The sequence below is a fragment of the Barbatula barbatula genome (genome assembly GCF_947034865.1).
Source record: "Barbatula barbatula genome assembly, chromosome: 19".
Classification (NCBI taxonomy): domain Eukaryota; kingdom Metazoa; phylum Chordata; class Actinopteri; order Cypriniformes; family Nemacheilidae; genus Barbatula; species Barbatula barbatula.
This window is the reverse complement of record NC_136782.1, coordinates 796,168-868,256: the sequence shown is the minus strand read 5'-3', so window position 1 is coordinate 868,256 and position 72,089 is coordinate 796,168. Positions and strand designations below refer to the sequence as shown.

Sequence of the window (72,089 nt, the reverse complement as noted above, 5' to 3'; positions counted from 1 at the left end):
AGCATAGCAGTGATGATTTTATGAACTATTACACAAATAAAATCCAAGATAGTCGGGAGAAAATTATAGCTATGCAACCAGATGCGAAACCCGCTGAACATATGACTAACTACAGCGCCTCTAAGGAGAAATTACGTTTATTTTCTACTATAGATCACGATAAACTATCGAAAATCATTAGATCATCTAAATCGACTACATGCATGCTAGACCCTATACCTACAAATCTTCTGAAAGAGATGCTCCCAGAAATTATAGATCCTCTACTTAGCATTATTAACTCATCTCTGACATTAGGACATGTGCCTAAAGCATATAAGGTGGCTGTTATAAGGCACCTTGTCAAAAAACCCCATCTGGACCCTGGAGAACTAGTTAACTATAGACCTATTTCGAATCTACCTTTCTTATCTAAAGTTCTGGAAAAAGTAGTCTCAATTCAAATATGCTCCTTCCTCCAAAGGAATGACATCAATGAAGATTTCCAGTCTGGATTTAGAGCACATCACAGTACAGAGACTGCTCTGATTAGAGTTACAAATGATCTGCTTATGGCGTCTGACCGAGGTTGTATCTCCTTATTGGTGCTGCTAGATCTTAGTGCTGCATTCGACACCATTGACCACAGCATGCTCCTACATAGACTTGAAAATGATGTCGGTATTAAGGAAATAGCTTTGAAATGGCTTAGATCTTATTTATGCGACCGTTTCCAATATGTAAAAATAAACAATGAGGTATCACGCAAATCGAAAGTCCAGTACGGTGTACCACAGGGCTCAGTCTTAGGGCCTATGCTCTTCGCATTATACATGTTACCCCTAGGAGATATAATAAAGCGACACGGAATAAGCTTTCACTGCTATGCTGATGATACGCAACTTCATATTTCCTCGAAGCCTCACGAAACACAGCAATTCCATCGAATAGTGGAATACATAGTCGATATAAAAAAGTCGATGAGTAGCAATTTTTTATTACTGAACTCGGACAAAACTGAGGTGTTACTTATCGGACCGAAAACCGCCCTACGTAACAACCAAGAATACTGCTTAACTATTGATGGATGTTCCATAAAACCCTCATCTTCAGCTAAGAATCTTGGCTTTATATTCGATAGTACTCTGTCATTTGAGAACCAGGTCGCCAACACCTGTAAGATTGCGTTTTTCCATCTTAAAAATATATCTAAATTACGTCATATGCTGTCATCATCAGATGCGGAGAAGCTTATACATGCCTTTATGACATCAAGACTAGATTACTGTAATGCACTATTAGGTGGTTGCCCTGCAGGCCTATTACAAAAACTCCAACTGGTCCAAAATGCGGCAGCTCGAGTTCTTACACGTACAAAAAAGTATGAGCATATTAGCCCGGTTCTGTCAACCTTGCACTGGTTACCTATAAAGCATCGCATAAATTTTAAAATCTTGCTTATTACCTATAAAGCCTTGCATGGTTTAGCTCCTCACTACTTGAGAGAACTTCTAACGTATTATAGTCCATCACGTGCACTACGCTCTCAGGCGTCAGGTCAGTTGGTAATACCTAGAATTTCAAAATCAAGTGCAGGCGGCAGATCCTTTTCTTATCTAGCGCCTAAACTTTGGAACAGTCTTCCCTGCAATATCCGGGAGGCGGACACACTCTGTCAGTTTAAATCTAGACTAAAGACGCATCTTTTTAATCTTGCATACACTACATTATCATAATATATGTATTTCAAAGATCTAGGCTGCACTAGTTAGATCAACCGGAACCAGGGACACTTCCAATAACAACTGATGCATTTGTTGCATCAAAGAGTGCAGAACAGTACTCTACTCTCAGCCAGTCTTGTCTCATTGTTCCAAGGTTACAAGAGCGGAGCGGGCAGGGCGCAATCCATTCCTAGACCTGACAAATGCTGGACGAAGGAAGTGACGTCCCTACAAAACTTCAGCCACTATTAGATTCTTAATGATAATCTTAAATCTTATTTTTTATTTTGCCTTGTTGTGCAAGCACTGTTGAGCTTGTGGAGAGGCTGCAGCTTTTGCCAGAGGGGAACTGGAATCCCCTGGTTAGGCCTGGTTTCCCTCCGAGGTTTTTTTTTCTCCTCCAATGGAGTTTTGGGTTCCTCGCCACCGTTTGCATACTGTTTTGCACTGTTTTGCCTGGCCGGGGGGGCTGCTAGAATTTGGTAGTCTTATTTAATTAACACTGCATATAGGAATTTATTGTGTGTCTGATATTTGACCTGTGTTTTGAATTCCATAACCTCTTATGTTTTACTTATAGTCATTTTTTTCTTGTACAGCTGCTTTGTAACAATGAAAATTGTAAAAAGCGCTATATAAATAAAGCTGACTTGACTTGACTTCATGTTTTTCACGTTTTCCAAGTAGGTAGATGCATCAGGGACCCGATTATAGCACTTAAACTCAGAAAAAATTGGGTTTTCATCCAATGACTCCTTTAACAATGGATGCTCATGTTTCTAGTTTCTACAAGTGCTTTACTGTCACGATCGTGGGGGGAAGACAACAAGTGCATGCAGCCAGACGTCATTAATACTACAATGACAAAACAAACACCCACGATGGGGGAAAAGGGTTATTGGGAGAACAACAAATTCCATGGGGGAGTCCAAAGGGGTTGGGACAAGGTGGGACAGTCTTAGGCCGGGGTGACGCTCGGGAGCGTGAAATCCCGGGGGACTTAGTAGGTGACATCCTGGGAGGAACTGCTGGCTGGATAGTCAGCCTGACAAGACGGGGGGGCGGCTGAGTCCCCAGCTGTAAGGCCGGCTGAGTCGCTGGCTGGGAGGCTGGCTAACTCACCGGCTGGGCAGGACTGGACGCCTGCCGCTGGTAAAACCAAATTTGTAATGTGGACGATGACTGCTTTCGAATACTTTTTGTTATTGAAGCCCTTCTCTCGCAGATGGCGTTTTATGGTTATTAGGCTGCAGTCAACATCAGTAAGGCCTTAATTTGCGTTGAGGATCGCTCTGTGTCTTCACAGACAGCCCATCGGATCCTCCGGCTTAGTGAAGGTGACATTTCTTTGGGTCTACTACTGACTCTCAGGATCTTTTAAGAAATAGTCTTGGGGCAAGCAACTGCATTCCATTTCCACGGCTACTCTCATTGTCCATTTTGGTCTCCAACAACATAATTTTTTCTTTGCAAAGCCGTGAGCTTCTCCATGATAGAATCCATATTGCGGTTAATAGTCTCAGTTTCAGAGATGACCGCTCTTCCCACTACTTCCATCATAACAGGCAGCCTTGTGAGACTTTGGACAGCTGTTCCTGTTTTCCTAATTTCTCGATAACCCAGGGCACAGCCTAATCCAATTAGCATAATACCTGTTATCATGGTTCCGAATAGGTAGATATCTTCAATGTCCTCCACGGAAAGAGGTGCCAGACACACGATCCACCATCTCTCCCACGCGTCCATCGTGTAGCCAGCTGCGAACGTTCCGTCAGGGCAGTCAGGTTCCTCCGAACCCAAGCTTCTCGTCGAGAAGATGGTGTCAATAGCGTTGAGAGACCAGTTGATCAGATCCATAATTTTCAGTTGCAGAGTAGTGCAGAAAGAGTCTCTCAATAGATGAGACGAGACAGGAGAGCAAGCAGGGAAAATAAGGGGAGGACGGGAGTAGGAAAAATACGTCTGCCTCCGTTGAGAGCCAAACGAGAAGGGCACAATGTGGCGAGCAGGGCAGGACGAGAGCTGTGAGGGAATGGCGCAAGGCCGGTGACGTTAGTGATAAGAAGCGTCAGCTGCACGTGCACCGGTCTCGCATCTCTCATGTAGGAGCTCTGGAAGCATAAGAGCAGAGCGACAACAGGGAAGAGCTAGAGAGGACCAGGCCTTGACTTTTTGTTGTGTGGTATTGTGTTTGTATGGCCGGCAGTTGACCATGAGGGAGCTGCCGGCATTTTATCTTTGTATTGTTTGTTTGTTTATTATATTAAAAGTTTTTCTATGTTTGCCTTCCTTTTATTGAACTTTGCAACACTTCTGTTTCGGCATTTTGAAGCAGTAGTTTTAACTTGGTTACGATTCAGCAGCAAAAGAAAATGGAAATACTTGTAATGTTTCCCCCGGTCTTAAGATTTTGTTCAGGAGTGTACAACACACGTGCTTCTCGGGATGTAGTAACCATGCCTGCCATACCTGATGGGGCTGAAATAAGACAGAAATACAGTTTATAGGAGGAATAGATATCAGAAGAGACAATGAAAGAATGTCATTGTGTACTTACCTTATTTCTGTTTTTATATATTAACATATATTATAAACCACTTTAAGTTGCACTACATACATCACACTTTTATTTTATAACTGAATGTTTGAAAATTACAAACGAGCTATCAATGGGGCATGCACCAGGTGAAATAATGTCAGAAAACTAATTTCAGACAAAGCATTCAAGAGTTATAAGCAGTGTTGGGCACGTGTTATAGGGTTATAGTTACTAGTTACTTCTAGCAAATAGTAATTGAGATGGCAATTGTGTTACATCATTATAAAAGTAACTAATTACCAGGGAATGTAACTATTGCGTTACCTTTAAAATAAATCTAATATGTCAAATATGTTAAATGAACAAAATGGAAACTAAATAGTATAAATTATTTGTATAAAACATTATTGAACCATCTTTAATAATTACTATTAATAGTGTAGACCAGACATGGGCAAACTACGGCCCGCGGGCCACATACGGCCCGTCAGGCTTTTTAATCCGGCCCGCCGAACTTGTCCAAATTATAGTAAAAACCTCCTTTTTTTCCCCTTTCCCTGCAATGCCCACGTTTCCCCAATAGATGGCGCACTCAAAACACATTGACCGTTGTTGGAGTGGCGCGTATTTCTCTTTATTTCACTTTAATTTTCACTTCGTTTCACGTCACCATTAAGCCCTTCTGTGAAAATGAGCGGACCAAAGAGAAGGAAAGTGGACAGCGAATGCCGAGTGTTTAATAACGAGTGGACAAATTTAAAAATGTAAATTTTCAGCTGCAGGTAGGATATTTAATACAGCCTATGTCTGTGTGCTTGCCAAAGATACACGTGTACTGTTTACGAATGAAGGCGAGGGCGTCCGTGGCGAGTTTGTAGAGCGCGCGGTCAGGACAATCCATCCATGATTTTGCGGAGTTTAACACAAGTAGATATTATTGAGCTTGAGTATTTCGTTGTGTAATAATATGTTTTGAATGTTGAAAGTGATTCCATTTTTCAATAAATGTTGATTTCTTTAACTTTGCACCTTCGATTGAAACTTATTAAAAACAGACGCAATCTTGATAAATCACAGTGCGTATGTTATTTTAATCTATTTACATTACCTCCTCCCAGTATCTGCGAAATAGTATGTAAATGCCATATCTTGCATATTCCTTGAGACAAATTTACTAACTGATAAGGGCTATGTGATGGAAATTTTCATGACGTGGGTTTCTTCATGCTAATCTCTGTAAAAATTGATTCAAGACTGTCTATCTTGTTGTTCTTAAATTCCTGAGAAATGTTTTGCTACGTGGCAGACCACTCAGCTCCTTTGCCCTTGAGCAAAGACCAAGAGGTTCTGGTAAAGATAAGGGATGGCGACACATTTGTGTTACCAAAGATACGTTCTTGCTCAAGGGAGGGGAGAAGAAGGGGTGTCATGTTGGGATCATATAAAAGCCCCTGTAAATGAACAGGAAGGGGCCTTCACTCTGCATATGTCTTTTGATGCAGACTGAATGTCAATAAAACTACTTTGCAAAGTAACTCATGCTCTCTGTGTGTTGCATTTGTCTAAAGTGTTTAAAAAAACTCACCTTGATTAAGGAATAAGAAAATTCCACAACAATTTGGCGACGAGGTATGGGATCACAAGGCTGACGGAGAACGGACTTGGGTTGACTGATCATCCTGGACATAGCAAATCCAGCTCTAACCCCATACAGGGACGAGAGAATTCTACTCCGGACCCCAAGCTGACGTGATCCCAAAAGAACTCAGTGCAAGGCACAAAAGTGAAAAACGGTGAGTTAAAAAAAAGATTCTAAACAACCTGATTAGAGGGGGGACTACTCTGAATCGTGTTAGATTCTAAACAGCCTGATTTAAGAGGGGGGACTACTCTGAATCGTGTTAGATTCTAAACAGCCTGATTTAAGAGGGGGGCTCTCAGAATCGTGGAAAATGGGTCAGGATAAACCAACATACAGAGAAATGAGGAAAAGGTGGGGATTTTGTGGGGAAAGGTGTACCCTATTTAATAGAAAGAGCTAACTTTCCAGAAAACGGTACATTTAGTACCACAAAATTAGGGAAAATAAGAGAACACATGGGGAAAAAAGACATATTTAAAATGTCTACAAAAGAAAGGGAAAAATATGACGAAGCGTGTAAATGTTTAGATTTATGGGAAAAGGAAGCAAATAGACGTGACCATGTTTTTAAAGAAAAGGCTTTGGAAGAACTTCCACCGCCGTGTCATACACCCCCACCGCCGCATGCTCCATTGTACCCTGTTTTGCCTGAGTATATTGATTTAACCCCTCTGTCTCCTTTACCCCCATCTATGACTTGTTACAAAAACCAACCGGAGGATGACTGTGTCCCTCCTCACCGACATCTGAACTCGATCGAGGCAGCTCCAGTGCCCCCACCAGCACCAGTGCCGCACATGCCACAGCCCATGGTAACCCCAAAGCAGGATAAAGACCATCCAGCCCCTCCGGTCGCCAGAGTTCCCGTGACGAGAGGAGCGGTAAAAAGACAGACACAGACGGATACTTCACCCGCATGGCAGAATACGTCTAACGACCTTTATCGCAAATAATCTTTCGATGAAGATGGACAGCAGTTCCCTATGGTCGAGGTGGTAGGTCCAGAGGGACCCGAACTGGTTTTTAGACCCTGGACCAAAGCCGAAATGAAAGAGGCAGCGGAACATCTAAGTTCAGCAGAGAAAGGGGGAGTTTTGATGGCTGACGAACTGTTGACATTTTGCAAGGAATTCTCCCCCTCAACGAGAGAATTAGAGAGACTGCTGAAAGTCAAACTAAAACCATCTGACTTAAGAAAGCTACAGGGTAAATGGCCTGTGGAGGATAAGAGAAGGGAACATGTCGATTGGTCGCACGCAAGCAATGCTGAGTACAGGAGGATTCTGGAAGAATTCTTAGAAGGACTAAAATCTACTTTTCCCAAAGCTCTGAATCTGGATAAGATCGCTGCTTGTGTGCAAAAGACTGATGAAAGAGTGGAGGATTTCTTGGCTAGACTAGAGGAAGTATTTAAAGAACATTCTGGACTTCAACCTGATTCAGACGGACCGGACATTGGTCCGTTCGAAGGACATCTCAGATCCACTTTTCTGCGAAACCTAAGGGGAGAGCTGAGACGAGAAGTGGAAAAATCATGCATCGAGCCAGATCGCGCGAGAATGAGCGAGATCGTCCGTCACGCGGTGCATGCGGAAAGACAAACAGACAAGAAACAGTTTCAGAAGAAAAACACACAAGATAAAGAGCTCCACATGGCTCTAATGAATATCGGAGTAGAGCATGGAGGAAGAGGAAACTGGAGAAGAGGAGGACAATTGCGTGGACGTGGAAGAGGAAAAGGAGGTTTTAAACCCTCTGTTGATTATGATCCAGAAAAATGTTTTAACTGCAAAAGATTGGGGCACTGGCGCAATGATTGTCCTGAGCCTCTGAGACCACTGAGGTCAAAACAAAAGGGGGATTGAAGTGAGGTGGTGAGGCATCATTCCGAGGGCGGTGAGTATGATTTTCCTAGCATATGCAATGAAGAAATGCTTTTTCCTACTGTATGCAATGAACATCTGCTTAGCTCACATTCTATGATCAATGAAACCGCTTTCCGAACTTTGCCAAAATGCACAATGCTTGTGTGCAACAAACTGCTTGAATTTTTGATAGATTCAGGGGCAACAAATACTGTGATTCACAAGAAATGTTTAAATTTGCCAGAATCAACACTAGCCGTGTACTCCTTAAATGTTAGTGGCTCTACTGTAAAATAATTTATGTCTGAAAGGGTGCAATGCGAGTTGGGGGGTGTCAAATTTCACCATAGGTTTCTAATGTCTGATTGCTGCCCGATTAATTTGCTGGGTAGAGACATAATGTGTAAAACTAAGATGTCACTAAACTGTGATCCCTCGGGCATTGAAGTGAAATGTTGGACAATGTTTATGACCCAAAAAGATGTTCGCCCCGAACCCCTGTATGTGTATGAGTGGCAGATACAATCTGACGCATTACTCAGAGAAGCAGAGGCTTTAGTGTTCGGAGGCAAGTTTAGGGAACGAGGTCATTTGCATTGTACAACACACGTGTCTGAGGGACCCGACCAAGAGTATGATGACAGATGGAGCATGATACCAACACGACCCGAATGTATCCGCCACACACACATCGTGTGGACAGGCCAATGGTGTGCGGCGATCGTAAAGCTCACCACACATCAGTGTTCTCTCTATGATGTAGATAATATAGAGCCCCACATCTCGCTCACCAAGCCAAATGCAGCGCTGTGGTCAGATGTGGGTGTGTTTGCTACCAAATGTGGGCATGCCACAGATTGGGTTACAAAGGATGACGTGCAATATTCAAACTCATTGCATGCATATCGTGTTGAGAATCATGCCTGTCTGTCAGCAACAAGGGGACTTGAAGTGTTTTCACACACGGATAGTTTGATGATGCATGTTGACATACCAGAAATTCTGGGAAAGGTGCCCGTACAGCTGTGGGCAACAGGAAAATATGATGTTGGTTTAATAAAGAACTGTGAGCCTGTTGTGATAACGCCCAAGAGTAATTTCCGCCCATGCAAGCAGCAATACCCCCTAAAACCAGAAGCCCTCAATGGCATAAGGCCAATATTCAACGAGTTTCTCAAAAAAGGCATAGTTGTGCCATGCCCAAATTCACCTGTGCGCACACCTTTGTTTCCAGTTAAAAAGATCAGAGAAAAGGAAGCACCCGTTGAATGGCGGTTCGTACAAGATTTGCAAGCAGTTAATGCCGCAGTACAGCCACGAGCACCAAACGTACCCAACCCGTATACCATTCTCAGCCAAATTCCGCCTGAGACGAAATGGTATACGGTGATTGATTTGTCAAACGCGTTTTTCAGTGTGCCAGTACACCCAGACTCACAATACTGGTTCGCCTTTTCATTTGATGGCAAGCCATATACATTCACACGTCTATGCCAAGGGTACTGCGAATCACCGACCATTTACAACGAGGCACTGCGACAATCACTGGAGCCATTCCATCTCCCGAAGGGGGTGGCATTGCTTCAGTATGTGGATGACATTCTTTTATGTGCACCCACCAAAGCGCAATGTGAAGAACACACTGTACAACTATAACTCATTTGGCACACGAAGGACACAAAGTGAATATCTCCAAAGTCCAGCTGGCAAAACAATTTGTTCGGTTTTTGGGTCACGAAATTACTGACCGTGGCAGACAGCTGTCCGCAAAGCGCGTGTCTGCAATTTCAGACATCGCACGCCCAAAAACAAAGAAGCAACTAATGACATTTTTAGGGATGACCTCTTACTGTAGGAATTTCATTTTGAGGTACACAGACATGGAAAAACATCTCACGGTATTGATTCACGGGAAGCCCATGACTGCAAATGCGCAGATTGAATGGACTGATGCAGGGGTTGAGGCTTTTGGTGATCTCAAGCGAGCTCTGCAATCTGCGCCTGCGCTAGGTATCCCAAACCCAGACAAACCATTCACACAAATGGTAGACGAAAAAGACGGCACAATGCTCTCTGTGCTGCTCCAAAAACACAGAGACCAGCTGCGCCCCGTTGCTTATCTTTCATCCAGATTAAATAGTGTGGCACAAGGTCTCCCACCGTGCCTGCGCGCAGTAGCAGCGGCAGAGAAAGCAGTGCTGGCCTCTAGGGAGTTTGTTGGTTATTCTCCCCTCACTGTGTTTGTTCCCCATGCAGTGGCTATGATTCTGTTAGAACAACGAGTGTCACATTTATCTACAGCGAGGTGGCTGAGATATAATCTGACGTTGTTGGAATTGCCAAACATCACGGTACAGAGATGTAACACACTAAACCCAGCCACGTTGCTGCCACTTCCTGACCATGGTGACCCACACAACTGTGTTGCCACTTTAGAGCAAGTCTGCTCGCCACGTGTTGATCTCAGAGACGAACCCCTGCTAAATGCAGACTTGACTTTCTATGTAGATGGCAGTGCGCGAAAAGATGAGGCGGGAAAGAATCACGTGGGGTTTGTGTCTGATTTTGAAACAGTACAGTCAGGCCGCCTGCCTGACCATTTCTCTGCTCAAACAGCAGAGCTCATTGCACTCACACACGTATGCGAATTGGCAGAGGGTAAAAGTCTCAACATTCACACAGACAGTAGATATGCGTTTGGTGTAGCTCATGATTTTGGCACACTTTGGAAACACAGGAACTTTTTGAAAGCTGATGGTAAAAAGATTCTGAACCATACACAGGTTGCTGACTTACTCTCTGCCATTCTTCTACCATCTGAGATTGCTGTGTGTAAATGCGCTGCACACATTTCTGTTTCTGACCCAATTTCTGCAGGAAACTTTCTCTTGCAGAGATGCAAACATTTGCGGAACCAGCTGAGCGAGCACTTTGGAAAAAATGCTCATGTAACTATAAAGACAACGTGTGGTGGGGGCCGACTGGCCTCCCTTGCTTGCCAAAACATTTTTTTCCTGCTTTTGCAATTTTGACGCATGGTCTCGACCACGCGTCCAAAGGGGTAATGTTACAAGCAGTACAAAAAATATGGTACACAAAAGGGTTTACAGCAGCAGCGGAGAAACATTGCAGCACATGTACAATCTGCATAACCAACAACACAGGCGGAGCCATAACTATGCCAAGGGCTGCACACCCCACTCCAGAAGGGCCATTCACACGTTATGATTGACTACATTGAGCTCAGCCCGTGTAGGGGACAAAAACACTGCATAGTGTTGGTGGAAATGTTCTCCAAATGGGTGGAGGCAATGCCCACCAAACAGGCAGACAGCAGTGGGGTGGTAAAATAAATTTTGCCAAGATGGGGAATTCCACAGAAAATCTCGAGCGATAACGGGAGACATTTCGTGAATGAGGCATTGGCCTCTGTAGGAAAACTCCTAAAAATAAACATTACCCAACACTGTTCCTATCATCCACAATCAGGGGGCGCCGTCGAGCGCGAAAACGGTACGTTTAAAGCAAAATTGAGAAAAATAGGGGAAGAAACAGGCCTGGACTGGGTTCAGGCCTTGCCTATTGCACTCATGTATATGAGGATGCGAGTAAGAACACGATGTAATATGTCTCCTTTTGAAATCCTATATGGAAGGCCAGGGAGAGTGGGGTGGAACCCTGAGGCAATGGCCGGAGTCACCACCCATGCCGAAAACAGTTTGCTCACGTACTGTAAACAAATGTGTGTTCTGCTCTCGCAAATTTCTGTGCAGGTCAAAGGGGCAGTAGCAGACGGAGCGGACAAACCATTACACAGTCTCCAGCCGGGAGACTTCGTGGTGGTTAAGGATTTCAGGAGAAAGTCGTGGAAAAGCCGACATTGGAGAGGACCCTACCAGGTGTTGTTGATCACACACACCGCGGTGAAAGTAGCGGAGAGAGCTACGTGGATACACGCCTCCCACTGCAAAAAGGTGTCCAAGGAGTGGCAACCCCAACCATAGGCCCATCACCATGGAATCCAAATGGCTCTTCGCAGTAGTCATGCTGACTCAAGCGACAGGAGGAGCGGCGCTGTTGGAGCTCGCAAAGGGGAATCAACTGTTCAAGTCGGGACGCATCGAGCCATTGGAGATTAGAGGGGAAGAAGGGAAAAGCATTTGGTTTCTGTGTGATCCTATATACAGGGGGTTTGTAAAATGGTATGGGGAGGGACAGTGGGACCCCAATTCTGCTAATTATTGGGGAACGAATATGTATTTATGTCGAGGTGCTTGTACCTCAGGTGATGTGGTGGCCACAACATGGGAACCGGATGGATCACATGTGGCGGCCGACAAGGCAATAAATTTAGAAAATGAGGGCCATTATGTCCCCCGGGATGGTGAAATACAAAGGGAAAAGAGGGATTTTAACCTTAACTCTAACTCAGACAAATTAAAATATGAAGGAAGGGGAGGAACCCCACAGATGAGAGTAAGAATATGGAATCTGACGATGGAAGATGCAGGGCAATACTGGTGTATGTGGTCAACAAAGGGGAAAGACACAGGTCAGAAGGTTCAAATATCAGTACAGCCAAGGAATTTTCAGGCGGCAGAGCAGGAAGAAAAAGAGGCACAGGAAGTAGAGGCTAGGACATGGATAGATCCAGGAGAAACGAACGTAGATATGAGAAAGGCAATATACCAATGCAAAGGCAATAAGGCATGTGCATTGGCTCTGATGCAGAAGAAAGAGGTAGGAGTGAATGACAGTTGTTGGTGGTGTATGCAACTCGAGCAGGCTTGGAAAGTTAGTCCTCTGAGATTAGAGGATGAGAGAAGGCTGAAGGGTCAATTACCCTGCAAAGCCACCACCCTGTTGACAGTTGCAAACAGCACCAACGAAGCAGAGGCGGCACGAAAGACAGACTGCAAAGAACCAGGTGGTAAGTACAGCATCAGTTTTGACACCAGGCCTCTGAATATACACCCCAGGGTAGGGCATGTTTGCCTGTGTAGAGCGAAAGGGGGGCCACTCATAGGAACATCAGAATGCAAAAACATAGTGGAAACCAATGACAACCAACCAAATTGTTCTTTTAATAGTTGGAATTTCACCTGCCCGTTCTCAGAGGACGAGGTAGGCCTAAGTGGCGTAGTATGGGTCTGTGAGGAAAGAGCATTCCACAGACTGCCCATGAAATGGACAGGCTGTTGTTATCCAGCTCTCCTGTCCATAGGAGCAGCTGCCTACGCACCTAGAAAAATCAGAGAAAAAAGGGATTTGCTCGACGTTGACAGCATGCCCAGTACCTATGAAGGAGCATGGCTGATGGACCCCTGGACGTCCGCACAGGGCACTGTCCTGTGGAATATTTTTGGAGGTCTTGGTGGAGCTTTAAGCATGACAAAATTGAACGGATTGGCTTGGCAGGTTTTAGCATTGGCAAACTCGACTGGGAAAGCTTTGGGTCTATTGAGCGAGGAGATGGCACAGATGAGGGAAGTAGTTTTACAGAGTAGATTAGTTTTAGACATGCTTACGGCAGAGAAAGGCGGTGTGTGCAAAATGCTCGGGGTCAGTTGTTGTTTCTATATTCCGGATTATGCTGATAATGTCACAGACATTATAAAACACATGAAGAATGCAATCAGGGAACCGGATGATATGACTAACAGTCTGTTGAAATGGTGGAATAGCCAAGGTTGGGGGGCGTGGCTGATGCAGGTGGCATTGCCCATTCTAGTGGGATTATTATTTCTTATAATTATGTTACCATGTTTAATTTTCTGTTTTCAAAACTGTTTAAATAAAATACTATTAGGGAGCATGGCTGCAATTGAACAAAGGTTCATGATGCAGACCATCGATCTCACGGAAGGGGAATTTAGGGAGTACGATGACAATGGCCTATGAAATCTGTTGGAGAAAGGGCAGTGCTCATCTTACAGGTTGAGGCATCATGAGTTTGGTTATCATATATGATAAAAGATGGGAATGTGATGGAAATTTTCATGACGTGGGTTTCTTCATGCTAATCTCTGTAAAAATTGATTCAAGACTGTCTATCTTGTTGTTCTTAAATTCCTGAGAAATGTTTTGCTACGTGGCAGACCACTCAGCTCCTTTGCCCTTGAGCAAAGACCAAGAGGTTCTGGTAAAGATAAGGGATGGCGACACATTTGTGTTACCAAAGATACGTTCTTGCTCAAGGGAGGGGAGAAGAAGGGGTGTCATGTTGGGATCATATAAAAGCCCCTGTAAATGAACAGGAAGGGGCCTTCACTCTGCATATGTCTTTTGATGCAGACTGAATGTCAATAAAACTACTTTGCAAAGTAACTCATGCTCTCTGTCTAAAGTGTTTAAAAATACTCACCTTGATTAAGGAATAAGAAAATTCCACAACAGCTATTTTTCACATTTGAAAGACAGTTAATAAATTGGGTTGTAGTGTTCTTACTGTGCTATGAGGTTTGCACACACTACATTAAATGCTTTAGTATATCCGGCCCAAACACTCCCTCCAAATGCTCCTGGCCCGGCCCCTCTGTCAAATTTTAGAACCCATTGTGGCCCGCGAGTCAAAAAGTTTGCCCACCCCTGGTGTAGACACTAATTTACACTATTGTACACTCTAAAAACTGCTGGGTTGTTTTTTCAACCCAAGCGCTGGGTTAAGACCGCTGGGTACGAAAACTGGTTGATTTGACCCAAATTTGGGTTGGCGACCGTAACCCAACAGTGCTGGGTTGTTCATGCGGACGTTAAAGAGAACGGCACGTTACGTTAAAAAGGTTCCGACGATTCCCTCAGTGTTGATAATACTCCGCCACCGTTTGCGGCGCTTGACAAAATATTGCGGCTTTTGGCAGAAATATTTTTGTGGAAAAAACAACTAAATAGCGATAAATGTGAAAATGCCTGAGGTGAACTTTGGGGGTTAAATCAGCCTGTATCCCGCAGTAACCAGTGGGAGGGACAAGTGAGAGGGAACTTTTAAACTTTCTTGGGACATGTAATGAAAACGCTTCACTAATATATTTTTAAATAAGCCTTTTAGTGTTCTTTTCTTGACGACAATTAAAAACCCAACGCTTCGGGCTTAAGGACTACTTTTTGTTGGCGGATGTGCTGCGCAATTAGTAAACGGAGTCTGCTCAGGGAAGTGAGACGGCGCGAAAACTGAAGCTGAGGCTCGACGATGAATTTTTGAGGCCAGAAAAGGTAAGATGGTGTAAAATTACTTAACTATTTCTATACTTTATATTTAAGATACATTTTGTTGTATTATAAGTCGTTTGTTATAATTGCGGTTATTTATACGGTCATGTTGGGCTTGCTGCCCTGAGTTTCTGTTAGCACGATAATTTCCCGCCTAGCTAGTTTTCAGTTTTCGACAATTTTCGTGAAGTTATTCATTCATTACATCACAATTTATTTGTTCACACAGAGAATACTATATTTTTAGCTGTCTTAAACGTTCAACCTGCCATGATTTACCCATTAAGATAACTAACGTAACGTTATATCATGACGTTCATTTTCCTTTTTCTTGAATATATCAGACATTCACTTCATTACCATTTATTTATTTAATGTAAGTTTTTAGACGCCAGTGTTTCGATTCGAAAGTTTTAAATCTAACGTTAGCATGCTGCTGGTATACGGAGGGGCCTGATAAAAAATGCTCGTTTAAACAAAATGTCGTCTGACGGACTTAAATTAGAGGGTTTTGCATCTAATATAGATTATTATTTACATGCCACTTTATGTAATTGAGGATTAAGATGTATGTGTCTAGAATGCTAAAATGTCTTGTAACTCTTTTTTTCAGATGGATGATTTTGTACAAAGTAAGCTTAGAGAATGGAAACTTGACGAGTTAATTCCCACATTTGAAGGTAAGTGTGAATGTATAATATTTTACAGTGTTGTTTATAGCAATGTAAGTGTAATGCACTGCTTTTCAAGGTTAAAGTGTTATTAAAAGGGATAGTTTATCCAAAAATACTTTTTTGGTAATGTTTTGTCACACACATAACGCTCTACACGATTCAAGACCTCCTAGCATCTTCAGAACACAAATTAAGATATTTTAGATCCACATCCGAGATATTCCATACCACCTCATAGACATCATGCTAATTGTGCCCGTCAAGGTCCAGAAAAGTACTTTTATCAACATATTCTTCTCTACCCTGTCAGGCTAAGACGTGCGTCCATGAGAGCACTACAACACATACGCATCCTCTCGGTGACGTACTTCGTGTCGAATTCGTCTATCCGAGCTTATCCGCGATTGAGAACAGTGTTCACAGGATTTTGAAAGACTTTTGGCGTATTTGTTGTGACATTAAGTAAATGCATTGTATGGGTAACGCAGGAGTATCCTCAAGAAGCTGTGTGGACGCGTTTGACATCATCATAAAGCAAGAGCGACACAGAGAGCAGTGTGCTGAGTATTGCGATGTCATGCACCAATCGATTTGCAAAGCAACGCATTAAGTTAAACGCTCCCTGTCATTGCCATAGGCACCAAATCACATATTGCAAAAATGAAAGACAACCATGGGACACTCATCGGATCTGAACAGTTGCTATAGTTTGGACAATATATAATTTAAATTCAATTTTAATCGGATATGCACAAAAATCGGAGTTGAAGTTACAGTCTGTGCGTAGCCATTTGTTTTTACATGATTGTAATTTCCTCAGTTTGGTCTGTTTCAATGTATCTACTTTCATTTAGCAGATGACAGACTTACTAACAATAGAGCATGTAATTGCCGCATCAGAATATAACATGTTCTGGATGTAACTTCTTTTACAGCTGAGAAGATTGACCAAGAAACACTCTACCTTTTGGACGACTCCACGCTGACCTCGCTTATCCCTGTTATTGGACTTCGTCTCAAATTCAAGAAGTACCTCAAGAATCTGCTTGATGTAAGTGCAAGGTATTAGGTGTAGACAACATGGGGTACATCTGCTTTAAATGCCAAAGGTCTTTAGGGCCTAATATCAGAGCTTATTTTGCACACTTAAGAATTGTACATCATGTATTTTCTACATCAAGGTTCTTTCAGTGTGCTCAAGTTGGATGTCATCGCTCATTTAGTATTATTAGATCATTTAGAAGACACCTACTGGACCATTTAAAAGAATTTACAGAAGAAGTGGTGGAAACCCCTTCAGTTGAGCCGGGGGACAGTTCATCAGATACAGTTGTTGATGCTGTTGAACATTGTGATGAGGAATGTGATGACATTATTGATAAGGAATGTGATGACATTGTTGATAAGGAATGTGATGACTTGGAAGAAGAAAATATGAAGGGTAGAGTAGCACTGTCAGTTTTGCGCAACAAGGTGAACTATAACTCTGATCTACTTCAGAATAACCCTACTGAAACTGGGATTAAACGAGAGTGTGCACTAAATAAACTTCAGTGCTACCATGTAACTGACAACGTGACTCCAGATATTATGCACGACATTTTAGAAGGGGTTGGAGGTTATGAAATTAAACTTGTTCTCAATTCTTTGATTGAACAAAAACTCTTAACCCTTGATCAACTCAATAATAGACTGACAAGCTTTGACTATGGCTTCTCTGATTGTCACAACAAGCCATCTGCCATAAAGCCTCAAGATCTTAAAAATCCTGATGGGGCCATCAGACAGACTGCAGCCCAGACATGGTGCCTGCTGAGACTACTACCTCTTATGATTGGTGATTTGATTCCAGAAGGTCACAAGCATTGGGAACTACTGCTTTCCTTGCTCGGCTGTATGGAGATGATTTTTTCTCCAGCTTTGACTGCAGAGGCAGTTATATTTTTACAACATCTGATTGAGGAACACCACAGACAGCTTTATCCAGACAGGCATCTGAAACCAAAACACCACTTTATGCTTCATTATCCTGGGGCTATCAGGAAACTTGGACCATTGGTTCAGTTTTGGTGCATGCGTTTCGAGGCCAAACATGGCTTTTTTAAGAAAATAAGCCATATCACCTGCAATTTTCGCAACATTTGTAAAACGCTAGACATCAAAATCCAGGTACAGTAAATTTCACTATAAATATGATAATCAAAACTTGCTGAAAGTGAAGATTAAGTTTACTGTTAACCAACTGTTGTTCAGTATCACTTAAATAAAATATGATGCATACTGTTAGAATTAATACAGATACATTTCCCTTCTATTGTACTATATGTGTCAATTAGAATTGATAATTCAATCTTGCATATCATCTATATACCACCATTTATTTTATAGGAATCAATCCCAGATCCTGGCACAGTTAGCAGAGCAGTATCTGAAAAACCAAGTGCAGAGCAGGATGGTCATGAACCCAATATATCTCTGGAGGAAATAACTGCATTTGTAGGTTTACTTTTTTCTGTGGCATTAGTCTGTTTTACTACATGAAAATTCAAACCTATTTAAATTTAGAAAACATTATGTGTCTTGTTTTGTAGAACGTAAGAGACATTCTCCTGGCAACACCTGATGGAAAAGATATTCTTAAAGGTATAGATGAAAACCACTGGATTTCAATTCATGAGAGACGAGCCATGGTTCGGATATTGGTGTCACATCTGATGAGGCGATTTGGAGAAAAGTAAGTGCTTAAGAAAAAATGTCAATGTGTTTTTATTTGCATTTTTAACCAACAAGGTGCATTACTTTTGTTGCCTTTAGTCAGGGCCGGCGCTACCTATAGGCGGAGTAGGCCGTTGCCTAGGGCTTCGGGCTTGGAGGCGGGGCCTCCAAAACATCCCGCAGATCCACCAATCAAGAGCAGCAAAAGACTAGGCTGTTTTTCCATTGGATATAACAATTGCCACTCACCTATAGTAAACCAATTAACGTTAGTGTGATGATGAATAAAATCCAACTTTTCTGATCTGATGGCGCCGAAACGATCGCATCCTTCAGGGGCTGCTAAGCGTAAGGCTAAGCAGGCACGCAAAGAAAGTGCAGCTCGTGATGCAGGTATCATATGTTTTGGAGTGATTGTAATGTATTGTAAAAAAATAAACTGAGCCTGACGATCAGTTTCATTTTGGGATAGGCTATAATTTGACGGTTATTCTGAGTTCAAAAGAGCGCGAACGTTGATGGACTGAATTTGCTTCTGACAATGCAGAATTTTGTTAGAAAATAGAAAGACGTTCTAAAGTAAACAAACCGTCCGAAAGAATCTGTCCGCGGAAATGATACGGTCTTCCAGTCACTGTTGGAGAAAGGCAAATTCATGATTAACAGTTGATCTGATTCTGAATCTTACAAAAGAGTCGATTCCCCTCGATGGAATCGATTACAGCCTGTGGAATCGACTCTTGATTCCTAACGCCTCTGAATCAAGGAATCAATTCTTTTGGAATCGATTTCCAGCCCTAGTCAGGAAATAAATGGCAAAATACTAAAGTAAAAGTAAAGAAGTTTGTCAGTCAAAGAGAAAACGCACTATAACTAGAGCATTGTTTATGTTTCAAAACAGTACCTCAACTGTTTATCTTCTAAAACGCAGATGTTTAGCCTACATTTACTGCTCTATCATAATAGACCTATTTAATTTTTTTTGCTGTTGCAATATTTATTGAAAATAAGTATGCAATTTTAAGCATATGAGTAAACACATAATTACAGTTGAAGAAATTAACTAGACATTATTTAGTAGTTTATTTATATCACTTACACACTAGCAGCTGATTTGTGTTTATTCATATTAAAGGTATTTCTCTACAATACATATGACACTATTTAGTCTATCACTGAACAAAACTGTTCATTATTCCAGTGTTACTATAAATAAATTACTGAACTAATTACTGCAAAAAAAATTCCTGACTGAAAAAAATCGACATTAAAATTTAAATTGACATTAAAGGTGCTGTATGCAGATTTTAGCGGCCTCTAGCGGTGATGTTTCAGATTGCAACCAATAAGTTTACTGGCGCATACTCCGATTCACGTTTGGTCTTACGAGCTTCATCAAAAAATTATTATTATTATTGTTTTACATATGGAGTTTGTGTTGGAGTCTGTGCTGGGAGCAGGTCGTTTCTTAGTGTTATTATCAGACATGTCATAAGTTGCATGTAATAAGTTTCAGTGTCGTCGCTGTTGAGGTAAATCCGACCCGGCACCTTCACATAAAAATAAGAATACTTGCTTTCAGAGGTAATAGCAAAACCAGCAAAGTGGAACATTTCACCATTAATTCATTTATTAATTCTGCTAAATGAATAAATGTAAATGTACATGTAAAAAGTTTTTTTTTTTTTAAACAAAACAAATGATTTTTTACAGTGTAGAAAAATAAATGTAGCCTATCTAATGACATTATTTCTTTTAAACATTACCTGTTGTAGGATCGCTGATGAGGTTTCTAAAAACCAGTGGTGAGTCAGAAGAACGACAGGGCAAAGAGAGCGAGGAGCAAGAGAGTGATTTTTAGGAAGATCATCGACAGGGCAAAGAGAGAGAGGAGCAAGAGAATAGTCATGAGGAAGAGCATCGACAGGGCAAAGAGAGAGAGGAGCAAGAGAATAGTCATGAGTCAGAAGAACGACAGGGCAAAGAGAGCGAGGAGCAAGAGAGTGATTTTGAGGAAGAGCATCGACAGGGCAAAGAGAGTGAGGAGCAAGAGAATAGTCATGAGGAAGAGCATCGACAGGGCAAAGAGAGTGAAGATCCAGAGAGAAGCCATGAGGTTGAATGCAATAGTAGCACGAGATTGGAAGTCATTGAGTCTGGAGGAGACAATGCCAGACCTGGAACATCAACAAAAAGTAAAATAGGAAGCACAGTACCCGAAGCTCAACCTGTTGATCCAGCCTTGTGGCCTGACACAATTTCGCAAAGTTACAGAACAGAGGCAGTGCGAAGAGGACCGTTTCAAGTCAGCGAAAGTTATGTTTTTCCAAAAAATACAGATGGACGAGCCTTTTCACACAGTCTGTGTCATAGAAAAATGCCTAATGGTGAAAGAGTCAAAAGATCATGGTTGTCATATTCAGAAGTGAATGATGCAGTCTTTTGCTACAGTTGCAAACTTTTCTCTGCCAAAGTAATTAAGCTCATTAAAGGAGGATTAAAAGACTGGAAGAACATCCACACCATCCTGCGCAGTCATGAGAATAGTTCTGAGCATATAAGCACCATGCAGAAGTGGAGGGAATTAGAATTGCGGTCTACAACAGGTCAAACCATAGACCAGAGACAGATGACCCTTTTGGAGGAAGAAAGACAGAGGTGGCGGAATGTTCTCACAAGACTGTTAACAATTATACAGTCTCTTGCTGAGAGGAATCTTGGATTTAGGGGATCCACAGACAAACTCAATGTTTCTGATAATGGTCATTTTCTAAAAGAAGTGGAGCTCCTGGCAAAGTTTGATCCAGTCATGCAGGAGCACTTGGCTAAAATCAAAGATGGAAGTACACACACACACTACTTGGGGAAAGACATACAAAATGAGCTACTGAATCTGATGAGTAGTCAACTGACCAAAGAAATTGTTGCAAAAATCCACACTGCAAAGTACTTTTCTATCATCCTTGATTGTACACCAGACATTAGCCACCTGGAACAGATGTCTATCATTCTACGCATTGTGGAACTACAGCCAGAGCCAGAAATAAAAGAATATTTTCTGGGATTCTTGGTTGTTGAAGAGACAACTGGCAAGAATCTGTCTTCGGTAATCCTTAACAGGCTGAAGGACCTTCAGATTGACTTCATGGATTGTCGAGGTCAGTCATATGACAATGGTTCGAATATGAAGGGCAAGAAGCAAGGTGTACAAGCCAGGCTGCTTGAGAAGAACCCAAGAGCCCTGTTTGTCCCATGCGGGGCGCACACATTAAACCTGGTTTTGGCAGATGCTGCAAGAGCTTCAAAGGATGCCATTGGATTCTTTGGACACCTGCAGAAACTATTCAGCTTTTTTTCAGGATCCACTCAGAGATGGTCTGTTTTGAAAAATTATGTGGACCTCACTCTTAAATCATGGAGTGACACAAGGTGGGAGAGCAGATTACAAAGTGTTCAGGCTGTCAGGTTCCAGGTTGCCCAAATCAGGGAAGCACTTGTAGAAGTACGGCAGAGTTTGTCTGACCCCGTTTCTAAAGTGGAGGCCCAAGCTCTTGCTGAAGAATTGGGGTCTTATCGCTTTTTGATTTGTTCTGTTGTGTGGTGTGACATTCTGACACTTGTCAACCAGGTCAATAAGCTTTTCCAGTCATCCACTATGCAACTGGACGTTGCTTCAAACCTGATTACGTCCACCAAAGCAGCACTCTCACAGTATAGAACCTCTGGCTTTGCTGCAGCACAAGCAACTGCAAAGGATATATGTGAAGAAATGAACCTAGAGGCAGTTCTCAAGCAAAAGAGACTACGTAACACCAGGAAGCAGTTCTCTTATGAGGCTGCTGATGAGCCTCTGACCGACGCACTGCGAAACCTGGAAGTGACATTTTTTAACACAGTTTTGGATGTAGCACTCCATTCTCTTGAGGAGAGATTTCAGACCATGGAAAATGTTAGGGACACTTTTGGCATCCTTTTGAATTTTAATGATGTTGAAACCATGTCAAGAGGAACAGTGAAGAAACACTGTGAAGACATTGAGAAGGCACTCAGCAAGGAAGGACATGCAGATATCTCTGGAATTGAAATGGCAGAAGAGATCCTCAACCTTCCACCATTACCATCAAAAAACACAGCCCTGGAGCTTCTGAAATATCTTCACCAGAAGCAATTGCAGGAGATATTTCCAAACCTCTGGATTGCTCTCAGAATTGCAGTTACCCTGCCAGTAACCGTAGCAGCTGCCGAGAGAAGTTTCTCAAAACTGAAGCTTGTAAAGAATTACCTCCGCTCCACAATGACTCAGGAACGGCTTTGTGGACTTGCTTTAATCAGCATTAACAGAGAACTCGCACAACAGATTTCTTATGAAGTAGTTATTGATGAGTTTGCTTCAAAAAAAAGCAGAAGAGTGCCTCTGTAGGTGGCCATGGAATAATAATAAGTGCTAGTCCAGAATCCTCCAGATGAATTTTGAGATGATTTTTTTTTTTTTACCTTAATTAAAGTTAAATTAATATGCACATTTAAGTAAAAATATAAAAATACTGATGATAGGTTTTGTATAAATAAAATGGTTAGGAATCATATTTGTTTCAAGTGCTTTTTATTTAATGTTTTATTAACAATGTTCGGGAGGAGCACGTTCAGATAATTAAACCTTATTAAACACGAGTGGAGTACATTCAGTTAATCAACAAGATAAGAGGTATGTATACTGCAGACTTACCTCTGTTCATTGACAAATTATCAGCATCCCTCCACCACCCCATCTCCTAACTTTGATTTTAATAATCATCTTATTGGATGTAAACAACACAATCCAAAATACAACATCTAGATTATTCCTCTCACAATGTGGGGCAAAAATTCACTTGTGAATTCTGAAAGGTGAAGGGGAGGAGGGTGTGGCGGGGGTAGGATGGGGGGCCTCCAACATAAATTTTGCCTAGGGCCTCCAAATGTCTAGAACCGGCCCTGCCTTTAGTCCATCTGCAGCTACAAAAGTCATCTTGGCTTCATCTGTTGTTGAACAGTTTCCATGCCTAAAGGACTGCCAGGGTAAAGGCTGTGTGAGTACAGTGTGATGATTAAGCTGTTTACAGAAACAAATGAATTTTGAATCCTACTCATAACTAAAAAAAAACTTGTACAAATTGGTTGCTATTATGGGTGCTGCTGCCAGTCATAATAGCATATTTTCTAATCCTGTTTTTCTTTTTAAAACACAAGGAAGCATGGTTCAGTCCAGGTCGAAATCACAGACCTGCCACAGGCTTCTTGGAGGAGCGCCTTCGTAATGTACGCAAAAGGCTCCATAGACGAAGACCAAATCAGAGATTATCAGACAACCCAGAAGAAACCACTAACTTAACTTTGCCAGGTAGGGTTAGCAATTATAATTAGGCATATTGTAGGGCAGGGGATATAATGGAATTCTTTTTAAATATATCGTTATCGTGAAATAAAACTATTCCAGGGTTTCCGCGGGGTCTTAAAAAGTATCTACCATGTTCATATTTGCTCACTTATTTATTTGTCATCAAATTTTTGCTCAGAATCAACGGTGGACATAGAACGAGCAGTTCAAATGACTGAGTGGCTTAAAAATAATATCTGGCCAGCAAGTCAGGTTGAACAATACATGAAAGAGACAGCCATCCATCGGGCCAAATGGATTCGAGATAATGGAACCAAAGCAGTCATGGAAATTGTCAAGGAGTATCCACGTCTCCTTGACACTCCGGACATGGTGAGTTTAAATTAGATTTTTTTTAATTAGCACAGTACCTTTCTGTGTCTTTCTTGTAATGTGTCTTTTTCTTGTACTGTAGATATCCCAGGATTTTTCAATTCTGAATCCTGACTCTGCTTCAAAACTCACCGAGAACTGGGTGCCTGTCTTCAAGGATAAGATCTTACAGTTCGCCAGCCGAGAAAAGCAGGCTCTTCATTTACTGTCCAATTTAGAAACTATGTCAGCAGGTAATTATATTTTGCCCTTTGTAAAAAATGTAACCCTTGGTGTCAAATTTTAAGGATGCTAGCACTTTAAGTGTTTACATGAACTCGTTTAATTTTAATTGCAGACCATCAGAGTGACATTGCCTTACTTGTCCTACCTGTAGTCCTTCCAACGTCAGTTTATAAGATCGGAAGGAAAATGTTCAAACCAACCTTTATTGAAACCAGGAGGGCATTCATAGACATACAACCGGTAAGTAAACAGCCATTGCTAAAAGCACATCAAGGTGTCACAAGACATTGTGCTCTCCATATGTATTAGCACTCTGTCAAAATGTGAGCTACAGCTGTGTATAAATCTAGTAAAAAATGCAATCAAGCAATTTAAGCAATTTTTTGCCTTCACATTTCCCAAGAAATCTTAAATTAATTTGAGCCCAAATCAACTATGTGAAAATAGTAATATCGGGGTTCTTCCAAAAAGGATTTTAGCAAGTTTTTTATTTATTCCCTTCAGATTATTTGAGCTCTGTTCTCACATCATTTATTTTTCAGATTGGTACCAACATGGCTGAATACCTGAGATCAAAAGGCACAGTCGAATTTCCCTATGTTCTCATGCTGGGAGACAACGAGTGCTTTCAGGCTTTTGTTATAGTAAATGGAGAAGCACTTGAGCAAAAAACATTGCTGGCAGCAGTAGATGTTTGCTTTAAAGCTTTCTACGTCTTGGATATCAATTACCCCAAGCAATGCTCCCCCGTCTGGCAGTTTCTACAGACTGTGGTGTTTGGACTTCTTGGAGACTAAACTCCATCAATAAGAATTCTACGTGCTTTTATTTCTGCTGCTAAACAGTAGTTGTTGTCAGTGAGAACAGCTATGCCAGTTCAATTTATAATGATTTAAGTTCTTAAATCATTAAGTTCTTGACCCTTTCTCTCTAAGGAAGAGCAGAATGTGTGCAGTTTGTTATTTTGGCTGAGTTTTAACTGATTCTGACATTATGCAGATGTGCATAGAGTATTAAACAATTAAACATGTTCTGATAGTTTTAATGCCAATGTTTTTACAATTTATTTTTCTGTGACAATTTCTCTCTTAGGAAAACAGAATATATGCAGTTTGTTGCTTTGGTTGAATGTTTATTGATTCTGACATGCTGATGTTTATAAAGTGTAAAAGAAGTTAAAATGTCAATGATTTTTTACTCTACAATTGATTTTATTGTGACAATTTCTCTAGTAGGAGTTTATCCAGTTTATTTTTACACAATGTTAACTGATGCTGACATTGTGTAGAGGTGTGTTAAATATATTAGAGAATTTTTGTTTTACACTACAATTGATACATTTTTATTGTGACCATTTCTTAGGGAAAAATAATTCATGCAGTTTTTTATCGCTGAATGTAAAATAAACTAGTTTTTTCCCCACTTGATTTGCCATGCGCTTCTCTCAGACCCCAACACACAAACACAACATTTACTTTTCACAAATAGACTATTAATATTCAAATTAAAATATTTTTTAAATTAAAATACCTAGTTGTATTTTTTAACCCATTTTGGGTTGAGGTTAAATCAGCAGTTATGTTTATTTTTAACCCAGCATTTTTTTTAGAGTGTATTGTTGCTGTGGGTCCATGTTAGAGACACCTATTAAATTCTATATTCTATATTTTATATATCAATATATTATTATTGTAAATATTGTATTTGTTAATATAATTTCATTACTATACTGGAACAATAAAACACAATAGAATAGTTCAGATTAGCTTAATAGGACTAGGTGTTATAATCCCAATATTCAGCACAGTTTAATTGCCCAAAAGGACATTTCCCACACCATATGCATGACAGAGGGATCATTCAAGAATGTGAATTTAGGAAAAGGAGGTCTGAAGTTTCACGAGTAGGCATCCTCTGTGTTCGGGGGATAATTGAGTCTAGAAATGCATACTTACTTTTCCTTGCCATTATCAGAGAGAAATCACATGAATTGTGATCCCACTTTCATCACATCCATTATCATAGGAGGTCAAAGACCCGGCGTTCCTCAAACCAAATCCTTATCTTTTAAACAACCCCGGGGGGGTCAGGAAACAACGAGGTCTGGAAAACAGAAAAAACTATTCCAGAACAACCAAGGGTCATAAATGTACACAGGATGTACGATCAAAGGGGTCTGTGGCGAGCTGGGCGTGACGATAGCCATTGGGGAACAATGCGAGAGCAGTGCATGCACAGCTGACGTGAGTCGGCCTCGCCACGTTCCCCCACGGCTCTCATAATAAATTGCGGGAAATAAATCAAGTTTTGACATTCAGTGCATCACTTTTACTACTTTGCACAGTCAGTGCTGAAATGCCTGAACCTTTTCAGGGGGCAGCCAGTGGTCCCCCTGAAACTTTTTCAGAGGCTCCTTGGACACATGGCTTCCTCGGCGGGGGTGGTCCCCCTCGGGTTGATGCACATGAGACCACTCCAGCACTGGCTACAGAGACGAGTTCCCTGGAGAGCGTGGCACACAGGCAGGAGGCGGATCGTCATTGCGTGGTGACGAAGTCTCTGCGTGCCATATACATACCGGGCGACCTGAACCAGACAGCCAATGCGCTCTCTCGTCAGTCTGTCAAGTATTCGCCGAAGAGGTGTGTTTTAAGAAGTTCAAATGAGTAGTTGTTGCATAGGGAAGAAAGTGTGGAATATTTCCAATTATTGTTGATAAGCAAACCTGTGGCTCTTCCAGTTTGGCAGGGGGAGTGAGAAAAGGAGTAGTTGGTAGAGAGAGCAGAAGGTGTAGATGAGTCCTCAGGACGAATCCATGACTCAGTAAGACCTAGAATGTCAGATTGCCTAGCAAAAGCAGGGATGAAGTCGGTCTTGTTCACCGCTGACTGGCAAAACCAGAGACCCACAGAGAGAGTCAGAAGTGTGTGAAGTGGAGGCATGAATGGGACGGGCGTGAGAGTGAGCAATACGTGCCTTGCGTCTGGGGCGAGAGCACTGTCTGTGATGGAGTACAGGAATAAACTTGATACTATTAAAATACTACATTGCCGGTGTCTTGCTCGGTGGAGTCCCGCAGGTCTTTACTCTCATCGGTCTTAAACATGCCTTCTTGATTAGCAAAACAAAGCCTGAACGACTTGAACAGGCCACGGATCAAACAGCGATCAACTAGCTCCCTGCTTTTAAGAGGAAAAAATGCTAATGTCTAGCCGTAACGAGCGGCTGACGGCAACTTAATGTTAATACAGTCTCGCAGTACTCAAACGGAACCACTCCCTTTCGGGACCAGGTGGTGAACTTGCAGGTGCTCCCCACCGGAAAGGGAGACCCAACCCCATCTGTGTTGTGTTCCGAGTTGGTTCCGTCTGAGATATCCTCATGAGATGGTTCCCCTCGTGCCAACCCATGACCTCCTCAAGGTGGACATCCACCTTGCGGCACTCAGTCCCCATATACCTCCCATGAGTTCTCCCCTACGGGTGAGACCATGTTGGTGTCTCCACTGTATTCCCCCCTATGGTGGGAAGTGGTCTCCATAGCGTACATACCCATTGAGGGAGCAGCGCTTACCCAGTGGCCCTACGGTGCCAGACGGCTTCTCGCCATTAGAGAAACAAGGCCTCTGGTGGCCGAGGGCAGGGGCTACTCATCTTTGCCAAAGCTCTGGGACCCCATTCATTTTCATTTAATTAGTCAAGTGGACAAGCACAAAGACTGTAATGCTGAGCCTGAAATCTCATTCTGTGACAGTACGTACTGATTTAGATAAAGTTATCAACTGTTAGAAAAGTACCTTCTATATAGTACGAGTGGGAGAAGTATGATTACATTTTGGACGTACCGGATCCGCCATGTTTTCATTTTCACATGACCAGTATGCTGCTTGACCTATGACGGAAACTGCAAGAATGCATGTAGGCATTGCTTATAGCATCACTTGTCCATCCAATGCACACTCACAAATCTCAGAACAAGCAGAGGACCATCTGGGTATTCCCCTCCTACTGTAGTAGGCAGCTATCGATGTGAGGCCCGAATTTAGTAATGAACCGGAAGCGAGACATGAGGAAGTCAGCAAGTCAATATTCAGCGAGTGGCTCCATCTGGTGTTGGAATGAATGGATAGGTGAAGACTGTTTGATTGTTATTCATAAAACCGTTTAATGAACCCTTCAAATTATTATTATTTATATCACATTTAAAATCCAGAGCTACATTGCAAAACGTCATTATATGGTTGTAGAAGCATTCTTAAACTAACTTTTAAATCACAATGACCCTTATTATTGTAACAGTCAGCCTTACGGTCGAGTTAGGAAAATGACAAATGGAGTCAGAGTAAGTTTTAAAGGATATAAGATGAAAGCCGGACAGTGCCACCCTTCCCTATCTGTAGACAAGCTACTGCAGTCAGGACATGCTGTGTGTTATTCTGGTTTCGTCTTAAATGAGCTCCTAACTAAAATTGGATTTTTAAGTTATGATTGTTTTTGGAATACACCCCCACATTCTAATACTGCAATACACACTTCTTATGGATGAAACACTGAAAAGCCTTTACATTTGCCAGATTACGTGCATCAAATTCTATGAAATCATCTTTCTCGGGATCTCTTGTTATATTTTTTGTGGACTTTAATATTGTACGGTATTTCCTGTTTGCTTTGTTGGTTGCCATGTTGTTTAATCGTCTCAGTTGATCCTTTGTTAGCCAGTGTAGTGTTCCTTTGCCCTGTGTCCGTCGTTGATTTCTATTGGATTATTTTTCTGTTTTTGGCATCTTTGTTTGCTCCTGTTACCCTGTGTTCTATAGGCTTGTGGATTACACAGATAAACCTGCTGCATTTGGATCCGCTTCGCTGCTGTCTACCCTTACAATACAGATCCAAGCAGACCAGTTTATCTTAACCTCCAAAATTGATATCGATAGCATAAGTGATTCACAAGGGTTGCGTTAAACACGTTCCTTATGAGTCAAACATTCACAGGGAAATCTTTTATTGGGTTAGTTGTGGCAATGCAGAATGACATCTAAACCTCAAAATGACATCACTGAAAGCTCCCAATCTACATTCATGCATCCGTCATCATGTCAGCTCCTTCTCCACCGGTGGCGTCGCTCAAACTCAAATCCTCCAACATCTCGGTCAGAGAGACCCTGGGAGCCCCGTCATCATCGGTGTCGCTCTCCACCGGGATCTTTGACGTGTCTGTACAGAGACGATCACATGAGTTTCAAATTCCAAGTGTCACTATGGCTGCTTCATATAATACCAAAATAAAGTTCAGAAGCTTAAAATGAGAAAAATCTTAAAGCAGTTTTGTGACTGGACGAACACATAACCTTTATCCTACTTCAGACTTCATTCTGTGTTTTAGTCTCGATGTTGGTAACATAGAAATCACAGATCGATCATATTAGGCAAATAAATACTAAAGTAAATTCAGATTCAGTAGACCGCAAACACAGCCGGTTTCATACTTGTGCGTAGTATAATGGGAGTTGTATTTGTTTAAATGGAAACTATAATAGTGAAGGCCTACACTTGTATTTGGATTCTATTGGTGTGATGTAATCTGGCTGTCGGTAACCAATAGTAATTCCTGTTTGAATAAAGGCAACACAAAAGGAATTTTCTAATGGTTTTAATGGAAACAATCAGAATTTCTGTGATGGCTTTGATAGATTTATTTCAGCAGGGTAACTATACCCATACTGTGCTTCACACTATTGACAATATTGAGCTGAAGCTCGACTTAGCGATTTCATTTCATTTCATTTGCCATCGCAATGTTAAAACACAGAAAACCATGAGAACACAGAAGCGCGAGTGTGTGCATTTACCTCTGAAGATGTTGATGTTCTTCCTCAAGACTTCATCTTCCTCAAGGTCTTCCAGGAACTCATGATATTGTCTACAAGAAACATCCACGAATCATCAAACATCACAACAACAACAACACATGTAGATTCCCTTTTGCAGCTGAAGTCAGTAAATCTCTTCAGAAGCGTACCTCTCATCATCAGTGTCGACAGCTTCTCTCTCTCGGTCCAACTCCTTCAGTTTCCAGATTCTGTTCTTCACGCGCTTCACACGATCATAACTCTTCTTTATGAGCACCTGAACACCAGCAGCACATTCATGAACAATGGCCACATTTACCCTCTTTTTGTTTCACAAAGACTACGTTTTGTTTCAGCAAAAATTGACATTTCAATTCAATGTTCTAAAGACTACAGCCAAACATGAACTTTAGAATGAACTAAATGCATTTCATTGTTGTAAACCCTAAAGTTGATAAAAATGTCAACAAAAAAAAACATGTTGTCTGCGATTTATAATGCGCAGTTCATGTGCATGAAACAGACTTTACGATATCATAAGCGCTCCAGACGAGTCAATTTATGCTAGATATAGTGTTAATCATGATTTAAGGTGTAGTTGAATGTGCTGAAGTACACCTGTGCTCATTTTGTGTGAACGTCTAGACAACTGACGTGTAGTGTCTTACCACATCAGGGACGCGGTGAGGATTCATCTTATTGAGAAACTCATCATTGATATTGGCGTTGGCGAAATCAAAGCTAAAGTGAAAACGCAGAGTGTCAGTTATCATCATCAGATGTAGGCCATGAATGAAGCCGTGTGTGTAAGTGAACTGACCCGAGGACCAGATCTCCAATGTTCAGCAGGTGACCCAGAAACGTCCTGCAGTGATACTGTTGACCGGAGTCCATATCTGACGTCTTCTGAACCCAAACCTCAGCTAAAGTGTGCTGCAAACACATACATCAGTATTTACAGGTACACACACTCGTGTTCATGATGTCTCATTGACTTAAACGTTCATTTCTATTGATCTGGACTTTTTCAACATTTGCTATTTTAGATGTACAACAATAACCGGCAACATGCGCATGTGTATATTCTTTAATCTCTGTTTTACCCTGTTGGATGTGAGACCGGCGCCGGCCCCCAGTCTCTGGTCTCTGATGATGTCTATGTCCATGACGATAAACTCCTCTAACTGCCGGGGGCTACACAGACTGTTGAACGGGTGTCGCCAGTAAGTGCTTCCGTCCACCTCCGCGACTGAAATAAAACGCATCACACAATGAGCTCTGCAATCATTCCCACCAGAAGCATGTTTGGATGCCTTTACACTGAGGATTTTAAAGACCTCAATTAATCAAAAACAACAGGGACTTTTAATATGATTATGTTAGCTGTAAGCTAGTTACATCTACAAACTAGTGTGCCACCAAACATTGGTTCAACATTCAAAACATAGTCTCTCAACTATAATTGGCAACATTTTATCATATTCATTTAGTTTGCATGCCTCTCTCTCTCAGTCTGAGCATGCTTGTGTGTAACTGAAAGTGCTCGTTTCTCTGTGAAAAGCTCAATCAAGATGAAATGAAGCGAGAAGCGTAACGTACTGTACAGGTGAGGCGGGGTGTAACTCACTCTGTAAGGTGTCGGGGTCGATCAGGTGAATAGAGCTGGTGACCCGGACACACACACACACCTGACCCATGTTACCCAGACTCTGAGCGAGCCGCGGGGACAGACACACCACGTTGTCCTGTGAGACACACACACACAAAGATGAGTATCACATGAAAACGCAATCACTGTGTTGGAGTATCAGAACAGACATTCAAAAAAGACATTTATAACACAATTTCTCCTACTATGCAAGTCAATGGAGGCCAAGAAGTGTTTGGTTAGAGGCATTTTTCCAAATATCTTTCCTTCTGGACCAGTGTTTACAACATCTTACTCGATTATTAGGGTTCGAGCCCGTAGGGCTAGAAACCTATTGTATTTGTGGGTTTTATTATTCTTCTTCTTTGTTATTATTCTTCCCTAAAACTACATGGGCAGCCTAAACCGTAAGGCCGACAGAGCTGAGACTTGGTCAGATGGTAGTAGTCCTTGTCGCTACTCAGATACATGGACCCAGCCAAATCGGCCCATAGGTGGCGCTACAGCGATGAAAAGCGCGTTTGCACTCTTTACTCCTAAACCGTTTGTCGCACACCCAAGTGTTTTATATCATTGTAATCATTGGCTCAAAACTTAAAAAACGTATATCTCCGATTTCATTTCCGGTATGCAAATTTTTCCGCTAATTTGCATTTTATGCAAAAAAAATAAAATGAACTAGTCCCTGGATTTTTGCCCGATCGGAACCAAACCAACGCTGATGAATTCCGTGGAGTGTGAATGTGAATAATTATCAAAAAAAAGTTGAAATTTCGATTCACCATTGCTAGGGGGCGCCAAAACGTCTGAACCGGAAGTGCCATGGTTGACTAAAATGGCCATAACTTGTCAACCGTTTGAGCAATCTTCATGGGACTTGTACCCTATGTGTAGACTCTCAGTCCGGGGTCACAGTAAAAAGGATTTGGCGCTTGGCCACTAGGTGGCGCTATAATATACATGAACTCGAAAAGGGCTATAACTACCCAACCGTTTGCCCGATCGACTGATTATTTGGTATGGTCTGTCTTTGTGTCATGCACGATGATTGTCTAAAAGGACAGTGGCGTATCTAATGAAACATGGCGGTCATCGGCCAATGAAGTTTGAGCACTCATTAGACAGGGTTAACGGAGGCCGATCGAAACGACACTCGCTGGGCTTGTTCGACTCATGGTCCAGAAGGTCTGTAAGAAATATGAACTCATTCGGCCACCGGGGGGCGAAGTAACTGTTTTAGAGTGCATAAACAATTGTATATCACGTGACATTTGACATATACTCAAACTATTGTTATCATATGATAGCTCTTCACATTCTGAACAACTTTGCCTCTGAACACACTTCTGTCGATTGAACGGTTTGCGAATTATCGCTGACGATGTCAAAAACCTACTTTCGCGAACTAGTCCTAGGTTTTTCGACCGATCGGATCCAAACCAATGCAGATAACATCTCTGGAGTGTGAATGTAAATAATTATCAAAAAAAAGTTAAAATTTTCTTTCACGGTTGCTTAGGGGCGTAAACATTTTAAATAGGCGGAGTCTATGACATTAAAATGCCCATAACTCGAGCACTATTAGAGATATCATCATGGGGCTTGGAACATATGTGTAGACCATCACTCCGAGATGACTTACAAAATACCGCGGCGTTTGGACACTAGGTGGCGCTATAAAGTATAAATGGCAAAATTTACGTGTCTTTGGTTGCATAAACAATTGTGTATCACGTGATATTTGACATATACCCAAACTATTTACATCATATGATAGCTCTCCTCATTCTGAACAACTTTGCCTCTGGACACGCTTCTGTCGATCAAACGGTTCGTGAGTTATGGCTGATGATGTTAAAAACCTACTTTTGCGAACTGGTCCTTGGTTTTTCACTTGATCGGATCCAAACCAATGCAGATGACTTCTGTGGAGTGTGAATGTAAATAATTATCCAAAAAAAGTTGAAATTTCTTTTCATGGTTGCTTTGGGGCATAAACATTTTAAATAGGCGGAGCCTATTACATTAAAATGCCCATAACTCGAGCACTATTAGAGATATCATCATGGGGCTTGGGACATATGTGAAGACCATCACTCCGAGATGACTTACAAAATACCGCGGCGTTTGGACACTAGGTGGCGCTATAACAGTAAAAATGGCAAAATTGACACATCTTTGGTTGCCTTAACAATTGTGTATCACGTGACATTTGACATTTACACAAACTATCGATATCATATGAAAGCTCTCATAATTCCAAACAAATTTGGCTTTTGAACCATTGATGTCGATCAAACAGTTTGTGAGTTATCTGTGATGATGTTAAGAACCTGCCTTTGCGAACTTGTTCTAGGTTTTTCAAGCGATTTTAAAATTTCCACCACAGTACAATTCTCTGGACTGTCTAGATCAATAACTATCAAAAACATCTTCAACTTTTTCATTTGCATGACCATTACAGGGTCCTTTATTATATTCAAGTGAACGGTGTACCTGAAAGCTCGCTTCTCCTTAACAAATAATCCAATTGACTTGCCATTAAGTACAATCATACATCTTATTAGACTAAACAAGCATGCAAAATATGATGGTTATCGGACAAGAGATATGTTTCCTCTCTCACAGGAACAAGGTGTTAGACATATAAAGCACTACACATTAAACGTTGCTCCATATTCACACGTCTATAAATATAGAACATGTCTGGCTGGTTGTAAGATGCTGTTTTGCTTAGCATAACACACACCTTTATTATGTACACCAGTTTAATTGCATGTAAACCTACATTTCTACTCAGCAGTCACATGGCAGCAACTCAATGCAATTAGGCATTTAGACGGGGTCATTTCTTAAATGGATGTGACCAAATTAACCTGAAAAATGATTCCCCTCAAGTGTACTCTATGTGCATATGTGTGTAATCAGGCGTAGTGTCTGTGAACCGTTGCTGACCGTATCTATAATTTTTCAGGCGTTGGGAGTATCTTCCACTTGGGTGTTTTAGGATGAGAGTCCTCGGCCTACTTGATGAAGGCAAAGATGCTTTGGATTCCTTAAAAGTGCTCGAACCCGCTAAATGCTGCTTGCAGCTTTAATTCATATTTGTTTCACATGTCACCCTGGACCAACAAACCAGTCATAAGGACTTTTTTTATTCAACATGATCTGAAAGGTAAATAAAGAAGCTTTCCATTGATGTATGGTTTTTAGGATGGGATAGTACTTGGCCAAGATACAACTATTTGAAAATCTGGATCATAATATTAAGAAACTCCCCATTAAGTTGTGCATCAGAGGCGCAGCAGATGGCCGTTGCCAAGACGACTTGAAATTGCTGAACTCAACTTGTGGTACAGTCCGTAGAACCCTCAAAGTTTTTTTTAGTTATGTTGCATTCAGGGTTGGAAATGAACAGCCACCAGACGCTGATCAAAATCAACCCAGTCGGCTATTGCGGTTAAATGAATTGCCAAATTGACTTGTTCATAAATGCTGTTCACTCACTTCGCAGGGAAGGTTCATGTAAATCAAATCCTATTAATAAAGCCTATGGTGCAGCTTCTGCACATTTCTGACTCAAACAATCCAGTCCTGCGGCGTCATGTAGAGCGGTCGGCGTAAGACATCAACGCACCGTGAGAGACACGACTGCTCCATCAGAACGCAGAAGTGTATCGGAGGCCTTCTAGTGTGTGAAAGCGTCTATGTGCAAACACAATCTTTGTTGGACACCGGACCCATTGGCCTCATCTTCAGAGCCGTTTCACGTTAGATCGGTTGTAAGGAATACGTCAGGTCAGGTGCACGTCGGGCCACGCACAGGTATCACACGCCCAAAGTCCATTTGTTATATATACACATTATATAACGGTAACTGAACAGTAATGGTTGGTGTAAGTCCTAAGATACTGAAACAGACGTAACTGTGATTATGGTGTAAGTTTACTGCAACTGAAAAAATGAATAGTCATTTAAAGTTAGGCTTACATTTATTCACTTAACAAATATAAAATGTTTGACTTCACTAATCTTTTTATTTTCCTAATTTAGTGGAAATATGTTGTTGTGCCGCGGAAAGAAAAGTATCAAATATATCTGTGTAACCCCTGTGTGGTTTTGTCACATTTGAGAAGAAAGTCAGAACAAATGGAAAAGCTTTTGTCGTGCAAGAGTTCCCATCTGTTCTGTGCTCTGACAGATCAAAACCTTTTTGTGTAGCGTTTGACCAGTATTGTGTGTGTGTGTGTATCAAGTATTGACTAACCCCAAATGTTATGCAAACATTAAAAATAATAAAGAATCCTCAAGACAATTGGTTATGTTTCATGTTTGTAATAATTGTCCTGTACTGAAATGTTTGTAATGTCTGTGGGGGAAAGTGCTCTAGATATGAAGCCTCGAGCTCAGAGTAGAAGTGTGTTTACCTTACACACGGGAACAATCTCCACTGAGAATGTGCTTTTGTAGTTGTAGGTATTTGTATGAACATCGTGAGATATGAGCCGCTGAGACGCCTTTGACCTTCAGAAGCAAACAGTTAAACACTCATATCAACATCATGAAGAGGAACAGACAGACCTAACCAGAAACCAACAGCTCTGGAGAGATGTCCGGAACACAATATCCAGAACCATGGTTTTAACTATCATGGTGATTGTCCATATGCATGCATTAACTAACCAATCTACTTCAAGCACAAGCCAAGGAATTTTATTGTGCAATAATATGTCATGTGACTTGATAAAACAGATCAAGCATAAATCCATTTGAGAACTCAACTGTTTATCTTTGGGTAAATGTAACCTGCTACCCAGAGCAGAGCTTTGCCGTGTAATATAAATCAGGCGCTCCTGACGTGCTGATGGGAAAGTTCAAGACATGCGTTTCATACCTGCCGGGAACGGTGCACTGCAGGAAATCCACCATCTTCTGACCGTTCTGCTTGGAGGCGTAGTAAAAATCAATGCCCTCTGAAAAGCCAGCAGAGAAACATGAATGAAAGAACGAAAGAGCGCATCATCACACACAAACAGAGAGACATGATGGGAGACGCACCGTGGATCTCCTTGATGCGAACCGTGTTCTGATGGAGCTTGTGCTTCAGGATCAGCTGCTCCAGATAGTAAAAGGTTTTCTTGTGGACAGTCTGACAGGACAACACAGGCAGACACAGCATTAATGGCACCACATTAGTCTTGTGAAGTCTGTATATTTGTGTTAAAGTGCGTTGGATACCTTCTGCCTCACTTGCACAACAGCTTTCCAGAAGTCTTTCGCTTCCACTCGATGACAATCATCACACATCTGAGCTTGAATGACAAACTCCACCACAAACACCTGCTGCAGAATGGCTCCGTTCATCACCTGTACAACATCATTCAACGTCAGTCACGTCACCACATCTACAGTACACCTCACCTCACGCTGGATAACATCTAGCACACCTCCTTCTGGATGGTCAGCTTCATCTTGATTCTTTTGGAGTGTGGTTCCGTCCATAAGAAGCCAGCGTCAATAAGCCTCACCTGACCGGAAGAAACCAAACACAACGCCAGTTTAGAAACGGTTGCGGTTTGACTCCGTTATCATCACGAGACTGCTGTTCATCATCAACCTTGGCCATCGTGCTCTTCAGTTTCTTCAGACACAGAGCGAGAAGTTCCCTTGACTCCAGAGTGCATTGAATCCACGTGCCGGGAGGCTGTAAATATCTACGGAAACACAAATGCCGGTCAAATAAAAGCCGAGGTCTCTCCATACGAAAAGGCGAAGTAGTGGAAGCACGTAACATACCGTTCGCACTGTCTGCAGAAGTGAACGGAGACCTGCTTGGGAATACCCTCGGAGATGTCCACTTGAGTCCTTAAGCAGGACACGCACATGTTGGCTGGGTTTGGTGGGATGGGAACGCCACACGTACAGCAAAGACTAGTAGTGGGGAGAACAACGGTGAGACATTTGAATAAAAAAGTCCCACCTTCCATTAAAGACAGCCACTCATCGATGGATAATAACGCCGATTGAATTTAAACTCAGGAAACAGTCAGTGTCGGGTTTTATTATTGATCAAAAATAAGCTTTTAATTTGCCAGTGATTTCAGAAATATCCGAGTGGCAAAAGAGTCTTCTCTTTTGATCGTCTTTTTTATCAGAGCATTCAAATACATTAAACATGGGATGACATTCAAATACAATAAAACTAAATTCAGAAAAGGTCATTCTCTTGACACTTTTTTTGTAATGATCATATTAAACAAACATTTACTTTGGGAATTATTATAGAACATGTGCAGCTATGAATGCGATATTTAGCAAGTACACTAAACATATTGGGTATATGTTTATGATTGCAATGGGAGAAATAACGTCACATTGTTAAATCCTCATTTTGACAGGTCAGAATCTGATCAATTGACTCAGAAACTACAGTTCAAATGAACACCACCAAATGTAGATACGATTTCATTGCTGGACTATGTTTCTTCAACATGCGCTTTTCCAATCTATATTTTCTATTAGTGAAACCCTGACAGGTACACAACAGCACATCGAATACTCACATGTTCCCTTGGCTGCTTGATGGGGGGGCCTGCATGTACTCCATGACTACAACAACACAGCAAACTCAATGACGTCACTCAAAACAATGTCAATCTTTGAATCGATATTTACAACTAAACAATATCTCACATGCTGCGCAGAATAGACTTTTACATAATACCACCATTACAGGAAGCATGCGTGAATATCGACTATAGAAACATTACAGCACATTCTTAACACAGTAAAGTGTATAGTCCGTAAACTCACAGAAGTGAGATATATGTGTAAATACTCACCGGACGATAGTTTAAATGATCGGGTCCCGAGAGGAACTACGCGACTACAGCGCACACGTGTTTCCCAGCGGTCTGCTGCTGATGACGTCACGGCGGCACGCTGTCAGGACCTGCCGCGCTGCCCAACACTCGCCTGACTATAAATGAGGAAACGCCTCATTAATTCGCTTCGATTAATAACACCAAGGAGTTTAGGCGACACACGGATTCAAAATCAAGCAGATTGAAAATATTAAAATAATGTATTTATTGTGCAAATGCACGGAGGTATTCATTATACTAGTTTTGGCAAAATAGTACATAAAATATGAATTATCAACAGAATGTTTATTACACGTTACACCCCATTAAGAAACTGCCATGTATTCATGTTCCTGATGCTAATCAGGCTAGCACTTGTTTATGAGTGGCACTGTTCATCGCATCAACAAGAGACTTCTTTTCTCATTTGTTTCCATGAACCCATCTGAGGATCATACGCTTCTGAACCCTGTAGAAGATTAGTCCTCTATACGCCAATAGAAAGTAAAGTTTAACCACAAGACAAACAGATCTAGATCAATACTGGCCTCCTACACGAGTACATTCTTGCACCATTTATTTGAAGACAGACGTACAGAAATGAAGCCTCTAACAAAGCTGCTTTACTTTATATGTTTAAACAACTTTCTTCACATGTGTATGTGCACGTCAGAGCAGTAAGTCATATTTCATATATCTTTTTGCATTACACAAGAATGTATTTTTGTAGTCTATAGCCTACAACACTAAGTGGTCTTGTCTCGTAATCACTTGAAGTGCTGTGCAGAACCATGTCTTGGTGCTTCAGCGGTTCTGAATGAGGATGACTGAGCTGCTCTATAGAACCGCTGAAGCACCCTACAGGGGATTACCAGGTTCTTTACACAGAAGCGGTGCTGTATGGTTCTTCAGCGGTTCTATAGAGCAGCTCAGTGTTCCCGAAGAACTGCTGAAGAACCTCTACGGCACCAAGACGTGGTTCTATGCAGCACTTAAAGTGGTTCACCTATGATTTACGAGCCAAGAACCACTTTAAGTGCTTGATAGAACCATTTTGTTTTGCCTAAGGTGTTGGCTTTGGTGGCTAAAATGGGTCAACCCTTACTGAGCATGCTCAAGATATATTTTTGACATGGTATGTACAAATGATAAACGTATTGAAAATGCATCAGGCGGTCATGTTGATGGCAGCTGTTTCTCTGTTCATGTGCAGTGACCAGGTTTTGTCCATCACTGTATCCACACAGGACCATGTGGACACCATGCAAAACTTGACCAGTCACAATGGGGTGAGAGTTCATTTTCTTCATCGACCAATTTTGCGAAGTAATCGGCCTCATTCAGATTGTTAAATGTGTGTATGTGGATGTTGTGCTCTCGCTCAGACAGTTTTGTGGCAACCGGCTTCTCCCAGTTACATTTCAACAAACTCTGAGGTTCACCTTTACGTTCAGTCAACAAGTGTGGAGCCCGTCACCCAACTCTTACAACAGCACAGAATCCCTTTTACGTACGTAAATCTGTGAACGATTGTAATACAGATTGTGTAAGCTTATTCATGACGTTTCATTATCGAAACGCAAATATCTGCTTTTGTGTTCTGCGGAAGCAAGAAGGTCATAAAGGTTTGATATGACAAGAGGGTGAGTAAATGAAGACAGAATTTTACCTTTTTGTTGAAAACTGACATATCAGATGTGACCCTGGACCACAAAACAAGTCACAATGGTCAAAATATATGGTTTGTTTGGATAGGACAATATTTATTGGAAATATTGAGAAAATGGCCTTTAAAGTTGTCCATCAGAGGCACTGCAACAGGCAGAAAGAAGAAACAGGTTTGTTTTAATGCTCTCTATTGGCTTGCTGCTGCTATGGCGTTTTGGAGAGTAGATTTACCTCAAAGCTCTAATTTTGTGTTCTGAAGTTGAAGTTGAGGAACAATGTGTGGGTCTCTTTGGGCTGCCGTTGTTTTGTTTGAAGTCAGATGATGTTTTAGATCATATTAATCTGCGTAATGACAAGCCTACACTATCTCTGCATGTGACCTCAGGGTTCTCGTGGAAAACACAGAAGCGCTGGTTGAGATGCAGACCAGAAATGATTCGTCAGATCCCCGCAGTGGTGGTGTTTACCATGAGAGATATCATTCTTTAGAGGATGTAAGATGACTACAGATTTGCAAGAAATCCAATTTTCTTAAAACTCAAAATCATATCTTATTTAAACAAGCCCTGCCTTTCAGATCTATTACTGGATGAATCAGACCAGCCAGGAGCATTCAGACATGGTGAAAGTTATTCTTATTGGATCATCATTTGAGAAAAGGCCACTCCAAGTCATGAAGGTAGAGATTCAGGTGATTCAGGTTTTATTGTAAGTCGAATCAGAACGAGCGCCCTCATCTCTCTCTCTGACTGCAGTTGTCTGGAAGAAGGGGTGCGGTGAACAGGGCCATGTGGATGGACTGTGGGATCCATGCGCGAGAGTGGATCGCTCCAGCTTTCTGCTTGTGGTTTGTCAACTATGTCAGTATTATACGGTAACACCTTACACCACTATCTTAACATAAAGTGCAAACATCGTATTTTAATCGCATTAGAAATGACTCATCTGCTCATTCGCATTCTCTGTGTCACGTATGAAGAACCAATTTTCTTTGCATTTGCGATTCCAATGCATGGCACAGAAACCTGTCAATCATTGTGGTGGGTGGAAGTATCTCACGCATTAGGAAGTGTTGTCACTCACAGTCTACCGTGTTTCTCTGTTCTTTGTTGTCAGGCGCTAAGATTTTACTCCCACAACAGTGAAATAACAGAGATGTTGAATAGCATGGACATTTACATCTTGCCAGTCATGAACCCAGATGGATACAAGTACACGTGGACAACAGTAATATGCTGAAAATATCAACCTTGTTAAATATCTGTAAACTTAACAACAGAAACTCCCATTGCCTTCCATTGTTCATTTCCCAAACAGGATCGAATGTGGAGGAAAAATCGCTCTGTACTCAAAGAGGGAAGTGAATGTGTTGGCGTTGATTTGAACAGAAACTTTGATTCTCACTGGTGCAGTAAGTGTCTCACAGACATAGGTTCATCATTACGCCTTCTTGATGTGAAAATAAAGATGAGTTCTTCTGATGTTTTATGAAGCGAGGGGTGCGTCCAATGACCCGTGTGATCCCACGTATCGCGGTCAGTACCCCGAGTCTGAACCGGAGGCTCAAGCTGTGGCCAAGTTTCTGCGCTCTCATAAAGACACGGTGAAGCTTTACATTTCCATCCATTCCTACTCTCAGATGCTCCTGTTTCCCTACTCCTACTCCTACGATGAAGCTCCAAACCACAATGAGCTGGTGCGTGTGATGAACAACTCAATGTGAAAACCGTGTGTTTAACATTTCAATATCCATATTCCTGTGTCTTGTCAACAGCTTGAACTCGCTAAGGAAGCCTCGACAAAAATACGCAGATACTACAGGAATCATTATAAATATGGTCCCGGAGCAAAAACCATCTGTAAGTTTCTCACTTGTAAGCCGCTAGAAAGGTGTCTGAACCACAATTTAATGTTATAAATTGATAACTTAAATTAGTTCATACCAATGTCCTGATTTTTTACTCACCCACATGCCAACCAAGCAACTTAGACATGTAATAGATGCGCTGGTCCGGTCCGTGTCAGCTTTGCCTCCTGTAGGCTTTGGACTTATAAATACATATCATTTGTACTTAAATATGAAATAATAGATATTTTAGAGCACTGAACCCCATTCCTACCTCTAAACCTAACCCCTCCCGACAATGAAAAAAAACGCAAGAAGCAAAGGCCGTCAGCCACGGGCATTTATTTAAACATACAGTAAAAACGGTATAAAAACATTACCAACAGGTCACATTAAGGAACTTAATGACGCAACCAGTCACGAGACACACGAGAGCAATGGAAGACCAGTTTTACGGCATACAGAAAAGGAGATCGCTGTTCTTTGGCCTCGAATTTGGTGAAAAATAGTATCTTTGTATAAGCAAGTATTGCTGCCTTCTATTGACAAAGCGCTTTGTTGGTTTCCTTCAGAACCGTTGGGAGAGAAAGTTGCAACAATGGAAGTTCAAAATTTCTGCGTGTCGCGTGATTCATGGAGCCTTCAGTTAGTTCCAGGACGTTATGTTTTCTCTTTAAATGCTTTATTTCTTTCGTTTTTTATTCATTAAATCATTTGCGTCTTTAAATGGGTTAAAAGTTTGTCACAATCTGTGTAGTCCCAGCTCCATGCGTTTCTAACTTCCGGGAACTATTGAGTGGCTCCATGAACCTCCATTGCTGTGAAAAAACGGTTCCATTGGAGTCAACGGAGTTGATGCAACTCTCTCTCTCAATGGCTCTGGTTTCCTTTATCTTCTCTGTAAGTCGCTTTGGATAAAAGGCGTTTAATGTAGGAGTGAGTACCGACCCATCCAGGATATGCACACAAAAAACTCACACAAAGACATAATACGTGTCATTTAACATACATGAGATCTAATAACTAATAATAACTCATCCTTAGAGCTTTTCTCTTTTTTTTTACAGTATATGAACTTTCATTGTCTTTCTGTTGTCTTAGATTTAGCCCCAGGAGGATCTGATGACTGGGCATATGACCTTGGCATTAAATATTCCTTCACTTTTGAGCTTCAGGACCGCGGAAGATACGGTTTTCTTCTTCCACCGAGCTTCATCCCTCAAGCCTGTAATGAAGCTCTATTGGCAGTGAAGATCACAGCCCTACATGTCATCAAGAACACACAATGACGGGCTTCTGACAAAAACTTCTGAAACCTTGTATCTCCATGTTTTGTGTTTTTATTTAATATTTTGTGAAATATGATTATTAGCGCCCCCTTTAGCTACTTGTATGTTCGTCAGTGGCTTTTGCAAATACCTAACCAAAACAGACTATGAAAAAAGTGCTATGACAAACTCTGACAGTTTAATCATTTAAGAAGTAAACAGTTTTTTCCATTTCTCCAAGGTTTCAGAAGAACAGGGACTATATACTGTGCATCACATTCATAACCTTTAGGAGATATATGCAATGTTCATTTAATAATGATACAGTGCTGTATATCTGTGAATAATGCAACAGCAATTAAAGAGGTTAAGTGGTTGTACAAAAAAATGAGCTCATTCTTACCTTCGGGGACCCATTTGTCCGCCCACAGGAAATGAATGGGGAATGACTCAATTTCACAGCATTTTCTTTCTTTTTTTTAATAATGTGAACAGCGTTCACATACATGCACACACCACAAACAGAACCATAAAAGCCATGTAGGTGTTTTCTTCCCATTTGATGTCAAATAAAAACTGACACACACACACACACACTTCAATGTAGATCAAGGTCCCGCTGCAAGATTTATTGATGCTTTCAGATGAAACATTGCCTCTGTGACAGTGAAGTTAAAGAGGTTTACTGGAGCAGAGAAATGATAACTTGATAACTATCCCACTTTTTCTTGGGATGGTCAGATTTGTATGTAAGCATATTTTGGCATCTTTGCATAGTTTAAAAATAATTTATTTTATTATAATTTTATAGATTTTCAGAGGTTAAGTTTTTGACAAATATTTTCTTATAGATTTCAGCCATTATGCAGCCACGATTATGTAGTGGTCATTGATATTTCAAGTTTTTGCTATTTTTATTTCATCCAATGTAACTAAAAAACCAAAGTGGGACTTAAAATTTGTTGAATGAAAAGTCAATTTTAAGTGAACATAACTATAAAATAATAATAGAAATTCAAAGGTTTTAGATGTAAATAAAATATACAACAACAAAAAATGTGAGTGCTTTATTAATTATAAATAAATAAAAAAACATGTTTTGACATTTCTTGAAAGAGTGGTTTTAATCATACCGTGGACAAATGTTTCCACGAAGGTCACAAACAGTCTTCTAATGAACACAACCAGAGGGTCAAACTGTTTGAATGGTGCAGTGTCCTGTGATTCTAGATTACACTATGAGTGAGTAGAAGGCTGTCAGGTGCACTAATGAAACCCACGGGGCAAGATTTGTCACCTTTTTTTTAGAATGGAAATCTCAGAATATTTTTCTTTGGCGACTCTCAGAGATGTCTATCAACAGCTGACTCCTACAGTATATTTTCTTGCGTTTTATTTGTAGAAATAGAGCACCGTGTAGGGCAGGCCTAAGGTTTGGTTAATCATTAAGCATGCATTTTCGACTGTTAGGTTTCATGCTTTTCACATATTTGACATTATTGCAACAACATTTTTATCAAACGCTAGAGTTTGCACCAGAATCCCGTCCTCCCAAAACGCCCTGATAGGTTAAGCTAACTTTATAGTCTGTTGGTTGCGTGTTCCTGAGGGCAGGGCTTATGAAATTCAGAGGTTTGTGATGTCACTAACCTGGGAAGAAGACTGACTGACTACATTTACATTTACATTTATTCATTTGGCAGACGCTTTTATCCAAAGCGACTTACAAAGAGTTCAGGGAGCAATAAGCGACAGGCCACCAAAGTCCTCTCAAAAGTGTTGTATCCGTGTGTCTGGTTGTCACATCTCTATACACTGTATCTATTACTACACTTTGATCATCACAGATGACGCAATACTCGACCACGTGATTTAGCATTTACTACACTGCCCTACAAACTTTGTCATTGCGCTGTAGCCTAACTCTTGTTTCTCTAAAACCGGACAAAACTGAACCAGGAGACTGGTCACAAGAATGTCACAATGCCCATTTCAGCCCTATCTCAATGTGTAGTTACTGCACTCGGCCTGTGTGGGGCAGTATAGTAAACGTGTGGTAAATGTTAAAGGTCCTAGCCTACTGTGGCTAATACAGAATACTTTCAAGGAGTTGATATAGGCTATTATACTACAGTATCCTAGAACGACGAAAGCAATCAAGAATACTCGTTTACTTTGATCGTTTAGGTTTACGCGTGGAGACGGGACGATGAATGCGGACTTTTATTTTGACGAGCATTTTGCTCAGCCGTATTTATATGCGCGTATTAACGTACGCGTGAAAGAATGCAGCGCGAGCGCTGTGACCGAGTGACTGACTGGACTCTCTCGCTCACATAAACAGATGACCGATCTCGTCTGATCTCAACGCTTTCGCGTAACGTTACGTGCACCCGCTGAAGCACGTCGATCCGAGCGTCACGTCTCGACACCACCGCGCAGAGCGTAACGGAGCGTTTGACGCGCGGGGATAACATGCGTTAGCAGCAGCAGGAGGAGAGCATGAGCGTGCTGTCCGTGCCCTGGAGAATCATGCGATATCTGCTCCTCAGACCCGGGACCCTGCTGCTCCTCTGCGGCAGCCTGGCGCTCTGGAGCTACCTCTTCCACACGGATGACGTCAAGACCATCGCGCAGTCCATGCGCGCGACGAAGAGCAAGAATGACGCAGAGCTCGCGGACGACGAGCAGGTGTCCAGGACGTGGGACTTCAGGAGTCCGGCTGCGGCGGTGTACTCCGTCCAGGGCAGGAGGGATCACATGGAGGACAGGTTCGACGTCCTCCTCGCTGACGCGCTCAACGGGAGTCACCCGCGCATCTTCAGCATCTTTGACGGCCACGGAGGACAGGTAAGTCGCGAGACGTCTGCGTTTTATGGAAAGCCGTTTGGGTCATATTTCGCCATCAACCAGACGCCTGGTGTTCATATGACGCCTGCTTTTACGGCGTTTAAGACGTACAGACGCCGTAAATTACGGCGTTTAAGACGTACAGACGCCGTAAATTACGGCGTTTAAGACGTACAGACGCCGTAAATTACGGCGTTTTAAATGCAATGCGAAACGCCGTTCATTTCGCCGTTAGAACTTCCATATTACGCCGTAAATTACGGCGCTTCCGTGTAACAAAGACGCCGTAAAAAGCGGCGTTTTTTATAATATTAAAATCAGCCCCGCCTTTTCTACACAGTCCAGCCCCTCCAATGAACACAAAGACATGTGTAGTAGAATGTCGATCTGAATAAGTGTTCCTGTTTTTAACTTTATTGCGAATAATGCTTAGACTTTCATCATGTGATATTTTTCCATTGGGCGCGTTTATCCTCCTTTTCGTTTATCATATGTGTACGAGCGGCAGACTTTTGAACGAGCACGTTCTTGACACTTTGTGCGTTTATGTGACTTCGAGCTCGCCGGTCCTGTCGTCCACGGTGGCGTAGTGGACTGCGTGCGCAGCAGCGGAACTTCATCACTTTTAACGATTGGAGTTCGACTCCGCGGTCCGACCATATTCTTCATTCCTTTTGAATTGTTCTATTGAGTCGTGTTTTTAAATGTTGGAACACTACCTGTTGCTGGCAACTTATTAAATGACAAGAAACGCTTATTACAAGCCAACGGTCTAAGGCCTTTATGCATGCAATAGCTGCGGGCTAAGTCTGCTACTGTGGCTGTTGTCAGTATGTTTTTATTGATTCAAATTATTCACATCTACGAACCCGTTTGTATTTCCATTTACATATAGACTGCACATGCTGCATGCATTCAGTATAAACCTCTATAAGATTTTGACGATCAAAAATCTTAAATGGAGGAGACTGTTCACATACAGAAACAGTAAGGGAAATGCTGACCAAAAAATATTGTTGCGTTATTATTATATAGCAATTTTTAAAGGAAAATATAGGCCTGTTTTATAACTTACTTATTGGTAAAGACATAACAATCAGCAAAGGTGCAATAACGAAAGTTGCAGGCATCTTAAGCTAAATTGTCAAACAATAAAAGCCAATTAAATAAATTAAAAAATTAATTAATTAAATGAAAAATAATGTAGGTACACACAGTCGCCTAACTGGGCAGAACGTAAAAGGTATGCAACACAAAAGCACTGGATATTTAGGTTATTATATGCTCCATCCACATCGAGCTGAGTTTCTTTATTGAAAAAATACGTGCTTTGACGAGTAAAATAAATCATATCTAAATTCAAGTTTGTTTCTCATTCTCAGTCTGTTGATGCCGGCTGCGGAGAAACGCGCTCTTTGAGACTCCCTACATAAATACTGCCTTTCTTTAGAAGTTGCTAAGCGATCATGTTTGTTAAATCGTTTTGTATTTTGGGATGGCTATTTTGACGAGGCCGCGTTCACTTATCTTAGTTTTAGTGTGGGACTTATGCATAATAACTGCATTATGTAAGTGATTTTTTATTTATTTTTACGAATAATATATAACTCCCTTAACTCTTATTTGCTTAACCAAATTATTTAGCCTTAATTATGCGTGCGTGTTGTTCTTTTATTATATTTATATAGGCTATTATATAATTTAAAGTAATGCATTAATATAATCAATTTATAAATGATTGCAAAATTAAGATGTGTTTTTCCTCAACTGTATACTGTACATTATAAAATAACCCAACAGACTACTCAGATCATTAGAATCAAGTCAGTTAGAGATAACAAAAGTTGACTCAAAACAAGGTTCGTCAGCGATAAGAAACTATGCCACCTGAAGCCACAGGCATCAGATGCTCTTCAATATTAGCTACTTTTACATCCAGATTAAAAACACAATTAGTCGTTCATTTGTCTTCCTTTTCCTTCCGTTGCACATTTGATTTCCTATTTATTGTTATTTTCTATTCTTAAGTATGTGTGATTTAAAAGAATTAACGCTTTTTGAAGATCTCTTTTGCATATCCTTCTTTTTTTGTACTTTCTATATAAATCACCATTAACTGTTTGAAATGTGCTATATAAATAAACTTGCATTGCCTGTATGTATGTAAATCATTAAATGGACGCCAATTGACAACAAGCCTACCCCAATTCTAAATGTACTGCAAACTCTTAATTTGATTGAAAATAGATGCCCTTACGATCTGATGTGATATCTGATGCGCAAACAAAGTCGTTTTTCATCGTGACTTTAGTCAACATGGCAGGCTCGATCCCTATAACATTACCAGTTACGCAGCATTTGTTAAAGCGTATTACTCAGCGCCACCGCTCCCACCAGACGCATCTGTGCGTAGGGGCACCAAAAATAGCCTAATAATTTTTTTTATCTAATGTTATTTCATTAGGATATAGAAAAATCATAATGGAATTATGCTTAGGGCACCAAAATGGCTAGCAGCGGCACCGGTATTTCTTGTACAAAGGAATTGTTAAGCAACTTAAAGTATTTAGCATTACAATGACTGATCGCCGTTTCAATGTAATATTTACATTGAAACGGCGCTTCAGAGCCGCAAATACCAGGACAGTCAGGCACAAGAACAGTTTCTTCCCCCAGGCAATCTACCTCATGAACAGTTAAATGTTCCCCACTTATGCAATAAAAATGTGCAATATCCTTATATTTATTGTTACCCCTCCAGTACATCCCTGCATCTACTTAATCCTATCCCATTATAATTTCTAGCACAATTGTTTATACACTTATTTATTTGCCTATTTCTTGTCTGTGTGTTGTTGTCTCTGTGTACTGGAAGGTTATGTCACAAAAACAAATTCCTTGTATGTGCAAGCATACTTGGCAATAAAGCTCTTTCTGATTCTGATTCTGATATTTATATCATTGTTGTTGTTATAAGTGCCCTTAACAGACAATTACAAGACAAGGAAGTTTTGCTTTTTATACTTCGTTGTCGCAGCACCACAACATCATACACGAGCTTGAGGTTTAGAAGTTAACTTAGTTTTTTGCCTTTCACACCAAGAACAATCAAAATGTGAATTTGTCAGCATCATTACTCCAGTCTTCAGTTTCACATGATCCTTCAGAAATTATTTTAATATAGCAATTATTAATAATGGCTCATATTATCAATTTTTAACATCTATTTTTATATTCCTGTGCAATTCAGCATACTAGAATTGCACTCAATACTGCTCACTTGCACACCAGGAATATTTAACTGAATGCTCATTTGCACTAATGGACCACTTCCATAACTGCATTAACCTATCTACTGAACTGTAATTCTATTAACTGCATCTACTCATCAATTCCACTATAACTTTAATAACTCCATTAACTCATCTACTGCACTGTAACTTTAATAACTGCATTAACTCATCAATTGCACTGTAACTTCAGTAACTGCATTAACTAATCTACTGCTCTGTAACCTTATTAACTGCATTAACTCATCTTCTGGACTGCAACCTATTAACTGCATTAACTAATCTACTGCACCGTAACTTTAATAACTGCAACTTCAACAACTGCATTAACTCACCTATTGCACTGCAACTTTAACAGCCAATGTCAATAATTTATGCATACTTAAATCACTTGCACTATTTTAGACTAAATTAATATCTGTTCATATCCACCTGTACATTAATGTTCATAGTATATAGCCATCTGTATATATTGTTCATAGTATATACCTACTGTCATATTTTCATAGAACACACCTACTGCAAAATATTTGTATAGTCCATGCCCACTGTATTATATTCTCTGATATTGTATTCTGTATTGTATCACTGTATATCCTGCACTTGCGAACTGCACTTCTGGTTAGACCTAAACTACATTTCGTTACACTGTACTTGTATATGTGTAATGACAATAAAGTTGAATCTAATCTAATCATCTAATCTAACCTTAATGGGGAACACGTGACACTGAACATAACGATGCTGAACATTTTTGATAACGTATCACATATTAATATAGACAACTGTTATAACAATGAACTTTTTATTACAGCCTCAACTAGCAGAATAAAATGTACTACATAGGCTAAACTCAAACCTCAATTAGCACCATGTAAAATAAACAATCTTACGCCTTTCCAAAGCCTATGGAGCCTTTTGTGGCAAGCTACAACAGCCACAGTAGCAGACTTAGCCCGCAGCTATTGCATGCATAAAGGCCTTAGACCGTTGGCTTGTAATAAGCGTTTCTTGTCATTTAATAAGTTGCCAGCAACAGGTAGTGTTCCAACATTTAAAAACACGACTCAATAGAACAATTCAAAAGGAATGAAGAATATGGTCGGACCGCGGAGTCGAACTCCAATCGTTAAAAGTCATGAAGTTCCGCTGCTGCGCACGCAGTCCACTACGCCACCGTGGACGACAGGACCGGCGAGCTCGAAGTCACATAAACGCACAAAGTGTCAAGAACGTGCTCGTTCAAAAGTCTGCCGCTCGTACACATATGATAAACGAAAAGGAGGATAAACGCGCCCAATGGAAAAATATCACATGATGAAAGTCTAAGCATTATTCGCAATAAAGTTAAAAACAGGAACACTTATTCAGATCGACATTCTACTACACATGTCTTTGTGTTCATTGGAGGGGCTGGACTGTGTAGAAAAGGCGGGGCTGATTTTAATATTATAAAAAACGCCGCTTTTTACGGCGTCTTTGTTACACGGAAGCGCCGTAATTTACGGCGTAATATGGAAGTTCAAACGGCGAAATGAACGGCGTTTCGCATTGCATTTAAAACGCCGTAATTTACGGCGTCTGTACGTCTTAAACGCCGTAATTTACGGCGTCTGTACGTCTTAAACGCCGTAATTTACGGCGTCTGTACGTCTTAAACGCCGTAAAAGCAGGCGTCATATGAACACCAGGCGTCTGGTTGATGGCGAAATATGACCCAAACGGCTTTCCATAGCGTTTGGCACACTTCCGTGTGTTCTCGGGTCATTTCCGTGTCGTCTGTACAGCGAGGCTTTCCTCTGACCGTTGGGAGTGGATGCGGTCAATAATAATAATGACTGTACGTATCACAATAATGGCATTTGAACACAGCAGCTAAAACGGACACAACTTTCAAGAACGATGTGAAGAACTTTGAAAAAGCCCGTTATATCAAATAGCTCACGGGAGTCTTAACAATAAACAGTAGAAATAAATGACAAACGAAACGAGGCTCTATCTAAAAGCGAACGCTCTGAAACGCCACGCCCACACAAATCTACGTCAGCTCGTGGTATGACTTGACCCAAATCAAAACGCAAGTAAGGTGGGCGTAGCTGTCAGTGCAATGTAAGGGGCATCGCATTCCGTCACGCGACCAATCACTACGCGCTTGTTACCCGGCCAATCACAGCACACTTAAATATCAGCGTGTTTCAGAGAGTATGTGGAAAATACATCGTTTTCAACTTTAAATCGTGTAACACATCTAAAACAAATGACGATATCAGTTTCAGCCGTGTCATATGACCCTTTCATAGTGTTTCACAAACCATCGACAATTTACACAAAAGAAATCTCCAGCAGTTTCAGAAGACTTCCAGAGAATTTGATTGGCCTTTGAAAGCTCTTCTTCTTCTTCTTGTCCATTTATTCAAATATTTGCTACTGTAATGCGCGAAACAAAGAATGTTTCTATCTAGAGCAGTGGACGGTTTATTGGTTTTTCCTAACGGAAAGCCTGTCACAGAGGTCATACACAGATAATCAGTCTGAGAAAGAGAAAAGCGTCGGTCTTAAAGGTGTCCTGAACTGGCCATTTGTATTATTTGATAACGTAGGCTATTTTCTACCCTGGTTTTGAGGCCGGCTCAAGAAAGGCTCAGTTTTTATGGGCGGACTGCATTGAAGACTTGAAAGTAAACGCCCACTGCTATGATTGGATAACTGTTCCAAAAGACATCAGTGAGCCCTGTGATTTACATCTCTGTGTCTGTTTGACAAGCTACGTGCTTAGCTTAACCTGGTTAGACACAATAGTACATATAGTTTTACTTGCATAAGATCCCGGTTGGATTTAATATTATCTCTGCACAATGTTTGTTGCTTGGTCGATCTAAATCAAAATAACAGTGATGGAAATCTTTACATTTGCACAAACGACACGGGGCTAGCTGAGCTGCAGAGCCCTTCGCTAAAGCTACAGGTTTGTCAGATCTTCACAGAAAAAATAAGCAAATAAAAAGTTAAGAAACCTTAAAATGCAAATTGTTTATATATTTTATAAGAACAAAACAATCTCAAAATCTGCAACTGACCGTGTATTAGAACACTTGTATTAGGTGGTATATCTGGCATAAGAGAGCATAAAAGAGCTTATTAATAACGAAAATGGCAACACAGCAAATGAGTGTATCTGCTGCTTAGTTTAAACGGACGGATGAAACAAATCTTCAGCCGAAATGGTTATCATGTGTACTACGTGTACATGGCTGGAATCGTTCACGAACCAGTGGGCGGGGCTAGAGGAGTCGTCGTTGATATTCTATCCCCATTCATTGAAATAGCAAAGGCACATTATTCTTTATTATCTTTGGTTAAAGTGAGGTTAACAACGGAGACCATTTGTCAGAAAGAGAGGAGAGAGAGAGAAACAGATTTGCCGCTCCTCTGAAATGTTAGAAGGGAAATGTGGATGAAGACTTTATTTTAAGAATAAATGTGGCACAATGTTTATCTGGAAACAGTATTGCTTACTGTCAAGGTTATCCACATCACTGGCACCAGAGAGATGAATGTGAAATATATGCATATTGTGTCATAATTAATGCTGTTGTATGATTCTTTATTAAAAAAGAGTGCTTTACATATCAGATGTCAGACAGTTGTGCACAGCACATGTTTGGATGGTGACACATCTGCTGCAAAGGCTTCTTCTTAAAGCCTGTCTGACCGTTATAAGCTTTTCTGCATAACACACATGGAGACGTCTGTTTGAGGTTCTGACATGAAGGAGAACAAATGAAAGTTCGTTCCAGTACTTTTGTTCTCTGCTGCTTTTCCTCATTCTTTGTGTGTTTGCTGGCTGCATCTGATTAAACATAAAGAGTTTTGTGCACATATCAAACCTATTTTGAGGATAAAAGCCGGAATCTGTCCAGCACATTTCTGATGGTGGATGAATTTTTTACTTTTATATGCTAATAAATCTGATCCTGAACGAGCTTTGTACTTCGTAGACGATTGACAGCATATGGTCATCCATCACACCCCTCCTCCTCTCACTCGGTAGAAAGGCTTTTATTTAGGTACTTTAGCTGGAATTGGAAAGTTTAAAGTCTACTGGAATGGGGATGTTTTATCATGTGATTGGGTGTTTCTTCTACTCGATTTTATCCATTTGTTTGAATGAAAATCAGGTTTAACATCCAATGACTCTCGCGTAGTTCTCAATGGGCTCAGCCGTTCCCCTGCGCAGTTTGTAACTACTATTTTGCATATAATAATTGTATGACTTCATATTATACAGGTTATTGGTAAAGAGTTAAGTTTTTTGCAGCAAAATCAAATCTAAGGAATCATTTATTGTTTTCAAATATGTCTAATTACGTCATTTGTATTGTGTTAAGTTTAATATTAATACAATTATATAATCCTTTTTTTGTTTAAAATGGCGTTTAAATTAAAAGGGATGTGTCAAAATGTTGAAATCTCCCACTGCTAATCATGTTAGGTCTAAATCAGGGGTGGGCAATTCTTTTTCCCAGGGGGCCAAATGAACAACTGAAAATATGGGCCAAAATGCCGAACTCAATTATGCATAATATACATTTTATTTCCACATTTTAGTGTTCTTCAGTTCTTTTTTTTTCATTCAGTGTGAGAAATCCAGTCTCTGTTGAGCTTTAACAAGTCCATCAAAGTCAGGTTGAATGTCTGAGGTGGAGATGCGAAGCACAGCTGACAGATGTTCATCAGTGAGAGAGGATCTGTACCTGGATTTGGTAAACTTCATGACTGAGAATGTCTGTTCACATATGTAGGTGGATCCAAAGAGAACCAACATCTTCTGAGCATGTCTCCTCATATTTGGAAATTTCTCCTCTTTGAGAGCAGAGTAGAACTCTAGCAGTGATGCTTACTTAAAGTGCTCTTTCAGTAGTGAATCAGACTGCAGGTCAATGAGTTCAAACTGAACATCAGTGGGTGCACTATCAACACTGCAGGTAAAGGGAGAGGAAACCAGCTGCATTTCATCCTCAACCTTTTTGAAATCTTGAAAACGCCTTGAAAATTCATCACGCAGTGCTCCTAACATGGATGAGTACCTGTGCCGGTGATCAGCTGATGGTTTGACTTCTTTCAGGGTTTTCATGTGTTCGAGATTGTTGCTGCCTAGTTGCCTTGAAATTAATTGCAACTTTGTCATGAAGGCTTTCACATGGCTATGCATTTCATGAGCAAAAAGGCCCTTGCCCTGCAGTTGTGAGTTCAGTTCATTCATCATTGCAGTCACATCAACAGCAAATGTTAAATCTGCCATCCAGTCCTTATCAGATAGCTCTGGGATGGTTTTGCCTTTCATCTCACAAAACTCCTTAATCTCTGATTTCAGAAGCCAAAACCTTTTTAGCACTTTGCCCAGGCTGAGCCATCTGACAGCTGTGTGGTACCTGACATCACCATGTTTGCTCTCTTGCTCCTCCAATAGTGAAACAAACTGCCTGTGATTTAATGCTCGCGCTCTGATGAAATTAACTGTTGTAGTAACAACATCAACCACATGGCTAAGTTTTAGCACTGACTTGCACAACGCTTGCTGATGAATAATACAATGTATAAACAACAATTTCTGCTCTGCGTTGAGTTCACTCACTTTATCTTGCATTCTTTTCAAAAGCCCAACATTTTTCCCTGTCAAATTCAGACATCCATCCGTAGTGACACCTGCCAGTCTGTCCCATTCGAGTCCCAGTTTGTGCATGCATGCGTTTACCTCGGTGAACAGATCACTCCCCGTTGCGGTTCCTTTCATTGGCCGCATTGCTGCCAGCTCCTCCGTAAGCTTGAAGTCGCGCGTTATCCCCCGGAGAAATATGAGCAGCTGGGCTGTGTCACGGACGTCACAGCTCTCATCCAAAGCCGAAGAAAAAAAGTCGAAGCTTCCCACTTCACTTTGCAGCTGAAACTCCAGATTCTCTGCTATGTCCTCCACCCTTCTCGTCACGGTGCGGCGGGACAGCGGGATGTTTTCAAACGCTTCTTTTTTCTCTGGGCATGGCAGTGCTGCAGACTCGACCATGCACTCTTTCACAAACTCTCCCTCCGAGAACGGCTTACTGTTCTGGGCGATTTTGTGGGCTATCACAAAGCTGGTTCTGGTCGCTGCATCTCTGGCTCCATGCAGCTTTGTAAAACAGCCTTGTTGTTTTTCTAGCTTTGCTAGTAAGTCCGTGGATGTCCGTGCTCGTTCGGCATCAGTCAAGTTTTTGTATTTCTCGGCATGTTTCGTCTCGTAATGCCGTTTCAAATTGTACTCTTTAAACACGGCGATATGCTCCCCACAAACCAAACACACAGGTTTACCTTTAATATACAATATTTTTTCAATGGACATTTAGAAAATATTGCCCAAGTCTGTAAGGGAAACATGGCTTAAGTGTACGTGTGGTTCTCACAGACAGCTGCGGAGTATGTGCACACTCATCTTCCAGCAGTTCTTCGACAACAGCTTCAGCAGTATGAGAGACAGAAGGAGAACAGCCTGCTGAGCCATCAGTCCATCCTCAAGCAACACATACTCAACATGGACAAAGAGCTCACGGAGAAACTCTCAGCCTCCTATGATGAAGCAGGTGATGAAACCTCAATTCATCTTGTTTTTAATACTAGTTTATTGAATGTAGAAATCATAAACATTGACTTTTATTTTGGTATCTCCTACCTGTGTATGAGACTTAAGATTGTTTTAGCTCATCAGCTGCGTGGCAAACCCTCTCACTCTACGAGAGATTCATTTGTCATTTCCAGGAACTACATGTCTGGTGGCTCTTCTGTCCGAGAAGCAGCTGACTGTCGCCAACGTTGGTGACTCGAGGGCCATCTTGTGTGATAAAGACGGTAGTGCCATCTCGCTGTCACATGACCACAAGCCCTACCAGCTCAAAGAGAGGAAAAGGATCAAGAAAGCAGGTGCGTCTGCGCAGACGCTGCACAGCGGTTAATGCAAAAAACAATCATGAGCCTGAACTTTGTTTTGGCAGGGTTGCAAGAGAAGACGCATACGCAGGATTATTGTCAAACAAAAAAGAAGATTAGAAGAACACGATTTCCCTTCAAGCTAACCTGTAATGTTACGTTACTTAAACGTTCATGCTTTATGCCACGTGTGTATGGATCACAGAATAACTCGAACCCACAAAATCAACTTTATAAAAACGTAGCTGAACATGCCATATTCAACCGAGTTCATCATGATAGAAATCCTACTTTTTAAAAAGAAAACAAATAAGACTGTGGCATTTTGAGAGCCAAATAAAGTGAGTTTAGAATTTAGTTCTCTACTGAACTATTTTGTGCTCCAGTAGTAATTGAGTCATTAGTTTCAGAGGTATTCATGGTGATGATATGGCACAGCACAGAGTAAAGCAGTTATATATCAATGAGGCCTCAAAAAAGCAGAAGTCATGATCACTTTTTATCATCAGGGGCAGTTTCATTATCCCTCACTTAAGCTTTATAAACGTACTCTCCATCCTGACGACTGTTTGCTTGCTACTCTCCAATGTGACGTCTCCACTCCAATTCTGATTGGCTAGTATTGTTTGTTCGGTTGAGAGTGATAGCTGTGTTCCTCTCATACCATCGGTTGGTGAACTTATGAACTAGAACTGATATCGAGAAGCTTTTTTAAATGTAACCTTTTTTGAAAATAAGTCTTTTTTCCGCTGTCAAGCGCCGCAAGACGGAGATCCGGCACGACACCCCAAGTAACCTAAAAACAGGTGTTACTTCACCTTTCACCTTCTATTGAGAACAGGGGGTTTATTTTTTGTCTGTTTAAAGAGATTTGACTAGCCACAACGTTCTTCATACATATGAGCGTCTACACAGACACCACGTGTCACGCAGCACGAGTACAGAACTAAGTCTCTGCGGAAAACAATGAATCTGCTGAGTCGCATAAATAAGAGATCAGTGTTGAGGTAGACAGCAGATGGCAATGGAATCAGAAATGTGCAAATAGGTGCAATGAGCTGATGATGAATGACATTACACTGAGGAAAATCTTTAATGATTTTGATTTGACATTTTACTCACTCTTAATTCTATGAACTTACAACGTTTGGGAGGAGCACGTATAACACTTGCCTGCCTGGGTATGGGCCCTCACCTTAGACAACAACACAAATGTGCATTCTTTTTGTTAAATGCGATTTTATGTAAAGGTGAACTCATGAATTAGTGTCTGCATAAGAGCATCTGCTAAATACTAATGTAGAGATGTAAATGTCATGCAAAGCTGCCTTCATCATGTTTTCTCTGCTTCAGGTGGCTTCATCAGTTTCAATGGCTCATGGCGTGTGCAGGGTGTTCTGGCCATGTCCCGTTCGCTTGGCGATTATCCGCTAAAGAGACTGAACGTGTTGATCCCGGACCCTGATGTGCTGACCTTTGACTTGGACACACTGCAGCCTCAGTTTATGATTCTAGCATCAGACGGCCTTTGGGACACCTTTAGCAATGAGGAAGCCGTGCATTTCATCAAAGAACGTCTCCACGAGCCACATTTCGGTGCCAAGAGTATCGCCCTTCAGTCATTTTATCGCGGCTGTACCGACAACATCACAGTGATGGTGGTGATATTTAAAAAAAGAGCCTCTGAAGCTGCCGGCCAGTAGAGAAGAATCAACACTTACAGTAAAGGTGACGTGCAAACATGAATGAATGAATAGCATTAACATGAGATGTTAACACTGTTTTTGGAGCAGCACTTATTTTTAAGAAAATCCTTAAAAATGACAATTTGAAGAATCTTAATGCGTTTCTTTTTCTTTGACATTTTGTAACCCAGCAAATATGAGCTCTATAAACTAATACGAATAGAAATATCCTAAAAGCCGTCTCTATGATGTGCGAGATGGTGGCGTGTGCTTTATTTGAAGAACAGACAAACTGGAAGTTTGAGCAAGAACTGGTGATGTCGTGATTTGTTTTGTGACATCAGCGTTAAACCAGCATTCCATGAAATATCAGTTCGCTACAGTTCTCTTCTTATGTTCATGCGTAGAAAAGAACCCGATTTTTTTTGTCATCTTTGTTATAATTGTCTTCTGTGAACGTGGCTGAGATATTTCGGGCATTTCTGATGTGTCAATTGACTAAATATGATCATAGAAAGAGCTTCATTAGAAGCATGTTGAGTTTATTTGCCAAAACAGTCTTGTCGTCCAGCATTTGTGTAGAGTGTCATATGCACATTAAAATCTATGTACATACATACGGAGACGAGGAATAACAAAATGACTGTTTGAATCAAGTATTTTAACACAATGTTCAACAATTCTAATGATCTCAAATGGTTGAAAGTATTGTTTAATAAGAATGTTATATCAGCTTTTCAATATTTGTTTTGCATTTGAAAGTGAAAGCAGAATAAAAATAATAATAATAGTGACGAAATTCACTCTGGTCTGTTTTTCAATAATGTAATACTAATAATAATATATCTGTAGCAGTTTTTTCAATGGGAGTGCATGAGATTAAGGGTTAAAACCTCCTCCAACTGTCATGGTGGACGCTGCGATATATGTGTCCCATTTGTCTTTTAAGCACTCAGAAGTCTGCTCGCGAGCGCCCCCATCAGACTCCGCTGAAGTCCCCTACCCAGGAATCCTAGCGAACGCCCAATCACAGAACTGATGGGAGGAGTGTCGTGGATGTCAGACATTTCCGTAAACATGACGGACATTTTTTTTTTTTGCATGTTTTGATCAAATTTCAAATGAATTCATTCATTAGTTTCTTATACATTATTGCACATTTATTTTCTATAGAGCAAGCTATTCAAGAATAAAAAGTTTGAAAGCAGTGCATTTTCTTACTTAAGGTCAAAAGCCATGTTTTGTTGTAGATTTATATCTAGTTGGCTCTGTAAAGCTAAACAACACAGCTTCTGTATTATAGAGAAATATTTAAATGACAACATATCGGCATTTTAAGAACACATTATGCACATTTAGAATAATAAATATACACAAGCAGTAAGCATTACAGACATAAGTATCTATTGCAAAATGCTCGGGTGGCATACCAACATAAGTGAATGCTTGGCTGAAAAACCACGTGCTCGAGTGATCATCATTTAAACACCCTCGCAAGAGTGCATTTATAATCCCGTTTTATATGTGATCTGATCTGTCTATCACAAAGACCTTGGTTTTCAATCTCTGTGACATTACCTTGCATCAGATAGCAGTGAGGAACAGTGAGGCCGGCCTTCAGTCTAAAGTTAACCAGGTGTGCTGGAACATCTGCTCGAGTGCGGGTGGTTCACTTGGATCTTGACATATTCTCATGCTGTAAAGAATAGAGAGTATGTGTGGTCATGTCATCCATCTGAATACAATTGTAAGTCATATAAATTATAAAACCTATCATTAAGTAACACCCATAAAATGATCATAATAAACATAATTGTGTTATCTACCTTGCACAAAGAATAATTTTAAGATAAAAATGTTGTCTTTTGATTGTATTTTATTGCGTTTTCTGCTCAAATTTCTGTAAAATGTCCAGCTATGAGTGTATGTCGTAATATAAAATATTTGAAAAATAATTTATAGAAAATGTCTACGTTCTACTAGGTTTTTCAAATGACAGCAAAAAACATTAGCAGAATATTCATGTATAATAAAGGTACAGTATTGTATAAGTGCCCATGACTGAAGTTGCTTCCAAATGACTGCCAGGTTAACAGATTTCTTTTTAGATTCTCTTGTCATACTGTACTGTTTATACGACAAAATTGATTATCAGAACCGATAGAGCTAGTTTTCCATGTACATTTCTTTTTACATTTATCATTTTCTCTTAAAATATACATTACATTTGTTAAAATCTTGGAAACCAAGATTTCGTGAGAATCACGTAGCTACTACGAGGTAAACTAGTAAAGATTTCCAATGCCGAACCCCCTAAAAGGCACCTCCGTCAAAAATGAGATTACTTACGATGTCAAAATTCTTTTTACAGACTTTCAATGTAAAAATATTTTTATGTACTCTTAAAATACAGTCAAAAAACTTAAAATTACAAAAATAAACTGCAAAATTACAAGAAAAAAATGGAAAAACCTAATTTTACTGTGCCCAGCTGCCAGAAATTTGTATTTTTTACAGTTTATTTTTTAAATATGGTCAAAAACAGTAAAAGACAGCTAATTTACAAGAAAGACGGGGTAACAATTTATTATTTATCCTTATATCCTGTCATTTTACAGAAAAAACATTTAATATAAAACAGTCAGTTCTGGTCCTTGATTCTGATTGGCTGAGCAGAATTCTAAGCCGTAATAAAATACCCTGATTTGTAACTGCTGACCACATGACACAGCCTAAATATCATTTATATACTTTCTTTGATGAAACCTTGCTACGCATATGGACACACACAGTTCTACTTATATGGTATGTAATTGTGATCATCAGATTGCAGTCGTAAGTAATTAGTCTTTCTTGACTAAAAGCCCTTGCAGGAATTTTTTAATTACAAATGATCAGACAACAATCAGATCAGTTGAAAATCAAAAGACATAGTAAATGGTTCATTGATTAACGATTAAGATCAGTGATAAGAGATGCAAATCAAAAGTTTGATATTGATAACATTTGCCCCCTTAAAAAAAAAAGGCAAAAAGTGGACAACTGCTTTTACTTTAAAACATTGATCTCTACACTAGTTAAATATACTTATACTTAAATATAACATGTTCTGGTATAATGTACTCCTAACCCTAATAAATATATTATAGATGTTCTTCCGGTGCCCCCAGAAACATTTTCCCAACAGCCACAGGTCTAACAGCACTCCAGACAGAAAGCATTCATACAGCAGTCTGATTCAAGTAATGTGCTTTTGTTCCCCATAAATACTGTATCTAAATACTGTACCTACATTAACAATGTACCACTTACCTGTACTTGGTAACTGTGGTGAGGAAGGCGGGACGAGAGCCGTGACGCGGGGCCGGTGGCGTGAGTGATCAGTGCAAGCAGCTGTGCGCGCACCAGTCCCGCATCTTATCACGGAAGTAACCGGCAGCCACCTCACGGTAGACTGCCGGCCATAAAACATACATAAACTAAACATATGTCCGGGCCCGGTCCTCTCTCGTCAACAGTCCTGCCGAACATCCTTTTAAGCTCCCAGTCTCCTCCGTGATAAGATGCGGGACCGGTGCGCGCACAGCTGCTTGCACTGATCACTCACGCCACCGGCCCCGCGTCACGGCTCTCGTCCCGCCTTCCTCACCACACTAACATAGTTCCAAACCATTAAAATAACTGAAATGGTTATAATTGTATTGGTTTTAGTGGAAACTGATGGTCTCTATTGGTATGTGATTTTATTGGTGGTTACTTATCTGTCAGATGGGAACCAATACGACCTGGGTCTCAAACTCAGTTCCTGGAGGGCCACTGCTCTGCACAGTTTAGCTCCAGCCCTAATCAAACACACCTGATTCAGCTAATCAATATCTTCAGGTTTAAAAGAAACTTCCAAGCAGGTGTGGTTTAGAGCTGGTTGGAGCTAAACTGTGCAGAGCTGTGGCCCTCCAGGAACCGAGTTTGAGACCCATGTATTAGACATACCTCTCCAGCAGATCCTTCAAGGTGTCATGGAGGGGCTCGCTGTCCACTGCTCACCACATGATCAGTGGGGTCCCTCAGGGATCGGTGGTTGGACCGCTACTTTTTTCCATCTACATGACATCCTTGGGACCCATACTACGGGCACACGGCTTCTCGTATCACTGTTATGCTAACTTGGTGTAATGAGATCCATAAAAGGGAAGGAAGGAGGCGGGAACCGGCGAACATTTAAACAATAAAACTTCTATTAAACAAACAATAAACACGGAAGTAAAGACCTGCAGCCACCTCGTGGTCGACTCCCGGCCATAAAACATACACACAAACTTAACACAATGTTCGGGCCCGATCCTCTCTTGTTAACAGTCCTGCCGGTCATCCTTTTAAGCTCCCGATCTCCTCCGTAAGATATGCGGGACCGGTGCGCGTACAGCTGATTGCAACTATCACTGACGCCACCGGCCTCGCCTCACGGCTCTCGTCCCGCCTTCCTCACCACACTTGGCAATTCCACAATCACTCCCTCTCACTCAGAATCAGCCAGGAACCTCGGAGTCATATTTGATGAACAGCTGTCCTTCAATGATCACATTGCAAAGACACCGCGATCCTGTCGATATGCCTTATTCAACATTAGAAAGGTTAGACCCTACCTCACTGAGCATGCGGCACAATCTCAAGGTGGGACTACTGCAATGCTCTTCTTGCTGGTCTTCCTACGAAGGCTATCAAACCACTTAAGCTGGTTCAAAACGCAGCAGCAGGACTCGTCTTCCAAAAGTTCTTGTGTGACACGTGTTCTTGTGTATTTGCACCTATTGCATTATTGCTCTTTTATGACATGCTCCCTGAATTCTTTGCAAGTTGCTTTGGATAAAAGCGTCTGCTAAATGACTAAATGTAAATGCATTTCTAGTGGTTTTAATGGATAAGCTAATGGTTGATAATGATTTTTTAATAGAAACAATTAGAATTCATGTAATGATTTCTGTCAGGTTTTTATAGTTTTTTTTGGTTTGAATTGACACTTCACTATGGCAGCCATAATTGTTTTCACTCTGAAGTGCCCTTTGTGAGCATTATATCCCGTTGGCTGCATATGTGGCCTTATGGAACTTTGACCAGATCTAGGTTAAAAGGTTCTTGACTAGGATATACTCTGCACCTCAATTGGTAAATACCTCATCGAAGGCAAGCAGGTTCATAGAAATACACCAAAGATGAACTAGACAGAGACGTGCTTTCAATAGAAAAAACAATAATACTTTATTATACAATAGCATGATTAAAAGAGTGACACCATCACACTAAAGGCACAGTAGGTACAAACGAAAAGGATTGGCCTAAAGAGTTAGAGCTGACCCGGCATTGGCTGTTAAAAGGGACAATACAATTAAAAAACAAGGAAATACTGATTCACTGTCAAGGCATGTTACCTGTCCGGGATACGCATGATGTTCACCACCCGTGCTGTGGACTCTAGGGCCCACAATCGCATGCATGCGCGCACACCCACACAGACACAGGCACGACCACTACAAGCTAATAATTCAATCAATATTGTGAAGTGCAGTTTACCACTACAACACGTGGAGCAATGCGCGAGGACCGAACCAGGAACCTTCTCTTGTGAGCAGCTACTCTAATACTCGGGAGAGAAAGGGGAAAAAGGACAAGAAAGTTATTATCAATAATAATATACAACTATACACTACTTGAACAGCCAATACCACCTCAGTCAGACAGAAGGCTATGGCAAACTAACCACAATAAAGAAAAGAAAAATGTACATATATATAGAACTTAATTTAGGCAAGGCAAAGCAGCAGGAGCAATCTGCCTGCAGATACAAAATCATTCAAATTAGTGCTTGATATACACGTACATAGTCACGTAGCATCCAAACATTTCATAAAAACATTATTTTTTTTACCGCAATGTTGACATACGAAATGACACGGTGGAAAAACAGCCCTTTGCGCCAATCTTCACACTCCTACATAACAGTTGTTACACACAGCATATTCATTAAATACATTTCTATTATGAATTGACAATAAAACACAGCCGTGCATTACGCAATCAGACCAATCTTACAAGTCTTCAAAGCTTTTAGTCCTCACACACTGGGTCTACTCGTAACAATAAACAACAGACATTTACCTTCTAGACGTTACGTCTTAATTGCTGACAGCTACCCGGCGGGTGCTTTGCCCAAGACCCTCGGCAATACACAACACGACTACCCGGAAGCGTGTGGCAATCAGTCAAACACCTTCGTTGCACAGGAGAACCGCATACCAAAGCCATAACAAGACTGAAGTTATCTGGACACCAGTGTATCTCTCCAAGCCTCACAGTGAAGACGGTTTTATAGAAACCAGCCTAGCCGCAAATGAGGTGTTTAGCCACTCACGGCTAGCTGGGTGACGTCAGAGGGCTACCGTAACTGCCGAGGGACAAACTTCAACCAGACAGTGACTACTCTGCCGGTTACACATATGTTCACAGTGTTGTTTGTATAAAGTTGGTATGGCTTCAATACAAAAGATCTGCAGCACATCTTGTTTGTTAAATTTTATAGCGTTGTTTCATATTGTCATGAAGTGGTTAGGTGTAGGGATGGGCTTCAAAATATTGAAAAAACCTTACCGTAATTTCCAGACTATAAGCCGCAACTTTTTCCCACGCTTTGAACCTCGCGGCTTAAACAATGACGCGGCTAATATATGGATTCTTCCCACTTTCAAAAAAATGTCCCCCCCAAAAAACACATTTTGTGACGTGCTCTTTTTTTGGCAGCATGAAGCTTTCATTAGACAAATGAAATTGCAGAACGGGTTAAGATCAAACAACTTTTTTGTTTACTGTTTATACTAAATTGAGCGCGCTCAAACTTCCCATCATTCTGATTACGGTAGTCATTTTGTCACCCTCATCATGGCAAACACACGGAGAAATGCATATGATGCAGCTTTTAAGTTGAAGGCGATTGATCTGGCTGTTGGAAAAGGAAATAGAGCTGCTGCACGGGAGCTTGGTCTTAATGAGTCGATGATAAGACGTTGGAAACAGCAGCGTGAGGAATTGACTCAGTGCAAAAAGACAACTAAAGCTTTCAGAGGGAAGAAAAGCAGGTGGCCGAACTAGAAAATGAGCTTGAAGACTGGGTCAACACACAGAGAGCAGACGGCCGAGGTGTTTCAACTGTGCAGATCCGTCTGAAAGCCAAAACAATCGCCACCGCAATGAAGATTGAGGATTTTAGAGGTGGACCATCGTGGTGTCTCCGATTTATGAGACGTAAAGGCCTGTCCATCAGGGTACGGACGAGTCTGTGTCAGCAGCTCCCTCCCTCCCGACTACGAGGAAAAAATTTCAAACTTCCGCAAATTCACCGATGCAAAGATAGCGGAGCATTCCATTGTCCCGCACGACATCATAAATATGGATGAGGTTCCTCTGACGTTTGACCTGCCTCTCACTCGGACTGTCAACAGGAAAGGTGAATCATCCGTCACGCTGAAAACAACTGGGCATGAAAAAACGCACAAACGCAAAAACGCGACGATGCCAAAAGAAAAATTCCCGAAAGGAATTGTTGTGAAAGTCAACAAAAAAGGATGGATGACGGAAAGCCTAATGCATGAATGGTTTACGGAGTGTTACGGCAAGCGACCGGGAGGATTCTTTCACAGGAACAAGGCATTGCTCGTTTTGGACAGCATGACGGCCCACATAACAGATTCGGTGAAAGAAGCCATCAAGAAGACAAACTCAATTCCAGCTGTGATTCCTGGAGGCACAACAAAGTATTTGCAGCCACTCGACATCAGTGTAAATCGTGCATTTAAGGTGGCGCTCCGTGTTCAGTGGGAGACCTGGATGACAAGTGGGGAGAAATCTTTCACTAAAACGGGCCGGATGCGAAGAGCAACTTATGGTCAAGTCTGCCAGTGGGTGCTGACAGCATGGAGCATTGTCAAAAAATCCACTATCATCATCGGGTTTTGAAAGGCTGGACTGTTGCGTGTTGAAGAGGGCTCAGCAGAGGATTTGCCTCCGGATGAAAGTGACGAAAGCGACAATGAAAACGATCCAATATCGCATGAAGCAACTCTGAGGCTATTCAACTCCGACACCGAAGGAGATGACTTCAGTGGTTTCAGTGCACAGGAGGAGGAAAATAGTGACCAATGACTTTCTTGGAAGGCTACGGTTTACACATAATGTTTTATTTTTGTGACACGCCGTGTTTCATTAAGGCCTGTGTAAAGTTAATTTGTTTTAATGTACCGGTAGTCACCTGCGGCTTATAGACACGTGCGGCTTATTTATGTTCAAAATAATATTTTTATATTCAGGTGCGCTCAATAGTCCAGAAATTACGGTAAATATTTGTGAATCTTTCTACTTTTACAAATGCAAAGAATCAGATAAGGCAAACAACCAAAACAATGAAGTACCCGGCAACGTTGAAAAACGATGTACAAGTGTCAATGTGTGATGAGTTGGGAGTGAGAACGTGTTGTGAGCCAGAGGTGCTAAAATGATACATTGTTTTGTTATTTTACCTTCATAAACATATTTCACATACAATAAAGTGACAAACTAAATTTTCCAATCTTGTCTGTTTGCATTTATTTGCACTCTATTAAACAAAATAATGGAGTCATTGGATTGCTCTTCTGATGTATGTTTGTGCTTTATGGATTCTCTCCACGTTGAGGTCCACTTAAGATTACACGACAGGATTTCAAATTATTAGTTTGTGTTCAGCTGAAGAAATGAAGTCAGATTCACCAGTGAAAAAAGTGACATGTCATGACACCACGAGTCTGATATTTCATGAGCTGAAGAATAATCTCCAGCAGCACACTGTACAATGGACGAGTGACAGGAAGAGAGAAAGGAAGAGTAACACACGATTACAGCACTCGTCACACAAGTCAATATCATTGATGTCTTCTTTATGTGTGAAAACATTGGTCCTGCAGCAACTCCTTTTTTCATTTGCTCTTTGAGTTGGCTTGAGTTCTCTCATTGACAGGCAGCCGGTGAGTGTTTCATTTGAATTTTCCAGTGTATGTTTGTGTTTGTCTGCACTATGACATTCTGTAATTCTTTTATTAATATGTGCATCTCTTCATATTTGAACTTCAAGATGAGTCATCATCACTCTTTTGTTGAGCATCACTGCAGAGTCGTGTCATTTCGTAAAATGTTATTATTTGATTGTATAATAATTGTATTAAATAAACCATTTGTTGAATGGGTCCTGTAGTTATGTCGTGTTTAAAGAAACGTGTGGTACATCTAGCGGTTGAACTTTGTATCGCAGTCTAAATTAAAAATATTGAAGAGACAATTTTAACAAAGTAACGCTTCTCGGTTTCTTTTGATTGTTATCCTCATGTTGTTCCTCCAGACACGATAAAGATGAACGGGAGTCAGCTCAACGTGTCTCTTAAGTGCGAGCGGGACACAAGCATCACCTCCGTCCTCTTCCCCTGTCTGTACGGAGCATTATTCCTGCTGGCCGTGCCGATGAATGCTCTGGCCGCCTGGATCTTCTTTCAGATTCACAGCAGCTCAACATTTGTGTTTTATCTGAAGAATGTGGTGGTGGCGGATCTGCTGATGACAGTCACACTGCCCGTGAAGGTGCTGACCGACGCCGGTTTGGGCTCCTGGCACCTGCGGGCCTTTCATTGCCGTTACTCGGCGGTCCTCTTTTACAGCACCATGTATGTGGGCATCCTTCTGCTGGGACTCATCAGCTTGGACCGTTACCTAAAGATTGTGCATCCATTCGGGAAGAGCCGGCTCCAGAGGCTGGGGGTGGCCCGGGTCCTCTGCGCCGTCATCTGGCTGATGATGTTGTTGTTGGCTCTGCCCAACGTGGTCCTGAGTAACCGCACACCACAGACATCCTCGAGCGCTCGACTGCGCTGCTCCAAGATGAAGGGAGAGGCGGGACTCGTGTGGCATGAGGGCTTCAACTACTTCTGCCAGCTGCTGTTTTGGGGCACGTTGTCACTGATGCTGGTGTGTTACACGTTCATCAGCAGAAAAGTGTTGGAGTCGTACCGCCTTTCACGCAGCAATAGTGCCACAGCCACTAAACAAACCACCTGTAAGGTAGGGTGAACTTTCTCCAGTCCTGAATGATGATGGTCAATGTTGTGTGTAATAATATCTCTCCTCAGGTGTTCGTGGTAGTGGGAGTTTTCTTCCTATGCTTTGCACCCTTCCACCTTGCCCGAATCCCCTACACCCTCAGTCAAACCCGAAACACGTCTCATGTCCAGAGTTGGACTCAGGACTGCCTTTATTGGGTCAAAGAGATCACGCTGTGGCTGTCATCGACAAATGTGTGTCTGGACCCTCTCATTTATGTTTTCTTGTGTCGAGTCTTTCGGAAGAAACTCACCGCCACGCTGAGCCGTCGACCTGAGGTGTCTGTGATCGAGTCCACCACCAGAAGAGAAACGCCCAACCTGCCTCCTCCTAATGTCAATGAGAATGAATGCTAATGTCCATCTCTCGTCTGCGTGTCATTTAAACCACATGAAAACTACACAAACTCACTGAACTGTGTGCAGAAATGGTCTGATCTTCAACACACAACGATACACAACACTTGGGGGATATTTTTCTTCTAACAGGAAATGATGTTGAAAATGTTAAAACGCTGTGAATGTTTGTGTGAGGTACACATTTGGACCAGTACACTTTACGCATCACTCTTTTTTTTATGCCAGCTTTGTATTTGTTAAAAATTTGCTTATAAAACATTTCAAATTAATATTTTGTGTCCAGTTATTTACAGGTGGCATGAAAACATACATCCAGCTGCTTGCTATCACACTGCGTCACATGCTGGGGTGGTGCTCACATGTTTGTAGGATCATGTGCTTCCTTTGTTAATGTAACTTCAAATCGCTCCACTTCAGGACTTCCTGCATATCACGTGAGAGACGGAAGCGTGATGATGGATTCACCAAGCTATCATTAAACTTACTGTCAGGCTGAAGCAGTGTGGCAACATTTTCTCTGCGCAACACCGGCACATGGAGTAAATCTTTGAATTATTCACAGATAATGTGACAAATATTATTAATCTTGCAATATTTATACATCTGGTTTGGGCAGATGAGATTGTTATATGACTGTTAAAATAAAAAATTACAAGTGCCAATTTATTGGCATATGTCGAAAACCGAAAAAGACCGCCGTACTACCACTTACCTTACCATACGCTTTATTATTAAACACCCGTTTTGAATAGTTTCTTCATATTGTTGCAAATAAATGCCCATGGATTCGAACCTGCAACATGATAGGGTCAAAAATTACTAGTTACTTGTCACACGTCTTTCTCACTACACCAATATTAACGTTCTAAAATATACAGAACATGCTTCAATCGTCCATTCTAAAAATATACAGTAAAATTTACATTTATTCATTTGGCAGACGCTTTTATCTAAAGCGACTTACAAGTAGTTTTTGTTTTTTTACAGTGACATTACTGCAGAGCAATCAGGAGTAAGGTGTCTTGCTCAAGGACACTTCAGTCATGAAATATTTTGATTATCTTTAGTGAGCATCAATATGCACACTTTGTTTCCACTGTTTTGTCTTTTTTTTTACTGTATATTTTTCTTCACAGTCAAGGCGATTCAGAATTGTTCAAATCATGTTGCTTTTCTGATTTATTATTTTATATGTGAACCTTTAGTAATCCAAAAGCAATCTGACTACATTACTTTTATTTTGCGATACTTGGATTACGGTACTGATTACATTTTTGATGTAGTAATTTGTAACTGTACCGGCATACATCTTAAAGCAATCCTCCAACCCTGCATACTGACTAATGCGAATAATCAATCGATGTTCGATAACATGTTAAACAGGATCATGAAGAAATATTCTTGAAGAAACTCACTGAAACACCTTCATCATAATATTGGGTCTTATTCACTAAGCATGCGTACACACAAAGTTGTACGTGAAACCTGCGTACGAACACTTTCATGAACAAATCATGCTTCACAAACACTTTCGTACAGAAATGTAGTTGAAAGAACATGTATGTTCTTTCCTTCTCTCTCGAAGACAAAATTACTAAATGCATGTTTCATCTTAGGATAATAGATTTATATATATATATATATATATATATATATATATATATATATATTAAAAAATGATGGTTATATGTATAAATAATTTTGAAATGATTTCATCATATACAGTGAAAGAGCAAGAAAATCTGTCAGACTACAGCTGGAGCTGTGAGGTTTCTCTGAATCACAGCTCTTTTCACCCGGCTGATGGGAACGAATCTCCCTGATATTATGTCCCACCAGGGAAACAAAATAAGTATCTGGGCATTGTATTTGACAGCAAACAACTTTTAAGCTACACATTGATTAATTACTTTCTAAATTTAGGCTTAAGCTTGTTTCAGGCATGAAAATGGGTCGGGGTGAAAAAGGTGAGAAGGATATTCCCCCTCAATGGGGTCTGGGGCCATGCCATATTTTAAAGCATCAATCTGATGCATTTTGAGATGCATTTTTTGCAGAGCTGGAGAAACTTAACTTCAGCCATGAGTCAAAAATATTATGGCCTCCTTACTAAGTATTATGCAAGCTGTTTCATGTCATCCTGTCACTGGGTATAACATTAACAGTATAATATGAGGCACAATGTGGTAAGGGCACCACAAATGGCGTAACCCTTAAAGACCGATACGTCCGCTGGCGGCCAAAAATAAATGTTTACTAACTTTTGAACCATTAGTCCAATCTGTATGCTTTAAAAAGTCCCATAAAGAGAAGATTCGTAGCTTTTCTGTGGTATCGGGGTAATCCTTCTCCCCTAACACACTCATTCTCATTCTGCAAAAATGATGTTTGTATTAGTGTTAACTTCTAGTTTAGCCTTATTGATAGAACGGTGGACCACTGTGATGAATTTAATCCTTTTTTAGTTATAATTTTGCAGTGTAAGATTACAGTTAACACCTTTAAATACTAAATAAATGTATTAAAATGCTATGACAATTTTTTTATTAAACTTAGTGATCTATAAATCAGCAGCAAAAAAGTATTTCTTGAAAAAATCTACAGTATTTTTATATTGTTAATAAAAACAAATTACTATTAGCACTATTATATCATTAATTCAGGCAATCATACATTTAACAAATTTATATTTATTTAAAAGTGTATATAGCATACTACACTACACACAAACAATATACACTTAAATTATGCTTATTTTAAATGTATTGTGCAGCTTTTAAATAGGGCAACCAGATATGATAGATACAACAAAAAATAAAGGCTTTTAATAATCTAATAATATATCATATTGGAGAGTTTTAGCCTGCCTCCGGCTGTAACCGGACGAGGCGCGCCGTGCGCTGTTTGAACACTGAATGGAGAATGATTGACAGCCGCAGAGGGAAAACGAGTGTCTCCCTAAGTTTTTTGATGACTTTGTGAAATTATAATCAGGAGCTTTAGCTAGCTGGCTAACGTTGCGTTCTCTCCTGCTGTGTTCAATGACTCAATTCATCAATCTGTAGCTAACGTTAGCTAAGCCTATGTCAACAGAGCTCCTGCTGGAAACTTAGATATACCAAAATAAATGTAATTATTAAAACCATCATTTACCAAATTCAGTCAGGTAAATCCAGACTTGCTTTCAGCTCCTGATGGTGGTCTGCGCCCCTTGGTTTGCACGCTCTGGTCCGCAAAAGCACGAACTGCTTGTAAACCAATCAGGTAATGGTATTCCCCTCTATTTGGTATCTGCTACAGTCTTATCATTGTTGGA

General features: G+C 40.9%; 4 protein-coding genes across 5 annotated transcripts; 3 read left to right on the top strand and 1 right to left on the bottom strand.

Annotated features, from left to right (window-relative positions):
• Window positions 1-28,463: 28,463 nt before the first annotated feature.
• nmd3 (NMD3 ribosome export adaptor) lies at window positions 28,464-38,809 on the bottom strand. The gene is made up of 16 exons (XM_079481169.1): window positions 38,660-38,809; window positions 38,381-38,426; window positions 37,614-37,748; window positions 37,435-37,531; window positions 37,265-37,345; window positions 37,056-37,184; window positions 36,876-36,966; window positions 36,712-36,790; window positions 36,245-36,341; window positions 31,797-31,914; window positions 31,273-31,418; window positions 30,990-31,102; window positions 30,838-30,910; window positions 30,340-30,446; window positions 30,170-30,240; window positions 28,464-29,534 (listed from the first exon to the last, which is right to left on the bottom strand). Exons 2-16 carry the CDS (start codon window positions 38,422-38,424, stop codon window positions 29,398-29,400), a joined length of 1,518 nt encoding a protein of 505 aa, XP_079337295.1. The 5' UTR covers window positions 38,425-38,426; window positions 38,660-38,809; the 3' UTR covers window positions 28,464-29,397.
• A 19-nt stretch (window positions 38,810-38,828) lies between these two features.
• Window positions 38,829-44,494, top strand: cpb2 (carboxypeptidase B2 (plasma)). Its single transcript, XM_079481168.1, has 11 exons — window positions 38,829-39,357; window positions 39,894-39,969; window positions 40,066-40,190; window positions 40,734-40,842; window positions 40,926-41,027; window positions 41,104-41,208; window positions 41,465-41,575; window positions 41,666-41,759; window positions 41,842-42,044; window positions 42,123-42,207; window positions 43,296-44,494. The coding sequence occupies exons 1-11, from the start codon at window positions 39,281-39,283 to the stop codon at window positions 43,481-43,483; spliced, it is 1,275 nt and encodes a 424-aa protein (XP_079337294.1). The 5' UTR covers window positions 38,829-39,280; the 3' UTR covers window positions 43,484-44,494.
• Window positions 44,495-45,501: 1,007 nt separating this feature from the next.
• On the top strand, window positions 45,502-59,455 carry ppm1lb (protein phosphatase, Mg2+/Mn2+ dependent, 1Lb). Its single transcript, XM_079481167.1, has 4 exons — window positions 45,502-46,312; window positions 56,042-56,216; window positions 56,392-56,553; window positions 57,913-59,455. The coding sequence occupies exons 1-4, from the start codon at window positions 45,965-45,967 to the stop codon at window positions 58,260-58,262; spliced, it is 1,035 nt and encodes a 344-aa protein (XP_079337293.1). The 5' UTR covers window positions 45,502-45,964; the 3' UTR covers window positions 58,263-59,455.
• A 7,622-nt stretch (window positions 59,456-67,077) lies between these two features.
• Window positions 67,078-69,036, top strand: p2ry13 (purinergic receptor P2Y13). Of its 2 annotated transcripts, none has more exons than XM_079482235.1 (3): window positions 67,078-67,291; window positions 67,663-68,370; window positions 68,444-69,036. In XM_079482235.1, exons 2-3 carry the CDS (start codon window positions 67,674-67,676, stop codon window positions 68,689-68,691), a joined length of 945 nt encoding a protein of 314 aa, XP_079338361.1. In that variant the 5' UTR covers window positions 67,078-67,291; window positions 67,663-67,673; the 3' UTR covers window positions 68,692-69,036. The 2 variants fall into 2 exon arrangements, with proteins under 2 accessions (XP_079338361.1, XP_079338360.1); XM_079482234.1 differs by having other exon boundaries at window positions 67,663-68,375.
• Window positions 69,037-72,089: the final 3,053 nt, after the last annotated feature.

Bases quoted from the DNA above. Each gene is read 5' to 3' on its own strand.
- nmd3 (XM_079481169.1), bottom strand. From the start codon at position 38,424: ATGGAGTACATGCAGGCCCCCCCATCAAGCAGCCAAGGGAACAT. The intron at 37,346-37,434 runs GTTGATGATGAA...TCTTCCGGTCAG, and splicing joins TGAAGAGCACGATGGCCAAG to GTGAGGCTTATTGACGCTGG. The intron at 36,342-36,711 runs GTATGAAACGCA...TTGCTTCTGAAG, and splicing joins CAGTGCACCGTTCCCGGCAG to GTCAAAGGCGTCTCAGCGGC.
- cpb2 (XM_079481168.1), top strand. From the start codon at position 39,281: ATGAAGCCTCTAACAAAGCTGCTTTACTTTATATGTTTAAACAACTTT. The intron at 41,028-41,103 runs GTAGAGATTCAG...CTCTGACTGCAG, and splicing joins GGCCACTCCAAGTCATGAAG to TTGTCTGGAAGAAGGGGTGC. The intron at 41,760-41,841 runs GTAAGTGTCTCA...TGTTTTATGAAG, and splicing joins CTTTGATTCTCACTGGTGCA to CGAGGGGTGCGTCCAATGAC.
- ppm1lb (XM_079481167.1), top strand. From the start codon at position 45,965: ATGAGCGTGCTGTCCGTGCCCTGGAGAATCATGCGATATCTGCTCCTC. The intron at 56,217-56,391 runs GTGATGAAACCT...TGTCATTTCCAG, and splicing joins AGCCTCCTATGATGAAGCAG to GAACTACATGTCTGGTGGCT. The intron at 56,554-57,912 runs GTGCGTCTGCGC...TCTCTGCTTCAG, and splicing joins GAAAAGGATCAAGAAAGCAG to GTGGCTTCATCAGTTTCAAT.
- p2ry13 (XM_079482234.1), top strand. From the start codon at position 67,674: ATGAACGGGAGTCAGCTCAACGTGTCTCTTAAGTGCGAGCGGGACACA. The intron at 68,376-68,443 runs GTAGGGTGAACT...ATCTCTCCTCAG, and splicing joins CTAAACAAACCACCTGTAAG to GTGTTCGTGGTAGTGGGAGT.